The sequence below is a fragment of the Trachemys scripta genome, chromosome 8, assembly GCF_013100865.1.
Source record: "Trachemys scripta elegans isolate TJP31775 chromosome 8, CAS_Tse_1.0, whole genome shotgun sequence".
Lineage (NCBI taxonomy): Eukaryota > Metazoa > Chordata > Testudines > Emydidae > Trachemys > Trachemys scripta.
Genome location: NC_048305.1, coordinates 95494104 through 95566192, shown reverse-complemented (window position 1 = coordinate 95566192; position 72089 = coordinate 95494104). Strand labels below are relative to the sequence as shown.

At 42.6% G+C, this 72089-nt stretch overlaps 1 long non-coding RNA gene across 2 annotated transcripts; it reads right to left on the bottom strand.

The window, feature by feature from the left end:
• Window positions 1-12649: 12649 nt before the first annotated feature.
• LOC117881848 lies at window positions 12650-69981 on the bottom strand. Of its 2 annotated transcripts, none has more exons than XR_004646871.1 (3): window positions 69874-69981; window positions 27907-28153; window positions 12650-12781 (listed from the first exon to the last, which is right to left on the bottom strand). It is a non-coding gene; the product is annotated as an uncharacterized LOC117881848 (long non-coding RNA). The 2 variants fall into 2 exon arrangements; XR_004646872.1 differs by lacking the exon at window positions 69874-69981 and adding an exon at window positions 32343-32425.
• Window positions 69982-72089: the final 2108 nt, after the last annotated feature.

Here is a 72089-nt window from a genome sequence, read left to right as displayed (position 1 = left end):
CTGGCCAGATTCCAGTGTGGCTGATTACTTTCTGCCGACCTAAATTCCCATCACATTTTTTAATTGGAGAGAGTATTTCTCTTCATTTTCTGTCCTAAACTTTTGTCGGTGGTTGTTGGTGTTTTGTCAAACTGCTGCCTCCATGCCAGAGGTGGCTGCATACCAGTAGTGAGTGTCGTGAGCCCTAATTTGTTAACAACTTGGCCTTCAGATTATGCAGAATCAAAGACCAGATTCTCAGCTGGTATAAGCAAATTTGGCTTCAGGGACTTTAGTGGAACTCTGCCTATTTATACCATAAGAACATAAGAATGGCCCTACTGGGTCAGACCAAGGATCCCTCTAGCCCACTATCCTGTCTTCCAACAGTGGCCAGTGCCAGGTGCCCCAGAGGGAATGAACAGAACAAGTAATCATCAAATGATCCATCCCCCATTGCTCATTCCCAGCTTCTGGCAAACAGAGGCTAGGGACACCATTCCTGTCCATCCTGGCTAATAGCCATTGATGGACCTATCCTCCATGAATTTATCTAGTTCTTTTTTGAACCCTGTTATGGTCTTGGCCTTCACAGCATCCTATGGCAAGCAGTTCCACAGGTTGACTGTGCGTTGTGTGAAGAAATACTTCCTTTTATTTGTTTTAAATCTCCTACCTATTAATTTCATTTGGTGACCCCTAGTTCTTGTGTTACGAGAAGTAGTAAACAACACTTCCTTATCTACTTTCTCTACACCAGTCATGATTTTATAGACCTCAATCATATCTCACCTTAGCCATCTCTTTTCCAAGCTGAAAAGTCCCAGTCTTATTAATCTCTTCTCATAAGGAAGCTGTTCCATACCCGTAATCATTTTTGTTGACCTTTTCTGAACCTTTTCCAATTCCAATATATCTTTTTTGAGATGGGGCGACCATATCTGCACGCAGTATTAAAGATGTGGGTGTACCATGGATTTATAGAGCGGCAACATGATATTTTCTGTCCTATTATCTATCCCTTTCTTAATGATTCCCAGCATCCTGTTCGCTTTTTTGACTGCCGCTACACGTTGAGTGGATGTTTTCAGAGAACTATCCACAATGACTCCAAGAGCCCTACCTTAAGTGATAACAGCTAATTTAGACCCCATCATTTTATATGTATAGTTGAGATTATGCTTTCCAGCTAAGGATCTGGTTTTGACAGGTCCTATATAAATATAAGTTACAAAATTATTTATATTTAGGGAAAATTCTATTCTTGTGTGTAAAACGTTGCATATAGAATGTCCCTATAAAGTTAAAGAACTTGAACGTTTAATTGAGATGTTCTCCCTGGACACAAATAACAATATTCAAAAGCCAAGCTGTATTGATTAGCTATGATTAGACTTACACATGGCAAAATGAATATGGATGAATAAGTCTCTTAGAGTCAAGTTTCCAATGCAAACACTTTTGTTTACAAATATCTTTCCATGCATTTTTTTGCTTCCATGATCATTCCTGTCAGTAAATCTGTTTTGGTGCCTAAATGGAGGAGAAGATTTTGCATAAACAGGCACAACATTTCTCATCATTAGTTAAGCCACACAACTGAGTTATATTACCACACACAACTAAATTTCATGATGAAGAACTAAATCATTTCTTGTCAAATTATAATCAAAATAAGTTGCTGGGTAAGAGACATGTTGAGTGCTGAGCTATATTGAAAATCTATTCCTCATTTAGCTGAAAAGGGAGCCCTGAGCTAGCACTGGGCTGAAAGTGGTTTTCTTGTCTCACAAAATTTTCCAAGAGTTTGAAAGTTTTTCCCATCTAGGTTCAGGATGAAAAGTTGGAATCTCAAAAATATTCATGAACCAAAAAACCAAACATTTTTTATTTCAGGACAATCAAAACATTTCATTTAGCTAATTTTCATAGCATTAATTTGGATTTTGACCTTTAAAAAAATAATACTGTAAATAGTTTACATTTAGAAATGAAAAGTTGCTTTGAGATGGAAAACTGATTTTTTTTTTCATTCAGAAAATGTCAAAATGCTTCATTTTGGCAAATTTGAAACTTTTTCCTCAGTCTGTTGCTTCAGGAAATGCGTCTAAACCAGATCTGTTCCGCAAATCCTTTCAATTTCGACAAATTGGCATTTTTCAATGAAAAAGCTTTTAATCTAAAAATTCCTGACCAGCTCTACTCATAGACTTATAGATTCTAAGGCTAGATGGAACCATCATGATCATCTAGTCTGATCTCCTGCACTTTGCAGGCCACAGAACCTCACCCACCTCTCCTGTAGTAGGCCCATATAACCTTTGGCGGAGTTACTGAAGTTCTCAAATCTTGATTTAAAGACTTCAGGTTACAAAAAATCCACCATTTACCCTAGTTCAAACCAGCAAGTGACCTTGTGCCCCATACTTCAAAGGAATTTCCCCCCAGAGTCTCTCCCAAACTGACCTGGGGGGAAATTCCTTCCAAACAACAAATATGGCAACCAGTTAGACCCTAAGTAAGTGGCAAGACCCACTCTGAGCTCTTTTGAAAATCTAGAACAATTACTTTTTTAGCGGTATCTAGATACACATCTGTTCTTTGTGGAAAGTCTCTATATCTCCAGATTCAACTCACTCATGAAGAAAAGTGGTGAGACAACCAAATATGAGGCAGCATCATTCCCCCTGTTTGCAGTGGCAAGATGACATAGAAGGGGAATCTCAGACTTTTCATAGTGTGGACCACATTTTAGGAAAGAGTTTGCGGACACATTTTTGATCCCACAGACCCACTTTTTCACCCATTCATGATGACGTAGGATCTCTGTGGCAGCTACAGCAATTGTTCACATGGCAAAGTAATAATAAGGAATGTATTTTTAGCTTCTTTTAATGCAGTTTGGCAGCTGGAACTGAGAAGTCAACATCATGTGATCAGCCAGCTCTCTGCAGACCACCAGCAAGTGCTCCATGGACTCATTAGAGAAAACTGTTGTAATAAAAATGGATAAGGAAGGCCCCAAATCCGACCCCAAATTTCATACTCTTGGACTTCACTAGAAGTTTTGGGTGCACAAGGAATTCAGAATTAGGCCAAAGTGATATGGTTTTATTTAGTAAATTCTAATTTTAAACAGCAACTGGATTTCTTCCTCTGTAGTACAGTGACTTTATACCACAAGTGTTGTTACAGACTTATGAATGAGGCCAATTACGAGAATAAACTTGTGGATATTCAATCTCTCTCTCTCTCTCTCACACACACACACCATTTATACTTGTGAGCTGTACTGTAGAAATAGAGAATGACTTATTGGATTTTATTAGTGTTTCTTTTCTAGCTGCAGTTAAGAGCCCAGATTTTGGTCTTCATTTTAATTATGTTTTATGTTCTCAGCTTAGTCTCCAGTGAAAGATGCCAACATACCCTCTGCAGTCTTTTCCTCTGTATGCAGTTTTCCATTATTTGGAATGGATGATGCCCTCTGCCCGAGTGAAACTTGACTTTGCTCTAACATAGAAGCCTGAAGACTCACCCTTCCCCACTAGTTCACAGGTCATTGGCTGCACGGTGAAAAAAGCCTTTTCTTTGATGCACCATCCCAGCCAGATTTCAATATGGTCAATCGTTTGGGGTTTTGCTTCTAGTGAGTTAAAAGAGCTACCATACTTTTCCAGCAAGCTAGTGTCTTGAGCCTCAGACGGACAACTTCTTGTTATGTTACTCTGAAGAATAACAACATAATTGTCCAACCGGGGACACCTCTGTTTTCCTCTGTGCACCAACAACTAGCTTTGTTAAACTCTGCCAAAGTGCGCGCCGTAGTACTGAACTGGGACAGTATTAAAATAAGGGAACCATTGCCGTGCCTGATTGAAATGTTGCTACCTGCAGTGCCGGGGAGGAAGGGGCTTATTGCAGCACGGGTTGCAGTATTTGAAACCACCACAGTGGAGTCCTGTGAAAATAACATTGACTGATTGCACTGGGCTTTCTAGAGTTACATTCCTTGTTTTGCTTACACGCTTAATACATTCCCCATGAACCCCATTCTCCTGGAATATATTTGTCTTCAGTATGTTTTGGCTCTGTGTAACATATGTAGTCTGATGGCTTTCTGTCATTTAGAGAGCTGAAGAGCGAGCACCCTTCATTTTCATTACGACACCACCCTTGAAGAGTTATGCATTTGGGGAGTTACAAAGGCATGTTCTCATTATCTAACACAGGATTAAATATTATCATGACTGAAAGTGTGTCTCAGAGAATCAGATCAACAACATTTTAATTAGGATGGAGCAAAACAGACTGGTGCTATAAAAGATGTCATCTGATACAATGTTAAATATTTTTACTTAGAGCTGTTTTTATTCCAACACATTCTTGGGGGGAGGGGAACGGGAAGGGGAACTGAATCTTGCAAGAATCCCTGATCCAGCAAAGCACTCAAGATTGTGCTTAAATTAAGCAGGTGAATTGTCCCATCGGAGGGAGAGGAGGTGGCATGATAAGCCATGAGGCCAGGGATAGTTATGAAGGATCTTGAAAGCAAGGACAAGTAGTTTAAACTGCATTGAATAAATAAGGGAGATCGAGAGAAGGGATCTAAACACTCCTGAACTTTGCTGAAAATCTGGATTAGGATCTGAATTTTGCAGCTCAAATGCAGTCCTTAAATCCAAATAACTCTGGCTGATGAAAGACTAGATCTAGGCAGCAAAAGCATAACAAATGATGTTTCATCCCTAGAACAGCAGGCACAGATATCTCAGTCCTGCTAAATGCTGAGGGTCTACTACTGGGAGGTGAAATGCTGTGCAGCAAACATATGTACAACCTCCGAGGGTACGTCTACACTGAAACGGCAGGTGTGATTTGCAGCTTGTAGTACCTGCAGCTTGTGTACTGTAGCTAGCTCACTAAAAGTAGAAGTGACAATTCTGAGGCACAATCATAGGTTGCACAAGTGAGTAAGGACCCAGGAGGTTCAGGTGGGCTCATGCAGTCTGCACTGCAGCCTACGTCGCAGAGTCCTCACTTCTGTTTTTAGTGAGTTAGCTAGAGTACAGCTAGCAGGGGTACGTCTACACACGCTGCAAATCACACCCCCAGATGCAATATAGATGTGCCCTGAGAGGTAGGGAAGGAGAGCATCGTAGATTGCACTAGAGCATCCCCTTCTGGACAGTATTTCAGAGCTGTAACAACAGGCAGCAGGAGAAATCATTGTCCAGCCTTCCTCAGCCAGAGGTAGGGTGACCAGACAGCAAATGTGAAAAATCGGGATGGGGGTGGGATTAATAGGACCCTATATAAGAAAAAGACCCCAAAATCGGGACTGTCCCTATAAAATCGGGACATCTGATCACCCTAGCCAGAGGCTACATTACTGTGATATTGAGGCTGCAGATGGGGTGCAAAAGGGGCAAAGATGGGACCTTAAAAGACATTGCTCCAACAAAAGGAAGGTGAAACATTTTTAGGACCTTCAGACTAGATGACTGGGGAATAGGCTTTAGGGCCTGATCTGGCACCTTTGACGTTGATGGGCGCTTTGCCATTGATCTGAATGGAAGCAGGGTCTGGCCCACGTCTGGCAAGTTGTCGTTGTTAGCAGGACGCCTCCATCGATCTTTTTCTTAAAAATGATTTAGAGGAGGAGAAAAAAAAAACACTGGAAAGATGATTAAAAAAACATTGGAAACATGATCGAGAAATCCCCCTACATTTAGAAATGAAAACCTCTGCCTCTAGAAACTGTGCAGACTTGCGGGAAGATTACAACCAGATTTTCACATTGTGATATGCTGTGTTTACAAATGGAGACCAAAATATGCAACCGAGTCATAACCCCTTATTAGAGGGGAATTACTGAAACTATGAAATGCAGCGTACTCTGCTGATGGACTGCAATTATTGTGTTATGCCTCCACTAACTGGCACAGGCTCCACTACCACCAGTCATTTTATACATAGAAACTTGTACTTGATTGAGTAGTTCCAGTCACTCTTCTTTCTGTTGATGAAAACACATAGATGCAAGGGTGAAAGGTTGTGTAGGACTTTGCGTGTAGCTAGCTAGTCCTAGCCCCATTGGACTGCTCAAACACAATTTTAATAATAATAATAATTAACAGAGTTAACATTGGAAGAGAGTTAAAAAAAATTCAGGCCACGCTTCTCAGCTGTGCCCACAATCTGCTAGGTGCAAAAGAGGGGGACATAGAAAAACCAGTTAGGGCTCCCTGATCCAGGAGCTGGTAAGGAAGCCAAGAATAGCTTAAATGCCACTGTGCTCTACCATACACTTTCTCCCCTCCATGCCCACTAACACCATCAGCAGTAGAGGAGGGTGGCACAACAGTTGGCTAGGTCAGCTCTACATCGTCTAGGGAATTCCTGTTGGAGGAGATTGCCATTTTTACAGCCCTCCTGTGCCACCGTAGTACAGGAATCCTGATTGAAGAAGAGAATCCGTCTCTTACTGTTTATTTTCGGTTGATTTGAAAGCAGGTAGCAGCAAGCCAAGCCTTCTGGGTTCTATGCCTAGGTGTGCTCTGTGTGACTTTAGGGGAGTTGTTCAACCTGTCTGTTCCTTGCTTTAAACATCAGTAAATAAGTATAATGATCCTTTGCAGGGAGAGAATGAGGGATTAATATCTGAACTGCTCTGAGATCCCGGAATAAAACGTGTAAAAATATTGTGCTAAGGTGTAGGGAAGTTTTAAAAAAAGACAGAATTGTTTGGGTTCCACGTAGATGATTCCATCCCTTTGGCAGACATGTAGGATTCGACCTCTTCGCTGATTCGTAGACGCTTTAAATATAACAGGGACGGCCTGGGGTGTTGACATATGGTTAAGATAATAAAAAATGAAACCTTTCCACATGTTAGCTGAAGTGAGGCCAAATTTCGATGAAGATACATACTGAAGTAATGTGGAAAAAGAGCATCTACCAGTCTTTGGAGTCATAGTGTCATCAGGACCCCTAACTCAAATTCCTACGATTTTGCACACCCAGTAAACCCCACATTTACTTGGCGCCGTGATTCATATCGATTCCTGAGACTTAAATCTCATGAACTGATACATCCAAATTGACACCAATTGTGGTTAGTTTCTTAATATGTGCTCGCTTTAGATATTCATTTCTGGCTTTGTGCAACTGCTGAAAGGCAAAATGTGTTAGAAAGAATTAGCTCTGAACTCCTGCTAGGGGACTGGTGTTTCAGAGAATCCATGTTTTGACAGTAACCTGGACAGGGGTTGGTAACCTGGGGATTTTTAGATAGGCATCCAGAGAGGTCAGAATGGGCAGAAACAGACTGACCAAGTCAGGGAGAATCCAGTTTGCAACCAAAAACCTCCTACCTTCCTATTTAACAATGTTATCTCCCACATAAAAATGACATTATCCAGAATCATCTGGGTCAGCCACACATGTGCATCAGCCTCTCTCTCTCTCTGATTCATTGAGAAAGGCAGACACGCATGTACGACTGACACACAAGATTCTGGTTAGTATAACTGATCTCTGCTCTGCTTCTGCGTCTGCCCTTGGGCATGTGGGAGGGGTGGGGATCGCCGGGGCTGACAGCAAATGGATAGGAGCCGGGGAGACAGATTTGAAGTGTGGGGCACAGAGCCCCGGCAGTGCAAGGTGAGAGGGGTAGGGCTGCTCAATATGTCAGGGAAGGGATCATGTCCCATTCTCCCTGGGTGTTGGCTGCAACAGGGACGGGGCAGATGAAGGGCTCAACCAGGGAGAAGGGTCATGCCTCATTCACTCCAGGCCTTTGGGTGCAGCAGGATGGAGACTGGGGAGACGTAACGCCCCCTCCTCTCCCTGGACTTGGTGCAGCAGGAAGGGGGCGGGGCCGCAGGGTTCTGTTCTGCTGCAAACCCCCTGCTGAGAGCAAATGTCTTGTCTCCACTTCCCTGAGTGTAATTGCAGCCCTTCCCCCTCGAACACCGCCTACAGCCAACCTTGTCATAGCCCTGCCAGGGCAGGGCCCTGTGCTGCAGGGGGCAGAAGGGAAGGTCTGCAGCTGTCCTCGCCTGGCTGGACCAGAAGACTGAATACAGTTGGGGGGGAAGGGATGTCAGTGGGGATGTTGGAGGGGCATCTGGAGGGTGCTAGGGAGATGGAAGGGGGGCAGTAGGTCTAGCAGTGGGGACATTTGAGGGGCAATGGGGATATTGGGGGTGGGGTTAATAGTGGTGGTGGAGGGGGTCAGCGGGGTGTATTGTGGGGGAGGTGGCTTGGGGGGTGCAGGATGCTCCCTTGAAATTAATTTGAAAGTGTTAGTCAGTTTGGTCATGAGACTGTTCTCATTCCCTATGTTCAGTCCCCCCCCGAAGCAGATCTGAACAACCAGGCAAAAGCTCCCGCTAAATCACATCACCAATTCCCATGTTGCCACCTTTGAATTGTCACCCTACCTTTCAAATGGCACAATGGGAAACGGCACGACAAAGAACATCGGCTTGTGCTGTGCTCTTTCAGCTCACACAAGCTTAGCAGTGGAAGATGGGCCATGGCCCAATGCATACGCCAATGGTGCTGCAGGCCAGGCTGTTGGCAGTTCACTACATGCCATTATTTGACGTCAGTGGAGTTATACCAGTTTACACCAGCTGAGGATCTATCCCCGAAATTAGAGTGGCACCCAATGTATTGCCTGAATTTCCAAGCAATATTAATCCCATTCTCACGTATGTTTGTGGGGACAGATAAAGATTTCAGAGCCATGCAAACATTTCACCCCTCCATGGATTCACACCCTAAGTGTTCCTTTGAATTTGAACCTAATAAAAACTAAGTTTACGCTAACCAGGTTCATATGGTTTCAAGTTGGGCTGCTGACACCTCCTATTGTCACTCTCCAGTCACCCTGTACGTAGTAGGGGAAAGAGAAGACTAAAAATATGCTCGTGCAAAATATACATACAAAGTTTGAATAGCCGAGAACCGCATAAGCTACCAGTGACGCCCGAGAGCTCTAAGGTCACCTCAGCCCTGACATGCCCATTATAATTAATTGCTATGCAATACTGCCTAACAGCTCCAATGGCAATTGGGTGTCTCATTGTGCTAAGCTTTCTGAGACAGTCCCTGCCTGCAATCTAAATAGTGCCCCTATCTCACCCTTTGCCTGCGATCACACAGTAGCAGAACCAGGAATAGAACCCATCTCTCCTAATGCTTGATGCAATGTCCCCATCCACTAGACTACACTGCCACCTACAGCTGCAGTCTCTTTCCCTCTGCTGTTTTTTTCTATATCTGATGGATTCCCCAGGCTCAAGCCCACTTTGTTTTTTATTCAGATGTCTATGGGAAGTTTGCGTCTCAGTCTTTTTACATTCTCTCTTAAATGGGAATTAAAATACAGTGGGAGATTTTTACGCCAAGGCGTTTTGATTTCAATCGGTTGTGATTGCGAGTGAGCTCCTCTGCATGGAGTTAAACTTTGTACAGTTTGATAGGACTGGTCAGAACAAAATTAAAAATTGCTTTGAATTGTTTTTCTTGTTTTAAAAATGACGTCTTTACCTGCTAGGACTGATGTCAGGGAAATATATGAAAAAGCAGTGGAACCTTTACTGGATTTTCAATGTAAAGAATAGAATGTTACAAAAATAGTCAAAAGGACAGACACACACACACACACACAGATTCTCTTTCATTATTTCAAGTCATCCAATAGGGAAATTATGCTGAGAACATTCTCCAAGTTTCCTGTTGCCATTCCTCTGAAAACAAGGGAAAACATATTTATGAGTTCATTACATGTTTTCATTGGACACTTCTCCCGATTCAAGACTTCTATTAAAACATAGAACCTCACTCAATTTAAATTCAGACTAGGGGCAACAGTTTATGATTATTTGCAACATACTAAAAATCATTAATCTAAAACTGTCATATAAGCAAACACCATGGCCTCCTGGAGCCTTGTTTTATTGTACCACATCTCCTTAGCGAGCCCACCGCGTGTGCATGACGGGGCTCAATCTTCCACTCCTTGTGCACTTAGAGCTTCCATTGAACCTTCCGAGGAATGCAGCTTAGAGTGCATGGTAATCATTCTTTCTATCTGCTTCACGCGTCTGCCCTGATATGGGGTCTGATCCAAAACACATTAAAGTCTGTGGAAAGCATATCTTTGACTTTGGATCAGTCCCATAATGTAGGCCTGAAGGAGGCAAAAGGTGTATGCTTTCTAGTACTGGAAAGAACCATTGAATTTTTCCTCTTCTTTCCTTTACCTGCAGCTGAGGTAGCTCTGTTTTTTCACCATCCAATTGTTGTGAGGGCTTCAATCCTTGTAATATCTGACGTAACGTAACTTTTACAGCTCAGGATATCTGAAAATCTGGCTCTCACTCCCTCCCACCCCCACCCCCACCCACCCAAACAGGGAATAGATTTAAAAACTGGAGTTGTCCATTGTTAAAAATAAAGTCACAGAAAAATACTCTTAACTGGGTATGAATAATGAGGACCCTTAACCAAAGCCATATCTTTATTCTTTACTTTGACCCCTACAAGCACTACTTTGACCCCAGTTTGTTTGGAATTATTGACTCCACATTTTACATGATCCCTTATTCTTTTGTCTCTGGGGAAGATTTCATCTAAAATGAGACATATAACTGTATTCAAAATGCCTGGTTAAATGGTTTGTGACTGCTAGTAAAGTTGCTGGAGTTTCCCAAGTATACTATTAGCTTAACTAGCACTTTGTCGTAAGGGGCCTTGTGTCTCTTCTGCTTAGTCTAGCAAAGGGAGTAGAGCAAACATGAATATTTCTTCTTTTCCCCTGGGTTTAGGAGTATGGGTTTCCGGAAGTTTCCCCATGCCACCGCTTCCCCAGTTATCCCCCAACAGCTTGCTAGAAGATGTGAAAGGGAGGTTGTTGGGAGTGATATTTGAGTGAATATGTCTGTAAGGGGGAAAAGAAACCCTAAATTAGTAAAGTCTCAAGGATTGGTTTTCATGGAAGACCCCCCCCCCAGATTTCCCTGAAGTTTGGTTCTGATATAATTATACAAACTCAAAACAGCTCTTGTTTCAATGTGTCTACAGCTAGGACTGTGGTGTTCATTGTAGCTACAAGTATTTTACCGGGCAAAGAAGATGCAAAGCAAGTGTGTAAATGTCACATACATCTTCACTATATGGATGGATTACATATCTCTTTTAATTCATGAAATAAGGTTATGGTGAAACTGGACTGAAATATCCACGGATGGGATGACAGCAAATTGTTATTACAGTTCACTAACTAGATGATACTACTTCTGAGTCTTCTCAAACATGCATCCAATAACTTCCAGTTTAGTTAGTGCAACTGTTCTCTCTTCTCCACCGCCCCTCCCCCACCCCCATCAGTGTTAAGAAGAGCGCTGTCTACACCAGGAGATTTACCCATTGTTGACAACAGATGTAAGCTGAATTGGGACTAATCATGACAGGCCAGGCCCCAGAGAACAATAGGACCCTCTGTATCTTTTTTCATAGGTAGGCAATCAGAAAAGTCCAAGCATAATATATGATGTAAAGTAGACTATGGAGATCTGTGATATTGATATTTAAGGGCTCAATCCCACAAATGCTACTGAGCATAGGACTTGACTTCAATGAGACTATTCATGCTCAGTAGTAAGTGGTTGCAGGTTTGGTCCTTAAGAGAGACGTATGCTGTAAGTAGTCAGTGTGCCAAACAACTGTCATGGGCCCAACACTAGAAGTTTAAGAATATCAATTATTTGCATAATTGTTGGCTTCCTCCCAAAAGAGTCTGGAACCAGCATATTTTGTGTGTGTCTGCTTTTCACAAAACTACATGTGTGCTATTAGAATAATTGGTTCTTCAGCATATTAAATCATCTACAGACAGTGTCCCAAGGAGTCATTTCAGGTCAATATGCTAAATCTTTCCCAGTAGCTGACAATTTGGAAGGTTGGCTTTAATAAGCATTTGATAATAAACCACAAGAGAGCTACCTACAATAGATAGTTTTGCAACTAGGGGTCATCACAGATAACTGCCCCCCACATGAGCTCTCAGTGAAATGCTGTGGCGAAAGGGCTCACGTGACCCTTGGGTGTATAGAAAGTGGAATATCAAATAGAAGTGGTGAAGTGATCTGGCCTCCGTACACAGCACTGGTAAGACTGCTACTGGAATACTGCATCCAGTTCTGATGGCCACATTTCAGGAAGGCTGTGGAAATACTGAAGAGAGTTCAAAGCAGGGCTGCAGAAATGATCCGGGGGTTGGAAAACAAGCCTTGCAATGTGAGGCTAAAGAAACTCAATCTATTTGGCTTATCGAAGAGGACGCTGAGAGGTGACGTGATCGCTGGGTTTAGGGACTTACTCACAGAAAAGCCATTTCATGGTGGGAGGAGGAGGAGTTGTCAGTCTTGTTGACAAAGGTATAACAAGATCCAGTGGCTGGAGGTTGAAGTTAGACAAACTGAGCCTTGAAATAAGATGCAATTTCCTAGCAGTGCGGGTAAATAAATGTTAGAGCAGTTTACCGGGGAGATGGAGGGCTCCCAATTGGTTGGTGTCTTTAAGGGGAGCTTAGCTATCTTTCTAAAGCATATGTTCACATCCAGCCTCTGGAAGAAATTCTATGGCCTGTGTGTTCAAGGTCAGTCTGTTGGTACCTTCTGGCCTGGGAATCTGTGAACTTGTGAATCTCCGAATCCCTCTTCCTTTTGGGTCCTGGGGAGAATAAAATTGACCGCGTTGCCTTCAATATGCTCATAACACTTGCAGCCTGCGTTAAGACAATAACGATAATCAAATCCCATGTTTCAGGGTGTCAGTCAGTTGCCTGCAAGGGTCAAGAATAATTTTTTTCTCCAATACACAATTGGCCAGGTGTATTCTGTGCTTCCACCTCTCTCCCCTCCCCCCCCCACTTTTTTCTGAAGCATCAGGGATTGGCCACAACTGGAGACAGGACACTGCGTGGAGTGGACTTGTGCTCTGAGGCAGTACAGAGAATCTTTTTTCTTTCATGCTTGGCTGGTGTGTCTTGCCCTTATACTCAATGTTACTCTCATCACCAGATTTGGTGGCAAGAGCAATTTTCCTCCAGGTCAGAGTGATAGGGACCTTGTTTTTTGTTTTGTTTTTTGTTTCGCTGCCTTCTGCTGTGTGCAGTGTGGTTCACCTGCTACAATCATCCAGTCATAACCCACCTAATCAATTTCCTGCCATTGCCAGGGTTTCAGGCACTCATGGCACCAAAGCATACGTCTATACAGCAACTAGACACCTGCGGCTGGTCTGCGCCAGCCGACTCGGGCTCGCAGGACTTGGGCTGTTTCTTTGCTGTGTAGACTTCTGGGCTCAGGCTCTAGGACCCTGCAGGGTGGAAGGGTCCCATTGCTCTGGCTCCAGCCCAAGCCCAGAAGTCTATACAGCAATGAAACTGGCCCACCACCCAAGCCCTGAGAGCCCGAATTGCCTCGCACATGCAAACCACGGAATTTTCTTTGCTGTGTAGACATATCCTCTCTCTCTCTCCTGTTTTCTGTGTGTGGCACACAATTGTTTAGTATCCTGAGAACTGAAATGCTCTGGTCTAACCCAAATTATTGGGCTCATAGAGGGGTAACTGGGTGAAATGTAATGGCCGGTGCTATACAGGGGGTCAGACTGGCTGATCTAATAGTCCCTTCTGGCCTTAGACTCTGTGACACTATTCTTATTCACATAATGAGCTAGCAGTCTTGAGGAAGTGATGTGCAGGGGTGTGGGAATGAGAACTTGTGGGTTTTATGCTCAACTCGGTCACTGAGTCACTGTGAAATCTTGGGAGAATAATTTAAACTCTTTGGGACTCAATTTACTTAGCTCTGAGGTGGATATAAAAGTACTTATTGAACCCACTTAAGAGTGTGATTTTAATTATTAATGGTAGTAGAGTGCTTTGAGATTCTTTGATGGAAGATGATATGTAAGTACACAATATTATTTCTATACTCTGTGGGGTTGACTGGGATGAATATCACAGACTTATTTCCCAGAAATCCAGATGTCTTACAACAAAAGGACACTGTGGTTAAATAAGTAACAATAAGTTTGACTCGTGCTGTTCCATTCAGTGCAGGGAGAACTACACCTCCCATACCGTGTGACAAATCCTAAGGCCTTTCTAAGTCCTTGCTCAGGCAAACACCCATTGAAGTCAACGTCAGCTCTGCCTGAACCAGTATTTGGCTCTTTGTGAATAACCCTACATAATCCATTGACTTTTAACACTTAAATTGTCAAAGTCAATTATTTCCAGCTAAGCAGATGGCTGAAAACAAATAACCTGTAAGATAAGGTATTCTGGCTCCAGTGTTAAGTCGAATTGAAGTTTGCTGAACGTAAACATTACACTTACATAAATAACACACACAAAAAGTCACCACTGAGGCCAAAACCATTTTTTCCCCACAAAAACAAAGGATCGATTTCTACAGTTTAGCATTACTAAACTTGGCAGCAACTCGCACGTGAAGTATAATGATGTCATCTGGTTGGCCTTTTCCCATCGCAAACAGTAAATCTTAAAATCTGGAGAGATCTTTTATTTGGTTATTCATATTGTACAGCATCAAGGGGCTACAACACGTGTACTTGGGTTTATTAAAATCATCTGGAAAAGAAGAACTTATTATTTAAAGGCACAGTGCTTAAGTCTATTTTGTTTTTCTTGGAGTCTTCATCATCTGTTGTTTTTTTCCTGATAACAGTTGCCTGTAAAGTCACATACTTACTACTACTTCTGCCACTTTATGAAGAGGACATTTTTTCAGGTGGCTCTTTGTAGCGTTTGGTACTAGATATCCTTGCACATGTAATATTGATGTGCATGCCATCAAGCATGCTGAGACCATACTGTGCCTTTATTTTTCTCCTAGGAATATACCTCATCATAATAAACCTCCTCTTAGGATTTTGAATGGAATGTTACTACATTTTGGCACTGAAGTCCATTAGAAACCACCCATTTTGGTAAAACATGCTTTGTTATGCTATGCCACATCAAATTCTTATTTGTCAAAAAAGCTTGCTAGAATATGGAATATAGAATATAATCAGAAGGAACCTCTCGCTTGAAACTGCTTACTTAACAAGGTTTCTTTAAGGGACATGTCATTTTATTACTAATGTATAAATAAGGGGACTCGTTTGGGGACTCTTCGGGACTGGTCTCTCCCTCTGGATGCATCTTGTGTTCCCCACCGGCAGACTGGCTGCCACTGTGCCACTCGAGATCCGCACTCAGCTTTGGTAATGATCAAGGGTTAGGGGTGTTTTACTAATCTTGTTGTGGACGTGTGTAAGTGCTTGAGACTAAGTAAAGGTTTAGCTTTAAGTGAAAGCACTCTTGTGCTGTCCTGTTTGTGCCAGCCATCTATTGGTCGGACGGCCGTGTCTCCCCTGATTTATTTCCTGACACCTCTCACACAGAGTAAAAGTTACCAAGAGCTTTGGGTTGAAAGAACCCCGGGTAACAGAATTTGGAGGCCCCAGCGTGGAGTGGTGGAGAGGAAGGAGATGGATGGTACAAACAGTTTGTAGTTTGTCCATTGCAATAGGAGGTAAAAGATGGCGGGGTGGGGTCGCTCCCTACAAGTTCCCGTGTCGCAGTTTGCGAGTTAATCTACGGATACATTCCGTTACTGGGACTCAGAACTCAGGCTGATTGCCTGCTCGAGTGGAGAGATTATGTCCAGAGACAGGGAACCAACTCCAGGACACAGCCCCAAAGATCAGAGCTGCCAGACCTTAATACTCTGCCAATGACACCGTGCAGAAACTGGAGTCCCCCAGATGGACCTGATTCTGACTGGCCATCAGGAAAAGTTCATCTGTTTTATTGGGAGTGGTGAGAACTGTATGTGTAGCATGAAGACCATGGGATGCTATTCGAGGAAGGACTGCTAGGCAGAGATGGCATTCACCTTTCGAGGAGGGGAAAGACCCTATTTGGACACAGACTGGCTAACCTAGTGAGGAGGGCTTTAAACTAGGTTCGACGGAGACAGGTGAGCAAAGCCCACAGGTAAGTGGGGAACATGGAGACCTGGGAAATGGATCGGAAACGAGAGAGAGTGTGGGCTATATTGGCAGAGAGAAAGGAGGGTCAGGACAAAACTGGGAGGCAAGATCAAACCAGTATCTTAGATGCCTATATACAAATGCAAGAAGTATGGGTAATAAGTAGGAAAAACTGGAAGCGCTAATAAATAAATACAACAATGCAGGGCCGGCTCCAGGGTTTTGGCCGCCCCAAGCAGCCAAAAAAAAACCCCAACTGCGATCGCGATCTGCGGCGGCAATTCAGCGGGAGGTCCTTCACTCCCAGGCGGAGTGAGGGACCGTCCGTCGAATTGCCGCCGAATACCTGGACCTGCCGCCCCTCTCCAGAGCGGCCGCCCCAAGCACCTGCTTGAGAATCTGGTGCCTGGAGCTGGCCCTGCAACTATGACATTGTTGGCATCACTGAAACTTGGTGGGATAATACACATGATTGGAATATTGGTGTGGATGGGTACAGCTTGCTCAGGAAGGATAGACAGGGGAAAAGGGAGGAGGTGATGCCTTATATATTAAAAATGTACACACTTGGACTGAGGTGGAGATGGACATAGGAGACGGAAGTGTTGAGAGTCTCTGGGTTAAGCTAAAAGGGGTAAAAAACAAGGGTGATGTCATGCTAGGAGTCTACTACAGGCCACCTAACCAGGTGGAAGAGGTGGATGAGGCTTTTTTTAAACAACTAACAAAATCATCCAAAGCCCAAGATTTGGTGGTGATGGGGGACTTCAACTATCCAAATATATGTTGGGAAAATAACACAGCGGGGCACAGACTATTCAACAAATTCTTGGACTGCATTGCAGACAACTTTTTATTTCAGAAGGTTGAAAAAGCTACTGGGGGAAAGCTGTTCTAGACTTGATTTTAACAAATAGGGAGGAACTTGTTGAGAATTTGAAAGTAGAAGGCAGCTTGGGTGAAAGTGATCATGAAATCATAGAGTTTGCAATTCTAAAGAAGGATAGAAGGGAGAGCAGCAAAATAGAGACAATGGATTTCAAGAAGGCGGATTTTGGTAAGCTAAGAGAGCTGATAGGTAAGGTCCCATGGGAATCAAGACTGAGGAGAAAAACAATTGAGGAGAGGTGGCAGTTTTTCAAAGGGACACTATTAAGGGCCCAAAAGCAAGCTATTCCGCTGGTTAGGAAAGATAAGCCAAGGTGGTCTTTTGCCACATTTTCTAACCATGAGATCTTGCATGATCTAAACAATAAAAAGGAGTCATATAAAAATGGAAACTAAGACAGATTACAAAGGATGAATATAGGCAAACAACACAGGAATGCAGGGGCAAGATTAGAAAGGCAAAGGCACAAAATGAGCTCAAACTAGCTACGGGAATAAAGGGAAACAAGAAAACTTTTTATCAATACATTAGAAGCAAGAGGAAGACCAAAGACAGGGTAGGCCCACTGCTCAGTGAAGAGGGAGAAACAGTAACAGGAAACTTGGAAATGGCAGAGATGCTTAATGACTTCTTTGTTTTGGTCTTCACCGAGACGTCTGAAGGAATGCCTAACATAGTGAATGCTAATGGGAAGGGGGTAGGTTTAGCAGATAAAATAAAAAAAGAACAAGTTAAAAATCACTTAGAAAAGTTAGATGCCTGCAAGTCACCAGAGCCTGATGGAATGCATCCTAGAATACTCAAGGAGCTTATAGAGGAGGTATCTGAGCCTCTAGCTATTATCTTTGGAAAATCATGGGAGACGGGAGAGATTCCAGAAGACTGGAAAAGGGCAAATATAGTGCCCATCTATAAAAAGGGAAATAAAAACAACCCAGGAAACTACAGACCAGTTAGTTTAACTTCTGTGCCAGGGAAGATAATGGAGCAAGTAATTAAGGAAATCATCTGCAAACACTTGGAAGGTGGTAAGGTGATAGGGAATAGCCAGCATGGATTTGTAAAGAACAAATCGTGTCAAACCAATCTGATAGCTTTCTTTGATAGGATAACAAGTCTTGTGGATAAGGGAGACGCTGTGGATGTAGTATACCTAGACTTTAGTAAGGCATTTGATACGGTCTCACATGATATTCTTATCGATAAACTAGGCAAATACAATTTAGATGGGGCTACTATAAGGTGGGTGCATAACTGGCTGGATAACCATACTCAGAGAGTTGTTATTAATGGTTCCCAATCCTGCTGGAAAGGCATAATGAGTGGGGTTCCGCAGGGGTCTGTTTTGGGACCGGCTCTGTTCAATATCTTCATTAACGACTTAGATATTGGCATAGAAAGTATGCTTATTAAGTTTGCGGATGATACCAAACTGGGAGGGATTGCAACTGCTTTGGAGGACAGGGTCATAATTCAAAATGATCTGGACAAATTGGAGAAATGGTCTGAGTTAAACAGGATGAAGTTTAACAAAAACAAATGCAAAGTGCTCCACTTAGGAAGAAAAAATCAGTTTCACACTTACAGAATGGGAAGAGACTGTCTAGGAAGGAGTATGGCAGAAAGGGATCTAGGGGTTATAGTGGGCCACAAGCTAAATATGAGTCAACAGTGTGATGCTGTTGCAAAAAAAGCAAACATGATTCTGGGATGTATTAACAGGTGTGTTGTGAGCAAGACACGAGAAGTCATTCTTCCGCTCTACTCTGCTCTGGTTAGGCCTCAGCTGGAGTATTGTGTCCAGTTCTGGGCACCGCATTTCAAGAAAGATGTGGAGAAATTGGAGAGGGGCCAGAGAAGAGCAACAAGAATTATTAAAGGTCTTGAGAACATGACCTATGAAGGAAGGCTGAAAGAATTGGGTTTGTTTAGTTTGGAAAAGAGAAGACTGAGAGGGGACATGATAGCAGTTTTCAGGTATCTAAAAGGATGTCATAAGGAGAAGGGAGAAAACTTGTTCACCTTAGCCTCTAAGGATAGAACCAGAAACAATGGGCTTAAACTGCAGCAAGGGAGGTCTAGGTTAGACATTAGGAAAAAGTTCCTAACTGTCAGGGTGGTTAAACACTGGAATAAATTGCCTAGGGAGGTTGTGGAATCTCCATCTCTGGAGATATTTAAGAGTAGGTTAGATAAATGTCTATCAGGGATGGTCTAGACAGTATTTGGTCCTGCCATGCGGGCAGGGGACTGGACTCGATGACCTCTCGAGGTCCCTTCCAGTCCTAGAATCTATGAATCTATGTGCAGTCTGTTTTTAGTGGTGGTTAAGAAATAGAGGTTATGTAGGGTATTACTGTGTAAGGCTCTGTCACTGGTAAAAGACCCTGTAAACCTGCAAAAAATTAAGCTCTGAGTCCAAAGGGAAAGGAGTGTTTGCTCTGAGTCCACAGGGAAATGGGTAGAGCCCGGAGCCCATGGAGGAGTAGAGCCTGGAGCCCATGGAGGAGTAAAGTTAGGTGCATTTTGCCTGGAGCCCTAGGAACTGGGAAAAGGTGGGTGCCCTATTGTGTGCAGGTAACAGATCTGAACTGATAAGAGTCTAACACAGTAAACAATAGCAAAGAGCCTGTGCCTTCTGTCAGAAAGGGTCACTACCTATCTGGCAGAATGACCACCCCAGAGCAACAAGAGAGAAAGGGAACAAAGAAAAGGGACCAGGAGGGGTGGGGGCTAGTTGAGGAGCCCACCCTCCTTGCTAAATGGTTAGTGGGACAAAGCCTGTGCCCATGGGAAGGGGCAGTTCAGCAAGGAAAGCAGGATCAGGCCCAGACAAGCAGGCAGGCAACAGATAAAGAGATTGGAAAACAGGTTGGGAGCCCCGAGGGGCATAGTGGCAGGAGTAAGGAAAAGAGTAAGTAAGTACAGGCATGGGGAATTCAGATGCTGGGACAATACTGGAGACCCCCCCAAACAACAATTCAAAGTTGAATTCTTTAACTAGGTGCTAGATTGTGCAATACAGTCAGTTGGAGAACGTTTCATGCAGCTCAAGGAACACAGCAGTATATTTGGGATGTTGTATGCTATTCCAAAACTCCTCACTATACCTGAAGAAGGCCTACACCAGCAATGCAGGGCACTAGAGACAATGTTGACACATGATGACATGCGCGATATTGATACGAGTGATTTAGGTGATGAACTGAAAACCTTTTCAAGATACATTTCAGCAAGATCAACTCCAAAGGCTGTCCTGGAATATATGTGCACAAATAAGATGACCACCCACTTTCCAAATGCTTTTGTTGCTCTGCACATACTTCTAACACTTCTGTAACAGTTGCCCGTGGAGAACGCAGCTTCTCCAAGCTGAAGTTAATAAAAACACATCTACGCTCCACAATGATACAGGAGAGGCTGGTCGGCCCTGCAACCATCTCAATAGAGCCTGAGCTGGCCCAGACTGTGAACCTTCAGGAAGCAGTTCAAATCTTTGCAACCAAGAAGGCACGGAAAGCACCACTTTTATTATTCAAACAGATAAAAATGCCAGTGTTTACTATGCAGACAAGAAAAGTTACATTTGCTGTTCAGGCGTTTGCAAGTTAAGTGTTACTTAAAATTTCTGAACAAAGCATTTAAAGTTTCTCCTTTATTGGGGTAGGTAGCAGAGCAGTACCATGAGAGGAGTAGAACAGGAAGAAGGCAGAACTGAGACCTTTCAAAGTTTGGGCCCAGTGAGGGGGCATCGGGGCGTCATTTGAGCTTCCCACCTCAGGTGCCAAAATGTTGTGGGCCAGCCCTGAATGGCTGGAGTTTTTATGTTCTGTGGCCCCTTAATCTGATGTGTTTCTTACTCTGCTTTCCCAAGACTCCTTTTTGCAGTTAATTTTTATTTACGTTTCTGAGGTTTATGTTGTTTGGGGTTTTGGTTTGGGTCGCCAGCTGTTTTTCTTGGATTATGTACCCATTGACTTCGGTACGTTCCTACTATATTTGATGGAATTTTCCTTCCTTGTGCATTGTTCTGTATTTCTTCAGGGCACAAATCCAGGGCACAAACAGTGTGTAATCTGTTTTTTCAGTCAGTGGATTTCTTGTCACATTTCCACAGGACATGTTGGAAATAGTTCATTCGCATTTTCTCCATATTGCTGCATCCTTGTTTGTACAGACATATTTTGCCCACAGAATTGGCAAAGTCTTTGGTAGCTCTGCGCTGGCATGTTCATATAGCCTCTGTGTTTAGTGATTTCATCAGTTAATTAAATCCCCTCATGCTATGGGATAGAGAAACAGATGGGCAATGAGCCAGGTATGAGAATTTAGAAGTTGAAGTTCACTAGTGAAACCTTACTGGACTCTGTGTGTACAAATGTATTATTTGAAAACTTCCAGTCAATTGTAAACACTCGGCATCAACCCATACTAGAAAACAACACAGATGGTGCCAGGTGTATAAATCTGTCACAAGACTGAATTTACATGAAAACAATATAACTCATTCCTTCTCACACCATCGCTTGAAGAGGAAACATGGCTTCTACACTTGAAAAATCAAGATAATCTCATTTGGGAAAACAACTGTTGGCGTGAGTGGCATGTGTGGCAAATATGATATCATTGCAGTCACATCAAAAACAAAATTAACAGATTGCTTCTTGCATTCAAAACCAACATGAAAACAAGACTTGGGGCCAGATCTGAAACTGGTGTTAATTCTTAACATCCCATTGAAGTTGACAGTTTACACCAGTTGAGGATCTGCTCCTTCTAATCTCCTTCTACTGATGTCCTCCTTCTAATCATGCTAGTTTTATTGTCAACATAATTTTGGATGTATTTTGATTAGCTATGTCTAAATTAATACGTCTTCAGTTCTGCTCTGAAAAGCCACACTGCACAAATGGCAAAAGGGAGTCCGGTATGTGTCATCGCTGTGGGTCCAGCTTAAATTTGCTCAGCTAGTAAACCAGGAAGAAGGAAGATGTGTGCAAAATTTGTGAGTGCAAGCTTAGAGGCATCCTCTGAAACATGGCCTTAAATGTCTTCTGGACTAAATTTGCTTTCCAGACAACCAAATATGTCACTCTCCCCATCCCATGTTAACTCTAGTTTCCTCCTGTCCCTCAAGCATGTTGAAAATGGGAGCCAAAAGAGAGCTAAAGTAAAAGCGGGGAGAGAAATAAAAATTTGAACTGATTAGGTGCGCCACCATTATTACAAAAACATAAGATTCCGGCATCAGCTATACAGATTTCCATTGATTTACTGAATACTTGATGCAATAACCTCTTTCATTCACTGTGCTTGTGAAGTATATTATGCCAGCAATTTGAGTTGGCTTATTTGTCAGATGAAAATAGTGGTTATTACCAAATTGGCTTGTTAGAGTTTAATCAGTAATAGATTTGCCTCAAAAAGAGACCGATGGACTACTTGGGTTTTTTAAAGAAACGAGTGAAAATGTCTTGAGATGTTTGTTCAGAAAACATCTTCACCTTGGAGACCGTTCAATAAGGGGGTTGTGATATGTAACACTTTGACTTGCAAGAAGCCTGATACACAGCACTCCAGAGACTACATTGACTCCAGTTCAAGGTATGATATTGATCATTAGGGCCAAATCCTTACACCCCCTTTGTGCCACTCAGGAGATGTACATTGGCTGTAATTCAGCCAAATGCCCAGCATAGAATTCCTCTGTCATAGGAAGCTCCCTGCTGTCACACCTGAGCTGTTGCTTGGCCCCATAACTCTGTCCTCCCTCTTCCTCCTGGCAAAGAGGGGTCATGACAGGGGAGGGAGGGAGTATGTCTTAGGCAAGGAGGGGGTGTGGCAGGGCTCTGCTCTGCAGCTCCTATCCTCTGCTGGCACAGGGTTCATTAAGCACTCTAAGCGAGTGGCTTTGTTTAGACCTCCGTGGCAAGAGCTCTAAGAGGCATCAGAGCTGGAACTGGCCTGATGTTTCCCTCGCCTCCCCCCTGGATTGAGCAGAGCTCTGGTATAGTAGAGAATTTGCCCCTTAAATTTGTCTCTGGTTTGGAGCCTAGCTTTCTGACCTCTCATCCCACTCTCTCCCCATGTTTTCCCATGACAGTTGAAGTCAGCATAGGTGTCTGAGTTAAAAGTCCATAGATTTCAGCAGCTGGGGTGGGGCGGGGCTGCTGGCAAGGTGTTACCAGAACTGGGGGAGTCTTCAATTCTGGGATTCCCTTCCCCTGTTTGTCCAAGAAGCCCAACCCTCCTGACCTCCAGGACAAGTTGCAAAGCCTATTTGTTTAGCAATATCCTGGAGGCCGGGTGCTGGGGTTTATTTTGGGCTCACTGTGGGAGTTAGTTCTGTACTTGGGCTGACCACATTGTCGTTCTTTGATGAGTGTACAAGCAGAAGGAGGTATAATGACAGATGCATTTTGGTAAGTAATAAAATAAATGTGTCTAACAGAAATGCACAGATGGGCTCAGTGAAAAGCCCAAAGATGAGCATTCAACAAGGGGGACTGGTCCCTTTTATTAGGCCCATTGAAAAGTCCTGAAATCCTAACATGGGAGGAAGGCACCAAAGGGCATCATGTGCTTGCTGACCGAGCAGTATTTCCCCTCAGACATTGGCTCTGTCTGAGGGTCGCCATCCAGATTGGTTAGTCTATGTCTCAATTCACGGTGTGAAGATCAACAAAATGTCAGCAACCTGGATTCATCAGGGCAACCAGCTCCTGAGAGTCTTAACCTTTCTCTGAGATGACATTCGTCAAATGCCACTGCGAAATGTTTTGAGGAAAACTACAAGCCAGATCCTCAGCAGGTGTAAATCAGCATCGCTCCAATGAGCGACTTGGGTTTACACCAGCTGAGCATCTGTCCCGTTGTCTCCTTTTGCTCGTTAACTCACTTAACCCCTCCTCTCCATTTGTTTTGGTTTTCTCAGCTGGAAACAAGGGCAGCTGCACCTAGCCCTGTCGGGAGGTACGAGAGCAGGTTGGTGAATTCGGTGCACCCTTTCTGTCCATGCAGTAGTAATCCGGATGGGAACAGCAAGGTGTCCTACCTACATGAACTGACCCCACAATTTACACCGAGCGTGGTATTGACTTTATTACCCAAACTGTTGTGTAGGGCTGTTTTGTGCCATGAAAGAGCTATCATGTCTCACCCTGCCCTCGAAATGTTTGCATCTCAGTGGGAGATGAATGGATTTCATTTTGTTTTACCTGGATATGCCTCTTTATATAGCGAGAGAGATGAAGGTGAATATGTGATGCCGTGGGATGGTTAAAAATATTGCAGAGCATGAATTTGGTATGGCCACGTTACTATTCACGGGAATGTGACTTGGAAGCAATGTAACTATCTCAGACTCATGGCAATACAGCCATTATATCAGTCACACTAACGTTATCATTTTGCTTTCCATGTTTATGCACAACCCATGTGGGAAGAAGATGCAGAAACAAGATGATAAATCCCCCCCACCCCATTACATCTTTTCACAGATCTAGATTGGTCAGGGACTCTCCTTTTACTGTGTATGTACAGTTCCTAATGCAATGGGTTCTTGAGCTGAGACAGAGGCTTCTAGGCACGACTGTAATACAAAATGTTTGGGGGAGAAGGATAGCTCAGTGGTTTGAGCATTGGCCTCCTAAACCCAGGGTTGTGTGTTCAATCCTTGAGGGGGCCATTTAGGGATCTGGAGCAAAAATTTGTCTGGGGATTGGACCTGTTTTGAGCAGGGGGTTGGACTAGATGACCTTCTTGAGGTCCCTTCCAACCCTGATATTCTATGATTAAACATGTAGGGTGCATACTGTTGACCATCTCTCCTGCCCTCACTTGCATGCTGAACCAACTGTAGCTTTGTTAAGGCCTGAGTACTCTTGCTGTACCTAGGTACAGTGAGTATCACTGTGTGCTGAAGGCACTATACAGGCCCTCAGGTGACCTGAGTTCAAACTCTAGCTCTGCCACTGATTTACTGTGTCACCTTGGAAACTTTCTCTGTGCCTCAGGTCCCTATCTGTCTATTTCAACTTTCCACTCTGAAGGGTTTGCACAGTGCCTAGCACAATACCACAGCAGCCTCTAGGTGCTACCACAGTACAAATAGTAAATATTAGTCCCTAGCCCAAAGAGCTTATAATTATCTCTCCATATGTGTTTGTCCAGCACCTTACACAATGCATCCCCTAATCTTTATTGAGGCCTCTAGATGCTACTGTAATAAAAACAAATAATAAGTGCTCCTATGCTTTTACTATATGTTGACCTTTCAATGGTGGCTTCTGTAACCTTCCTCTGCCTCAGTTTCTTCATCTGTAAAATAGGGATAGTAATCTTACTCGCCCTCACACAGTTGTTGTCAGGCTCCATTACTGATGTTTGCAAACTCACTGAGATTATTAGACAAACTATTATTACTATTAGGGCTAGTTTAAATGTTTCCTTCAAAACTGTTTTTTGACAGAACACTGAATTTTCAACTAACTGAATTCTTTTTTTTTTTTTCAAAAAGTGTCTGATTTCCATGGAAAATTTTGACTTTTTATAAAAAAAGAAAATTGAAAAATGTCAGTGGAAAACTTCAGGTGTTTTGGCCAAAACCCAAAACTTTTTGACTAAAAAACTGAAAACTTTAAGTTTTCAGCTGAAATCTTGTGTGTTTAGTTGATTGATGAAAAGTTTAAATTTTCTATGAAAGAAAACCCCATTTCTTGACCAGCTTTAGTTACTATTATTAATTTCTCTCCACATAAAGAGCACTCTGGCTTTTTACTGTGGTGTGCTCCATCACTACTGTATTTGATTTGCCCATAGCGTACAAAAGGTGTAATGATTAACATCAATGCACAGACCTGGTAAGTGACAGTGAATATTTAAGAATTATTGTACCTGTTTAGTCAAACGAAACATGCTTCCAATTAATGTTGGTCTGCACTATTTCAAAATAAATGTGTAACTCATTATAAGCTGGTATCACAGGTTTTGAGTTGAAATACATCCCAGAGGAAATGTATAACATATATTTCATATCAGGCGCATAAATCAAGAGAAAATGTGCATTATTCTTTCTCTTATTACTAGATGCTGTAGTATTTAAAACACTGACAAGAATATTTGCCCACTCCCTTCTAGATGCCAAAGCTCATTTATTGCAACTCTCTTTTATCCAGACGCCTGGAAAAATCTATTCGCAGGTTACAGTTTCATGATGAATTAAGGCCAGATTGTGTCAACTGCACATGGCCCTGAGGAAGGAGGGGTGCTGAGCTGCACTGTCAGAGGGGTGGTTCCTGAGGGAGGCAAAAGCTGTCCCCTCCTGATCCTTAGTGTCCATAGGGAATGCTGGACAACATTCGTCAGAAAAACTGTTTTCACCAAAAAATGCAGATTTGGTGACACCGAAATATTTTGTGAATTCATGTGGATTTGGCCAAATTGGTCATTTAGAAAAACAAACAAACAACAAATTCAGAAAAAATCAAACCATTTTCTTTTGACATTTTGGAAACAAAACGTTTCAATTGTTCAGTTGGAAATGATGTTTTGTTTCAGAACTTCCCTTCCTTTTTTTTAAGTTTAAAAACGATTAGATATGGTAGAAAGAGAAACAACACGTTTGGACTTGGTAGAAATTAAATATTTTGTTTGATCCAAAACTAATACCAGTGAACTGAAAAATCTGTTATTTGCTCACCTGTACGGTACAGTGCCTCATCCGTTTGAATGCTGCAGCTCTCTACAGCTTTACAAGCATTTCCCCACACTCCCTGCACCTTGTGGAGAAATTTGTGTCTCTGGAGCATGCACCCTCATTCTCCCCTTCCACTACATATCAGCTCCTGCATTGGGTGTGCTCAGTGTGGGGCAGGGCATATGCACAGGATGCCAGTAACTTGGCATACAGAATTCAGGTCCTGTTCAGACCAGTGAAGGTTCTCCATGAGCAGGTCCTTCCTTCCACCTCTGAGCTGTTCATTCCATCTCCCCTTCCCCTTTTGGGTAGGTTCCTCTTACTAAGGGTCCTTAATCCTATAACATAACTGGAAATCCTGTTTCTATGCATCACATATAGAGAATTCAACACCTGGCTATGGCACCCTGCTCATCTCCTTTTCATGTGAACATCTCCCTGCTAATTCTTCTGCCCCCTGGAACGTTCTCCCGAACCCTATTAATCAAATTACCAGCCTCACCTCTGCCAAGCCCTTCCTAAAAATCCATTCCTGTTGTGAAGGGTGAACTGATTAAATAAATCAACCCAAACCTGCCCACAAAGACATTGCCATGGCCTAAAGTGAGTCGCTGCGTAGTCACCGCATGGTCTTGTTTTGGAGCCATGTCTCTCCCTCTTTCCTTGTTGGGCCCTGTCTACATTCTAGATTGTCCGATCTTCAGGCAGGGCCTGTGGCTGCCTGTCTGGTCTGTGAGGCACCTAGCGCACCTCTCTGGGCATGGTGGAAGTAGTTAGTAATAATTCATGCTGCCTTTGATTCTCTCTATGGGAGAACAAGTCTGCCCTGAGTAAGGGGGAACACACTGATCTGCTGTCCCTGGAGCAGCCTGGGAGAGAGATTGTGACTTCCCACTGCTCCACGGTGGGAGTAAATTGCACTGGGTCTGTACCTGGCAAAGCAAGCGTTCTTCAGTGCACTGGCTCAGCAACAACACCTGGCATGTGAGGGTAGAGAAGAGCCCTAGCTCTTCCCATTTCCCACCCTGTTCGGTTCCCTCCCATCCACTTGCGCGGGTATATGTGCAAGCAGTGGCACTGTGGAGCCTGCTTCACCTGCTTTGCTGCTATCTGTGATGTTGGTAGCTGGAGCAAGAGCTTATGGGGGTGCCCCCTTGCATTTCTGTCCTGTTGCACTAGAGGCTACAATTTGGCCCTTCCGTATTATATTTCCTGAATCCGGGGCAATGTTTATTGTCATCCTTCTTCCACTTACCTGCCAGAGGGCAGATGGCCATTCAGAATACAGTTCACCATAATACTGACAATTGTTTGCTAGCTGAGTTGCTGATGCAGTTTTCCTGCTCCCATCGATTCTTTGTGTTTTCCAACCAAATTCTCCTTTCCTTCCTTTCGCCCTTTGTCCTTTGGATCAAAATTACTCTCTCAGCATTTTCTTCTTCTCCACACTTTTCTCCACATCTTGTCAATGCACAGACAGTGACTTTTTCTTCCTCTTTTTCCTGGAATAGAAATGTTTTGCTTAGTTATTTTTAAATCCTGTAAGTATATAAATAAGCAACATGGCCAAATAAAAGTGATAACCAAAGGCAGCCAAAGCATTCAACATGGCTACAGTAACTCATCACTTAAAGTCGTCCTGGTTAACATTGTTTCATTATTAGCTTGCTGATCTATTAGAGAACATACTCATTTAAAGTCGCGCAATGTTTTGTTACAAGGTTGTTTGGCTCGCTCCGCCCGCCCAGCGTTCCAGCCAGGGAGCGGGTTGGGCCATGGAGGCTTGCCCCACTCCACCTGCCTGGCATTCCAGCCAGGGAGTGGGCAAACCCCTGACCTCACTCCCCGGCAGGAGTGACAGGCAGGCAGAACGGGGCAAGCCCTGACCCTGCTCCCTGGCTGGAATGCTGGGTGGGCAGAGCGGGGCAAGCCCCCGCGCCTGAGCCCCACTACGCCCCTGCCTCAACCAAGCTTCACAATCATCATTGGTGAGTACAGTATTAAATTGTTTAAAATGATTTCAAATTTATCCTGTATATGTATATAATTTCTTTTGTCTGGTGAAAAAAATTTCCCTGGAACCTAACAGCCCCCCCTCCCCCGCATTTACATTAATTCTTATGGGGAAATTGGATTCGCTTAACATCGTTTCACTTAAAGTAGTATTTTTCAGGAACATAACTATGTTAAGCGAGGAGTTACTGTATCTCGGTCATTTCCCAGAAAAGAAATGCAAACTATTAAGGGCCAACTATTAACTGGCGCAGTTCCATTGGCTCCAAAAGTCTAAATGGGGGAGAAACAGCAAGTGGCATTCTCTGAATTCTTTGAAGGCATTACGGAAAGCTTTAAAATATTTTGCAATATATATAGAGAGAATATCATAGAGTGCTAGATAGTAGGCAGAGATACAGATATCAACATAAGAAAGAAAAAAGAAGACTTTGGAAAAAATGGTTGTTTTATACATTTTATTAGACTGAAAAGGAATCAGTTGAGAAGGATACTACACAGACACTTCGGAAGCTGTTAAATGCTTGGTGGACATTCCAGTAGGCATGTTCAGTTACTCCTTGTGTCTCTCACTAACTTTTGACATCATACCAAGTCCCAAAAGATCTCTATTATTAAAATATTCTTGATTCTTAGACAGACCCAAGATATTTTGATTAAAGGAGGAGCGCTATTGTGACTTTCCTTCCTTTATTGCTCCACCCAAGATAAAGTAGACAGGATGTTGTACAGCATTGTGCCTGCTGTCAGTGTATGGTCTTGTGAAAGGTGCTGAATTTCAAATTCTGTACTCTCATTGCACTGCATATATTTAGTGCCAATGTGATTTGTTTCACATAGAAAGCTGAACAAAAGGCTAGATTTTCAGGATTTCCTGCTTGTTTCTAATATGCTCAATTAATACCTTTTGTTTCAAAGTGAATTATATGAGTGACCGAGAGTTAAGGTCCTGATGCACCAAGGCACTTCAGTATCTGCTAAAGTTTATGCTTAAGGAAATACTTATTTATCAAAGCACGTAATCATGTATTTATGTCCCATTGATTAAAACTGGCTTTTGATAGGCCCTAAAAGCTATTCATGTACTTCCTTGTAGTTTTAATGATAGAGGTTTTAATTTGTTTCATATTTTCTTCCTACATTTCTATTTTTACTTTTCTTTCTTATCCCAAACGAGCTCGTGACCTCAATTTCCATGCAATTGCTGGGATCAGCCAGCAACAGATACTAAATTAACAAGGTTGTCTGGCAACTAGTCCTTGTCCTGGAGACTGAACTTATTGTGAGCACTTGAATGATACAGTCATCACCCACAGCCCTGGGCATGTGATGAATGATAAGAATGGAATTCTCCTAGTTATTTTGCAGTGAGATGCTGCCACGCAAACAATTGGTTGTAGGCACATGAACCACAGTAGCCTCAGGTCAAACAGAGTCAAAATACAGCCTTGTAGTAAAAGCTTACGTTCCAGAAGGGCAGATATGTTATAGTATCATTACGACCCACATCTTTTAGAAGCGTATGTTTTTGGTAGCTCTCACTTCTGTCTTATCTTTGTTATGTCTCCGTGGAGAGCCATTGTCTTCATTTTACAAGACACAATCGTCAAATGTTTTCACGTTTTACTGTCCATCCCTCATTCATCGCAAAGGGATAGTCCAGCTGTGAAAGACAATATGAGCATGTCCTTCCCTCTGTGAGAGCTTCTGCAGGAAAAGCCCCAATGATGCACACATCTTTCCTGAAGAAATTTGTCAAAGCACTTCAAAATCCATCACAAGAAAAAAATTTTTAGAAAGTTATAATACTGAAAGGCTAAAACCTACTCTGAAGAAAATGTCTGATAAGAACATGGGCGGTGCGCATGGTTTCCCAATAAAGATTCTGCCATTGGCATGGATCAGTAAAAGCAATGTGAATTTTTAGCAGCAGTTATATTATGGGATGCAAAGTGACCTAAAAATATATACCATTTAAAGCAGTCAATATACATATAAAGGCCAAGACCAAGGTTTGCCAACCCCAGTTATGTAACTAGAGATCATCATTAAACACACACAGTCTACTGAGGACTGTTGCATCAGCCCAGAGTGACCACAGTTCATGGTGTCCCCCCAGGCATCATGTAGTGAAGTTCCCAGATCTAGCTCTGTCCTGCAAATTCAAAATCTCTGGGACAGTCCTGTGGTCGGCACCAGGTAGGATCAGGGTGTGCACCCTTTGGGTCTTGATGTAGAATTTGAGAGTACAGTGTGCCGGGGTATTGTTGTCCATTCTGGTGACATGGTCGTACACAGGCAATGTAAAAAGCGACTGAAGGCAGGGAAGGTCTCTGCGAAATTATGACATTTTGCATAAAAGTCAAACTGCTTTATGCTCAGGATTTGCTGCTGACAGCGCATATGGTATGCCTCTAGCCTCTCCGAGTCTGCCTGTAAGAGAGTCCAGGTTTCTGATCCATACAGTATACAGATTTGAGAGATCCTGAACTTTGTTTCAGTGCAAAGCTGGTTTTGCATCCATAAAAGTGAGACTTCATGCCGGAAGGGGTGAGACCTATTCGCCAAAGAAAGTCCAGTTTGCTGTGACCATTTGAACTCTGCTTGCTGCCTAGGTAGATGAACTCATCAGTGCTCACCACAGTACTAGATGCCACCTACACCAGGGAGTTTGGTGGCCTAGCTAGGAGGTTCAGAACCTTGGTCTTCTGCCATGAGAGGTTCAACAACCCCATAGCATAGGCAGCATCTTGAACGCCTTGGAGGGTGGAACACTGACTGTTCCACCAGCAAGGCAGTGTTGTCAGCATAGTCTTCATCGGTGAAAGACACAGAGGTTAAGCGACTTGTCCAAGGTCACATTGGAAGTCTGTGCCTGAGAAAAGTATTAAATCTAGATCTCAAGTCCCAGTCTGGAGCCTTACACACATATTAAGAAGAAGAGATTGAGGGTCAGTAGTGGAATACGCACATTTAAACTTTTCAATAGAAAAGAAACATTTTCAGCATTCCTATGGAACACTTTAGAAAATCACAAACTATTATGCTAAATTATACAAAAACTGGAGGCTTTCAGCCAATGAGAACAAAGACTCCAAATCACGTGATTTCTCAATGAAATGGCCACTCTTCTCAGTGCAGACTGATTCTATTTTCTCATTTCCTTCCCCGGGATTTCCCTTTTCTTCAGATTATCTCCTTACACCTTTAACAACATTAAAGTTTCTGCTTCCTGCTCCCATCTTGGCACCTCTGCCCCGTTCCATGCTCCCTCCCCATAACATTTCTTAGGGTTAGTTTGAGCCTTTGCTCAAAGCCCTGTGTAAGGGGTGGCACATAGCTTTGCCACTCCAAGAGCTACCCTGGGAACGAATTGTGAGGTTCTCCTTCCCTGTTCCTGAAGGAAGTAATTTGAACCACCTCCTTTCAGGTGCAGATTACTTCCTCTCCATTGCATCCTGCCAGTTTAGCAGGGTGGGTGTGGAGACCAGGCTCCCCCCAATCCCCTTTTTAAAATAGAGAGTCCCAGACATGTAGCTCCCTTGTGCTCAAGCTGAGATGTGGATAGTAGGCTATGCAGAAGGGTAGGCTTCCCCTCCACCCTTCCCTTACAGCGGTATTAGAATCAGGCACACTCTGACTCTTAATTAAGAGAAATATTTTTTTCCTTAGTCATACCCGTTTTCTGTCCCCTGTGCCCTCCGTCCCTCTTCTATTTACAGAACTCTGGAGCTGAAGGCCTGCAGAACTCTGGGGCTATTCGGAAGCCAAACACTGATCTCATCTGAACGTGGCAGACAGCCCTGACTTTCTAATGGGCTGGTCCCAAACCCTGGATCCCTACATTTCAAACTCCGGAACGTGAGCTGAATGTGCAGTGTGAGATTCCCTCGGCTTCTCATGCGGAGTGAGGAAAATATGAAATACGGTATAATCTGTGCAAGCTCATTGTACCATCTCCATTCTGCCTGTTGCCCAGCATGTCAGGTTCAGCTGCTGCTGATCCATCTCGCCCTGAAGTCAACGGCAAAGCTCCCATTGACTTCATTGGATGCCGGTCATTGGCCTCATTTGGCAGGTCCAGGGCTGAGTCACTCCCTGATCATGTACATGGCCTCTAAGGGCCCAATCCAAGTTAATGGGAGTTTTCAATGGGAAAAGGAATAGGCTTCTGGGGTTTGATCCTGGGTCTGACTCTACAAAGTAGTGAGCACCTAAGAGCATATGCCCTATGACTTGCTCTGTGCACCACTTACGAAGTTCTGAGTCTTCTAAACTTCCTTGAAAGTCAGTAGGAGCGCTTTGCAGATACAGGCATTAAATCAGAGGACCAACGTGACTAGAGAGTAATCGGGGGTTTTGACAATCGCCTTACTGACCCTGATAGCTGAACTCGGCACTGGGGAGTAGCATACAGGACAGGAGAAACAAGGCAAGGTGAAGTGTACTGTGTTTAATAGCCTTCCCCATAAGGGGGCGGAGAAGGACAACAGGACTGGTACCTTGTTTTCCTTGGCAGTTTGAATACATCCGGTTCCCCCGCAAGGATAAACTACTCAGCCAAAATGGATTATTGCCTCATAAAAAGGGGCACCTGCTCTGTTATCCCTTAAATGAAAAACAGGCCTAAAAATATATGAATAAGCCATGTTGTTTTAATGAGGCATGGAAATGAGCTATCACTGCCAAAACACTACCCTTTCTCAACCGCCTCTTCTGATTACAAGAACTGTAATTTGTTAGCTCCTGGCTTCCTGTTATTAAGCCAATTGTTCAATTTTCAGGAAGCTTTGGGATTGTAGTCTAAAGCTGAGGGGATGAAGATAGGGCAACACGGGCCTAATCCTACTTCCACAGTGTACCATGAAAGTCTGTTAAATTAGGGAAGTTTTAGTATTCAGATAGTATTTATATGTGGCAGGTGCTCTGTACAGAGAAGCAAGGAGGTGAAGGCCATGCCATGAAGAGAGACACACTATAGGCCAGCCTTTATCACCAAGCAGAATATGAAGAATGACTCACTCGCTGAGTTTCCTTTGCGGAGTTATCCCCACAGCCTTGTACTTGTTTTTTTCCTTAGAAGCCTGGAATAGCTCTGAAAAAGGCACTCTATTTGATGGAAAAAACAAACAACCCTTGTGTTTTCTTTGTATATTTCACATGCTTGTAAGGAAAGAAATTACTTACCTAGGATAAGAAGATTCCTGCCTTTTATTAAATATTAAACTGAAAGAGAGAATACCTTCAGGAACAAGCCTATATACCTGGCTTCCAACAAGGCAACCGCAAAGTTCTCTTTACCTTAGGAGCTGTGGCGTTTTTTCCCTGCTGGGTCACTTGTTCTTTGCAAAAAAGCAACCATTTCAAGAAACCATCCAGGCACAGTTGGGTCTCAGATAACTGTGGTTATTAAATATACACCAATATGCAGCTACATGGCTCTGTTTCTCTGACTGATTTCTGGAAGCTTCTAAAACACAGCACATGGTTTTGGCGGGGAGGTATAACTCAGTGGTTTGAGCTTTGGCCTGCTAAACCCAGGCTTGTGAGTTCAGTCCTTGAGGGGGGCCATTTAGGAATTGGGGCAAAAAACTGTCTGGGGATTGGTCCTCCTTTGAGCAGGGGGTTGGATTAGATGATCTCCTGAGGTCTCTTCCAACGCTGATATTCTATGGGGAGCACCACTATAGGGCTCACAAACTATTTAACAGGGATACTGTGCTATTCCTATGCACTACACTCCCCATCAGTAAGAATTACCAACCTCAAAGATACCTTGCGAGACTTCATTCACCCAAGTTTACCAAGTGTTTTGAGATATGTAGGTGAAAGAATTATGCCTTCCCCACTCCCCTGTGTCCCTGCACAAGGCCTGGGTACAAGCAGGCCATATGTCTGTCTGGTCTAGAGTTTTTTATTATTCCCATCATCATTGTATCTAGGTGCCATTACTATCACAGGGACAATTTTCAAAGGGACACATAGTAGTTATGCTCCCAGTTCCCATTAATTTTCAAAGAAATTGGGCATCCAGCTGCCCTTTGTGCCTTTGGAAATCTACCCCATATATGTCATAATAGTATAGGACTACATATGGGCCTTATTCTATAAGTTGCCAAGTGCTCTCAAATCCCACTGGAGTTGAGGGTTCTCAGCACCTTGCAGGATTAGGCCCTAAGGTAATAAACTGTAACACTAATACATGTGCACCATGAAACTTTCATTTGTGTGGTATGCTGCACTAATAGTGGCTACATAATTATTAGTGCATAATTTGTAACATTCTTAAAATGACAGTGGAACTGAAACTGGTGGTGGTGTGAATATTTTGAATGTATTTTCTTCTCTAGCAAAAAAACAACAACAATATCAACCAGTGCTGTGGTGTTTTAAATATATCATAATATATGGGTCAGATCCTACAAAACCTTACTCACATGAGCAACCCCTCTGTCTTCAAAGGGGCTACCTGCAGTGACTATATTTTAAAAGTGCATATGACAATCTATTGTCCCACGTAGGCGATAACTTTTCCTACTTGTGGAATATAGACGTCAGTGGGACGTGTAGTTCAGATGAAATATTATGAATATTTTCCCCTCGGTGATGAAATGTTCTATTGCGCCTGATATGGGGACAGTTTTTGTAGGCCGAATGGTTCCTAGGACGTACAATTCTTTCCACTATTCTAAACATTACTGTTTTGCACAAGGTGTATTGTCCCAAAGCTCATTGTATTAAACTGTAGAATCACTGCTTTTGACCCACAACAGAGTAAGGATATGACACATCGATTAGGATATATTTAAAATACCATAGAACTTGTTGCCATTACTATGTTTTGCTGAAGAGTAGGATATATTAAAAATATTCACACTGCCACCATTTGCTCTGGAAAAGAAAACCATACAAGTTTCTTTTGGGGGGCATAATTGAAGTGCTAATACTACCTAGAGGGCTGGAGACTTAGATGAGGATTCACACACTCACCACGTTGTACTTGTCTTATAAAGCATATCCTATTAGCTGACACATTTCTTCAATAATGTAACTTGAATCCCTTGATTACCTCCATGTCAAAAATAGCGAGTCAGCTATAACATATGCGTCAACAGGGTTTAAAGCTCTATTTGTTTACTTATCTAGACAGATGTTTGAATAGTTTCTGTAACTTCCAGTAAAACATTGCAGACAACTGTGAAGTTTGCTAACCCCTTGGTAAAGCAGTCTCTTTGGAGTCATTAGTTCACCACAAGATAAACTGCACTAGTATGCCATGCTTCCACTCCCAAGTACTAGGCTGACGGAAAAGCTCAGCATGCCATTCCCACCAGCAAACAGGGATTAGGTTAATAAACTTCTGCAGTGGAGATTGTGTCTCTGTTTTAGATCAACAACATTAAAACGAGGACAGGCAAAGCATTCTACTCTGTAATCTAGCTTTTCTCATCAGACACATCTTTTCTTCTACTGTCTTTCTCTCCAATTAATGATGCTGAGCCCAGTCCTCCGCTAGGGTGCAATATTGTGCCCCGTGAGAAGAGCTGAGCCAAAAATTCACCAACCGTGCAGTTGGGAGCCTCACTTGTTTGCAACCATACGTTGGCTTCCAGGCTCAATACTTAGCCAGGAGTGGCTGGTAGCAGACAGAATATACACCTCTACCCCGATATAACGCAACCCAATATAACACGAATTCGGATATAACGCGGTAAAGCAGCACTCCGGGGGGCAGGGCTGCGCCCCCCGGCGGATCAAACCAAGTTCGCTATAACGTAGTTTCACCTATAACGCAGTAAGATTTTTTGGCTCCCGAGGACAGCGTTATATCGAGGTAGAGGGGTACCATGCCCATGAAAGGACCATGGGTACATCTTCACAGGAAACAGGCAGCAGCGCATTTCTGAGCCCAGCTCAACTGACTCTGATGCTCTGTGAGGAAGGTGTCTTAGAGCCCAGGCTCAAGCCCAAATGTCTGCAGTGCTATTTTTACCCTTGCAGCCAGAGCCCTGCTAGCCCGAGTCAGTTGAGCCGGGCTCTGAGACTTGCTGCCACAGGGGTTTTTTGCATGTAGCTATATCCAGTGTGGCTTAAATTCCCAAACAAGATGGCTAGGAGAATAACATTCAAGCCCTGGGCCAGCTAAGGCCGAAGAGGGGAAAGTTGACATGTAGCTATGTCACACAGTATCTACTATGACCAATGGGTATGCAAGGGACTAGTTTTGGGCAGTTTGAACAATCCAACCACCTGCTATTGTCCTATAACTGGGACCCTGTATATCCCATTTGCCCCCGGCACATAGGACGTCATGTCACATGGGTATGGTGCAGGGTGATCAAATTTTTCATCATAGGAACCACATCTTAATCGAAACATTGTCCGGTGGATGCCTCGCCTGCCATTTGTATGGTCTACCTCCCTTCCTCCTCAGGGTATGTCTATACTACCCGCCGGATCGATCCAGCGGGGGTCGATTTATCGCATCTAGTCTAGACGCGATAGATCGACCCCCGAGCACTCTCCCATCGACTCCTGTACTCCACCACCACGAGAGGCGCAAGCGGAGTCGATGGGGGAGTGGCAGCAGTCGACTCACCGCAGTGAATAGATCTAAGTACATCGACTTCAGCTACGTTATTCACGTAGCTGAAGTTGCCTATCTTAGATCGATGCCTCCCAACCCCCCAGTGTAGACCAGGCCTCATAGTCACCCAGACCACACCCCTGCCATTTAGGATCACACAAGAGCACTGTAGAATGGCACTGTAGACAACCACAGTTTGAATATGTGTCACCTGCCCCCTTTTCCATTACTCTGCATGCTTTCTATGAAACGGTAGAACAGACCTGGCCTGGACCACATAGCTTGAGGGTGAAATTCACCCCGTGCAGAGGTACAGCACAAGATCTAGGCATCACATAAGTGCCTTGTGTTGCCTCTCTGACCCTGGGCAACATCTCGAAGCCCCAGCTTCTGTGTCTAATATGCTTCATTTGCCTGCACCCAGCAGTTGCAACCTTCACTTTTTCCACACTCATACTGACCACACAGCTGGCTCAGTGCTTTAATTAATTAATGGAGATATCCCATCTCCTAGAGCTGGAAGGGACCTTGAAAGGTCATCAAGTCCAGCCCTCTGCCTTCACTAGCAGGATCAAGTACTGATTTTGCCCCAGATCTCTAAGTGGCCCCCTCAAGGATTGAACTTACAACCCTGGGTTTAGCAGGCCACTGCTAAAACCACTGAGCTATCCCACTCCCCATAAGGGAAGGACAGTGTAGACAAAAACTTCTGACATTGCCCAGCCCGCAGGAAAACAAGAAATGTGCGTGTTTCATACCAGGCCTGAAAACTGCCTTACTTTTAGTCCTTCTCTCTTTGTTAGTATATAATTTGCTGCTGTTTGGGGAATGCTCTGAGCCTCTGGGTTTGGGGGAAATTTTCAAAGGCAGATATGGGAGGAAGGTACCCAACTCCCATTAACATTTTCATCATCATCATCACACCTAGCTCTTATATAGCATTTTTAATCAGTAGATCTCAGACCATTTTACAAAAGAAATGAGTATCATTATCTCCATTTTACAGATGGGGAACCTGAAGCACAGAGTGGTAAAGCAACTTGCCCAAACAAGCCAGTGGCAAAGCCAGAAATTAAACCCAAGTGTCCTGAGTCCCAGTCTACTTCTCTATCCACTAGGTGACATTGCCGCTCTCAATAGGCAGTAGGGTACCTAACCTGTGTCTTTGAAAATCTCCCCAGGGGCCTCAGTTTTTTAATTCTCACTCTCGGCTCCCCACCCCTTCCAGGAATTCATGTTGTACATAGTTTTAAAGCAATTCAGTTGTCTCTTTAAAGTTATGAAATGGGAGCGTTCTTTCTATTAATTGTTATTAGCGCATACTGCACCTGTAAAGGATCGTTACATACTGAATGGATTTGAGCAGCTTAATTGTCTAATACACTCAGCATTAAGGGCCTGATCCAATAAAGCACTTAAGCATATTCTATCTTTAAATACATGTGTGAGTCTTCACTGGGACTGCTCAGTATTTATGGTTATAAACATGCTTAAATGCTTTGCTTGATCAGGGCCTAATTTTCTAGCAAAACGTGTCCGAGTCACTTATCACTCTGTGCCTCTATTTTGCCATCTGTAAAAAGGGGATAATGATACTCTTTTCCTTTGTAAATTCCTTTGTAATGTCTTCTGTTCCATCCAAAACAGTATCACCCATAGAAAAGTGTCAGGGTTGGGGATTTTTCATCATTTTAGTTTTATAACACCAATGACAACTTCATCTAGCTATTGACAGAGAATGTTCTCCACTTTGGTCATTATTATTTAAACATAAAGCCAATGTAACTTCACACTGAGGGCCAAAGGTATGCGAGCTTGTAATGTCAGAATGAACTTGCCTGGTATCATAAGGGAGCCATATTGCTCTGGGGTTTTGAATGTTTAACAATCCATCTCCTGGGTCATCATCAGGATCTGAATCTGAAACTTTCAGCACTAAAAGCATGGGCCTCTACCACTTGAGCTAAAGAAATAACTCTATGAGCTGCTAGCAGTAGTAGGCTGTTATCCTCTGTGTGAACCAGTCAATTGAGTGGGACATAGCACAGATGAGTAACATGTTACATATGCAAAACAACATGGATCTGCTGGATTGTGAAGCCCATCCTCATTTTCTATTACAGTGTCTCACACTCTGGACATTGTAGATCACACTTGAAATAAGTACCCTGGGAAGGACAGAGCTTCTGTATTCCAGACAGCTGTATCCTAACATGCATTTCTCAAATAATTTAATGAGAGATCATCTGTTCTAGTTATATATGATGAGAAGGAAAGTGGCCAAAGCATGGAAGATTATATTCTAATAGGGAAAAGAATCCTTGGGGTTAGAATGAGGGAATATGTTGGCTAGAGGCCATAAAGTCTTCAATATTTCATATGCAATAGCCGATGCTGAGAATTTTGGGCAGATGGACAAAGAGATTCTTGAGGGCAGACTTCCCTCAAGCTCCAAAATACACATTTTTTATTGTTTGAAGAGACATCTTTAATGCTTGCAGTGGAAGAGGCTGTTGACTCTCAGACCTTCAGGGAGACATTGGACTTTTTCCATTTATGTTGCTGGGCTTGGGGAATATTATTCATTATCATTCTTTTAAATTAATTTCCTAGTTAACTCTAAGATGTCTGGTTCTGGATTTGAGGTTTCCATTTAACTCAGTGCTTTTGGGGCTTCTACCGCCAAGGATACCCTTGAAGTATGTTTTATGGTTCTCGTAGGGCCAAGGTTCAGACAGCCCTATACTCCCATTGAAGTCACATTGAGCCAGTTGTGTGTGTTGGGGCTTTAAAGTCAGTGGAAGTGGTATGCACTGAACACCTCACCGGATCAGCCCCTAATAACTTTCCCTGTTATACAATGACACTTATTATACACCCCCACAAAAAAACCACAACAATAAGGTGAACATGTTCTCGTTGTTTAATAACACCTAAAATGCTGCAACTGAGCTGCAGAAGAATTTGAAGCCTACATCTGCGCTGACTCACACCTCATGCAACACCACTAGGTTTGCATGGCATGAATCAATACGGAATTAGACCCTGAAGGCCAAATGCTCTCTCCATTCTACAGGTGCAACTCGCATTTCATTCAATGCAGCTGGCCCCCATTTAACCGATAGAAGGGGCTGGTTCTAGAGTTTAAAGCAGAGCTGCTGAGTACTCTAGCACCCCTAATTGTGTGAGTGCATGTAGCACGTGCAGAGGTGTAGTCCGGGGCACTGGAGGACACCATTAATACTATTTTGCAATCTGAGCACCATTCAGATATAACTTTTCTCATGCAACTTTTTATTACGTGGTATTAAAAGGCTATTTTCTTATGCAAAGTGAAAATTGCTCTCCCCCAGAATTGAATGTGGTGCAGTGTAATGCTACTTCTCGACCACAGAATTCTAGAATGAGTAACCCCAGAAATAAATCCAAGTATTTACGCACTGATTTTTAAATGTTTAAGAGCTTGATCCTCAGCTGTAGGTAAAGAGCTCACCGTGCAACTCGGGAGGCTGGGCTGGGTGGTGCAAAAGTGGCTTTGATCCTCATTTATGTTAACTTGCATCCTGGGAGGGCTGTGCGCTGGGCCTGAAGGCTGTTCTAATTTATAGCAGCTGCCAATGTCTCTCTTGTGACTGCTGGGGGTCACTGGATCATGGGGAAGCCCTAACCGCATCCCTTTTCCTTTGTAGTCATGCTTTATTCTGGCCACACAGTGTGTGTGGAGTTGTTGTGCTGGCTGTACACCACTGGAGGATTTCCCTGCACTAGAGTGATCCTCCCATGGACGGATATACCAGTTTTCGGGCTGCCTTGTGTCAGAGGAGTGGCACAACGCAGACCGTCACAACTGAGGACTGGGACCTAAATCGTTTTTAGGTGCTGTATTCGTTACACAATTTAAAACAACTGCTTAGCACTGAACCAGAAAAGAGCAGTTTAACTTCACACTTCGATCTGTGCAGCAGAATTGATTGCTACCATATATACACGAAGAACATCTTTAGTCCCGTGAGTATCCCCTATTCATTCATGCATTTAGCCCCATTGACTTCAATGGCACTTGCATGGTCAACAAGTCAGACTAGAACAGAACTGGGCATTTATTAGCAAGAGGGACAGGAAAAGAGGACAGGACTGGATTTCTCAGTTCAAATAGCAGCAAGACGCTCTTCTGCTGAGAGATAAACAAACTATTAAATCATGATAGTTCACCAGTGCCAGACTGATATGTTCCTCCTTCAAAAATAATAACTGAAAAGAAATGAAAAATAGTTTTCCATATGCAGCATTGCTAGCACTCTAAAATGAGTAATTTGGAGGCACCCTTAGTATTTTAAGATCCAATCCTTCTCTTGAGGAAGTTAATTGCAAAACTCTCCATTCACTACAATGTGAGCAGGATCAGCCTCTAAAAGTTGGAAACTCATATGAAAACTGGGCTGATCATGATTTAATAAATGATGAGTAAAGACTTTGAAACGATATGTAAGATTCCAGTGGTACGTGGGCTAACGTTTGGAGCACTGCCACACGAAGGTCAAGGAGGGAAATAAATCAATGGCTAGCAAATTGCTCTTGTTAACTTGGCTGTACTTTTTGCCTGATAGTCATTCTGGTGATACTCAAAACTCAGGGACTCAATTTGTCAGTGATGTGGCAGAAAAGCAAAGTACAGAACATTACAATGCAGACTTCTGAAAGGGCTAACTGGAGCCTCTCAGGAGAAACCCTGCTGTGCACAGGGAATCTTCAGCACATTGCAGCTGCAAATATTTTTGTCTAGTACAAGAAAACTTGAGGGAGAAAAAATAAAATCATATATCAGATATCTCATGCCAAATGAAGTCACTTCTAGAAAAACGCAGTCAAGCCCTTGATTTATGTAATCCACTGGTGAGCATATCACCAGTCCCCCTCTATGCCTGATCCACAGAGAATATGAGTCTGTACAGCCCCACCTATGGAGCCTCTGTTGTTTAATTCAAGCTGTAGTAGCTCATGCTCTGGTTCAAGCCCTGATGTGTTGGCCAAGGTGGCAGCTGTCACACTCAGACTGCTTTGTGGTGACACAGGAAATCATATTCTGATCACATTGATATGACGGGTAGTGATCAATGGCTCCATGTCTAGTTGGCAGCCGGTTTCAAGCGGAGTGCCCCAAGGGTTGGTCCTGGGGCCGGTTTTGTTTAATAGCTTTATTAATGATCTGGAGGATGGTGTGGACTGCACTCTCAGCAAGTTTGCAGATGACACTAAACTAGGAGGCGTGGTAGATACACTAGAGGGTAGGGATCGGATACAGAGGGACCTAGACAAATTAGAGGATTGGGCCGAAAAAAACCTGATGAGGTTCAACAAGGACAAGTGCAGAGTCCTGCACTTAGGACGGAAGAATCCCATGCACTGCTACAGACTAGGGACCGAATGGCTAGGTAGCAGTTCTGCAGAAAAGGACCTAGGGGTCACAGTGGACGAGAAGCGGGATCTGAGTCAACAGTGTGGTCTTGTTGCCAAGAAGGCTAACGACATTTTGGGCTGTATAAGTAGGGGCATTGCCAGCAGATCGAGGAACGTGATTGTTCCCCTTTATTCAGCATTGGTGAGGCCTCATCTGGAATACTGTGTCCAGTTTTGGGCCCCACACTACAAGAAGGATGTGGAAAAATTGGAAAGAATCCAACGGAGGGCAACAAAAATGATTAGGGGTCTGGAGCACATGACTTATGAGGAGAGGCTGAGGGAACTGGGATTGTTTAGTCTCCAGAAGAGAAGAATGAGGGGGGATTTGATAGCAGCCTTCAACTACCTGAAGGGGGGTTCCAAAGAGGATGGAGCTCGGCTGTTCTCAGTGGTGGCAGATGACAGAACAAGGAGCAATGGTCTCAAGTTGCAGTGGGGGAGGTCCAGGTTGGATATCAGGAAAAACTATTTCACTAGGAGGGTGGTGAAACACTGGAATGCGTTACCTACGGAGGTGGTGGAGTCTCCTTCCTTGGAGGTTTTTAAGGCCCGGCTTGACAAAGCCCTGGCTGGGATGATTTAGCTGGGAATTGGCCCTGCTTTGAGCAGGGGGTTGGACTAGATGACCTCTTGAGGTCCCTTCCATCCCTGATATTCTATGATTCTATGACCCTTCTATATTTTACCCCGATCCAAACCTCCCTCAACTCCCCCACCCACTTGTTCATCTCCTCCACCTTTTATGTCTTGTCTGTTAAACAGTAAACAGCACCTAGAAAAATGGGAACGCCCATATGATTGAGGCCTCTATCACAACCACAATATTAAATAATAGCAATCACTTCAGGATTGGACACTAATGCTGCTCCAGGGCTGACTGGAGTGGAATGTTGAAAAGTGGAAGGAGATATCCCTCATCCTCCACAGCGGAGGTGTTAGCGTGTTGCCTCTTTAGGCTCCACCAGCTCCAGAAGAAGGGAGATGTAAATCAGCTTCTTCTACAGCAGGGGTTCTCAAACTGGGGGTCGGGACTCCTGGGGGGGTCGTGAGGTTATTACATGGGGGGGGTCACGAGCTATTAGCCTCCACCCCATCCGTGCTTTGCCTCCAGCATTTATAATGGTGTTAAATATATTAAAAAGCGTTTTTAATTTATTAGGGGGGTCGCACTCAGAGGCTTCCTATGTGAAAGGGATCACCAGTACAGAAGTTTGCGAACCACTGGACTACAGCCTCCAGATAGGCCTTAGAGCAAAGGGACTTGAAGACTGAAATATGCTTTCTCCCCTATTCCAGTCAGGTTCAAGTGGCTGAAATTGAAATAAAAATTAATGGAGATATCCTATCTCCTAGAACTGGAAAGGACCTTGAAAGGTCATCAAGTCCAGCCCCCTGCCTTCACTAACAGGACCAAGTACTGATTTTGCCCCAGATCCCTAAGTGGCCCCCTCAAGGACTGAGCTTACAATCCTGGGTTTAGCAGGCCAATACTCAAACCACTGAGCTATCCCTCCTCCCCTAAGCAGCATGGGGCAACCGTTCCCTTGTTGCTAACTGCTTTTTTCCTGGCCTTTGGCTAAATAGAGAAATTCAGTTTCCAGGGCCATCAATCCAGCAGCTTTGCTGGGCATTATCCACACTGCAGAAGGGAAAAATATTTTAAAAGCCTGAGAATTTTCTGAACCCTCTTGTGTTTTGTGGGTGTTTTTACAGCTATCCCTTTTATTTACGTGCACTGTGAAACCAGCTGTTGTGGCCTGTTTTGTCCTCTCCTCAGTCAAACACCCCCAAAAATGTACAGATGATCATTTACGCTGGCAGCGCACCACACCCATTATCATTTCTGAACTGTTGCATTTTGTGAGTGCTCTTTGGCAAAAGGATTTGTTATGGAGCCAAATGGTTTACCAGCCTCATGCAAAACAAGTATTTTCATCGCCATCTGATTGTTCAAAGCACAATAGCATTTTTTTTTCTTATTTAATTCCTGCTGGATCTCTTAGTAAATGGCATATTACACGGGAACATGTCCATCCGTAATATGAATTCAGGGCAGCGCCCCTGTGCTTTGTGCATGTTGATCTTCACATAACTTCAGTTCTTCCAGATGTTCAAAACAGAAGCACTTATACTTCGGAAGTCCTTTTCTAATGTGTTTTCTTACAGTTATTAAAATGGGAAGGATGGCTCTGTCATTTGCTCTATGGCATCCAGAGGTCAGAGTACCAGCAGTAGCAGTTCATATAGGGCCTGTTCCACTCCTAATGCATCACATGAGGTTTTCTTTAAAGAACATGCTTTTCATGGTGACCCAGACTGGGAGGACGTGGGCTGGTTATTAAGCATCCAAATAAGAAATTTTTATCGGCAATATTTTCCAAAAAGAATGCAAAAGGGGGGAAAGCATTAATAAAACGCTATATTTTTAATGAATAGGATTTTATTGCGGGGGAATAGATAAGGAAATAACAGGGCAAAATTCCTCAATCTACATTACAGGCCACGTCCTCGGTTAATGTCAATCAGAATATTGCCATTGAAGTCCATGAAACTTCACCCATTTACACATGCTGAGAATCTGACTCCTCTTGCCCGAACAGCTGCCCATGTGAGCACAGAACTCCTAGTCATACCAGTCAATGCAGCTAGAGCCTAAGATGATCTAAATCTATGTAGTTCCATTGACTTCAACAGAGCTATGCCCATTCACACCAGCTGAGGAGTCAGCCCCTTAGCACAACTGCAGAATAATGAGAGAGATCAGAGCTGTGAGAATCAGTGCGGGCAGTTTTGCCTGGGGATTTGATGTGAAAGAAAGAGAACCATCCTCTTTTTGCTGAGATGTGGCAGGAAGATTCCAGATCAGTGGTTCTCAAGCAGAGGTTCGGGGCCCCTTGGGGGGGCTGTGAGTAGGTTTCAGGGGGTCCGGCAAGCAGGGCCAGTGTTAGTCTTCCTGGGGCCCAAGTAAGAAAGCCGAAGCCGCGCTATGCGGGGCTTCAGCCCAGGGCCCCAAGTTCTGCCACCTGGGGTTGAAGCCGAAACCTAAGCATCTTAGCTTCATGGGGACCCCTGTGGCGTGGGGCCCCAGGCAACTGCCCTGCTTGCTACCCCCTAACACTGGGGAGGGAGCCCTCAGAAAGAAAACGGTTGAGAACCCCTGTTCCAGATCATCATAAGAGATTGTTGGGGTACCACTAAAAACAACTAAATACCAAGGCCCAAAAAGCAAAGCACCTCAACATTTGTAACAGGAAAAACACTGACAAGATTTGGCAATATAAAAGTACAAAGTTTTTGGACTTTGAGTAATGTAAAAATCTGACAAATCTGTATTTGTAGAAGATAAGAAATGTTGACATTAAAGAACCCATAGCATGCTCTCCAAAACCTTTCTAATAGATTAAGGGGGAGGATAATACACATATACAGTACTGCCTTATAACGTTGAAATATAAAATTGAGGTATGGCTAATGATAACATTAAAGGATTTGCTAGCTATATTTTAATAAGTTGTAATTATGGATAGGTCATAAATATAGATAAGAATACACATGGGCATGGCATGAGTGTGTTTTTGCCAAGTGTCCTTTGACATAAATTGCTGCTTTGTTTAAAACGATGTTTTTGTAGGCAAGGTAAATAATGTGTCATGTTGGAAGCCGTAAGCTAGTTATTTGTTAGTTTTTTTTTTTTTTGAGAAGCTCAGAAACAGAGTGACCCAGGTTGTCTTGGCCCAGAAGCTGCAAACCCAGCCAGAAAAATGTAGAAGTTATGCAAAGCTTGTGCATGTGTAATGTCAGGGTTACATAAAAATCAGTGGGTATTCTGACTGGAGAAAAGTTGAGTAATGGGGCATGTGACAATGTATGAGAATCCTAGTGAATATGGGCCTGTGATGGAGTATACAAATCCCACACTGGAAAGCGAGGGGTTACCCTGAAAAACCTGCACAAGCTGGAGGTGGGGCTTAAAAAGGGGAGCAGAGTGGCTCAGAGGCAGGTAGTGGAAGGGAACAAGTGGTTGTTCTGATGGGGAAGTACTGCCAGGAGCTCATTGCCTGGGACCTGACAGCACAGAGCTGGGCGAACCTACAAAGGAGAGTCAGGTGACTGAGTGTGCAGGCCAGAGGCTCGAGTGACGATTCTTAGATTTACTCAGTGACGTTAAAGAAGACTGGGTAAGAAGTGGCCTGGGGGGTGACTGCTTGGCACCCCAAGGTGCAGAGTGTAGCTTCCCACCACTGGGCCCTGGACTGGAGCCCAGTAGAGAAAGAGAGCTCCCCTATCCACTCCAAGAAGATGTAACAACAACAGGAGCCTTCACCTTGGGTGAGAACCCAGCTGGAGAAGACCTGGAGTTCAAAGGTCCAGACCCCAAAGTCTCTGTGCTAAAAGGGAAGGACTGGAAACCCTTGGGGGGGGGGGGAAGGGGGTTGAAAGACAGGACTGTGTTTCAGTGAGGAGACGACTCACCACCCTTATGTCTGACCACTAGGTGGCACTGCTCATGACTGTTCACATTCTACAGGTCCCAAAACTGGAAAAGCACCAGACCAGAAATTAAAGAACAGGACGAAAGGACCAGACCAGGAGATCAAGGGAGGTGACAGCTATCATGGAAGGTGAAAGAACTTCCCAATGCCCTGGAATGCAGTAACTTGGGCCCATTTACCTATTCTGTCTTGTCTGTTATTATATGTCTGGCTTAAATGTGTGTCCAGGCATTATAACAATAATTCTGTCTGAAATTGTAGAAATAAAGATTAAATCTGCTTAAACCTAAATGGGGTGGGCTTGTGACTCAGTTTCCCACTTACTCCAAACCAGAACAGGCCAGAAAATTTTCCATTCAAACCCTCCCAGTTTTGATGGTATTTTTTAACAGCTCTACTCCAAACATTGTCCACAATGATGGTTCGAATTTTTGAAGAAATCTGCTTTGGCTGTGTTCAGATCACAGTTGCCAACTTTCACGCGGTAAATAAACACCCCGACTTTCACAATAAACCCAAAATCAAGCTAATCCCATTTCAAAACAAGGCCAAAACAAGCCAATCCCTAAGAACCCCAACACTCTATGTGACTAGCTCCCCCCGGCGTGCAGTCCAGGACTGTGGTGGGCCGGTGTGCACCCCTGACTCTCTCCTGTCCTTGCCCCTTGCCCCTGCTTGCCGGGAGCTGATAAAAAAAAAAAAAAAAAAAAGAAGCAACAAGCTACAACAAGCAACAAGCTACAAGGTAAAAACTAGCCAATAAGCAACTCACAAGCCAATTAAGCCAAAAACAAGCCCAGTTTCTGCATTTTTTTTTTTGAAGGTTTGGCATGTCTGGTTCAGATTCCCCCTTTTACGTTTTCTTTCTGCAAATAGTCTAGGGTGAAATTCAACACTATAGAAAGCCCTGACTGGCCTCTTCACCACTTAAGCCTTCCAAATAGGGCTTACATGGGACTGAAGTGGTTCATCAATCTTGTGGTGGGCCTCTGCCCATCAGTGAATGTCACCCACTGCAAAGGAAAAAAAGGAAGTGTAACAAAGCAGCTGAAGATTGAATTAGGAGACAGAATATGTAGAATGTGATACTGTGTTAATAATTGTCTGCTGAAATAATATAGGTTTAGCCCAATACTGCATCCCACGCCCTAATTAAACAAGATCTGGTGGAATAAAAACCTCCCCCTTCCCCCGGGGAGTTCATCTTGTGTACTCTTGTTCTAGTTTACATTTTCATAGGAGATGTACAACCTGCCCGCAGTTGTGTCCTCTGGTTCAATATCTCTACTTCCTTCCCGTAGTTTGCCTTGGGCTCCCACTAAGTAAGCACAGATATCAAGATGTTCAGAATCACAGTCAACAAAAATCAGTATGCTATTTTAGTTTATTTGCACAGCTGCTATGAATTTTCTTCCACCTAACTTTTCGCTCTGTGTGTGTCTGTTTTAGAACCAGGGGAAAGAAGAATGGATTTTTTAGCATTTGTGTTTGCTTTTATTGATCTTTAAAATGTTTTGTGGATTTTTTAAACAAAGGACTACAATAATATTAGGATCAGTAAATAAAAAAGATCTATAACTAAGCCATGTGGAAATTGATTTTTACTGACCCTTTCTTCCAAATACCACTTTAAAGCTACTCTATGTCCTTGCCTTATCCTTCTTGAAGCGGGGCAATACATTATTTTTATAATTCTTTATGAAAGGTTTTGTTGGAAACTATGAAAGCAGCCATACTAATCAATATATAAGCACATACATATAACTGGTGTGTAATATAATACACTGTATACTCTAATACAATTTATATTATGATAGCAACTAGAGACTCAAACTAAGATACCCGTTGTGCTAGGTGCTGTACATACAAGTACTAAGAGACAGTCTTTTCCCCAAAGGGCTTGCAATCTAAATAGACAAAGAGTGGCAGGGGTAACATGGGCACAGAGAGCCAAAGTGACTTGTTCAAGGTCTTATACCAGGTCACTGGCTGAACCGGGAATCGTACCCCTGTTTTCTGAGTCTCAATCCAGTACGCTATCCACTGGCTCAAGCTGCCTCTCGAGTAGCTGTGATAGTGGATGCTGTGTCTATGTCTACCCATAATATTGCTTTTTCAAGGCATGTCCAGCTCATTCTGTCACACACTAGTGATTATGGTGCACTATAGGGCTTTTCTTGCACACTGGTAGCTGGAATTCAAATAATCTAATGCACAAAATTGGATTGCACAAATATCTACAACACAGGCAGCAGGCAAAACCATAGGTCATCCAAGAAGCAAGAAGCAGAAAAGACTCTGCCACATGGACAAGCTAGTGACCAAAGGGAGAGCTCACCACAGGAAGACAAACAATGGATGTCTTATTTTTAAGGTAGTTATTTATGCACTTTACTGATTTAAGGCTGGATCATGCCTGGTGATACCAAGGCCCCCCTGAGAAGTGCCAAGACCCATCAGCTCAGCCGGAGCTGAGGAAGATCTGCATTTTGTAAGATCGAGTTTTCACAGAATACCACCTCCATAGCAATTACAGTGGGCCTCACTCGCCTCTTGTCGTATACACTGGTGAAAATCAGGAATAACTCTATCCAGGGGGACCGCTATGGCTATGTCTACACTTACGGGGTAGACTGCACGTCCAGCTAGCACAGGTATAAATAGTAGTGTAGATGGTGAGGCATGTCTTAGGTGAGTAGAGACCCCTACATGCCTGAACCCCAAGGTACCTGCCCTACATAGGTTTATACATGCCTAAGCAGTGCTTCCCACATCTACACTGCCGTAATGCCTATGGGTCTCTGCAGCCAATAATTATGGCCCAATGTACACACGAGAGGTGCAATTACAGTCAAAGGCAATCCAATGTTGCATGTCAGCTAATATTTGTGGATATTTTTGCAGTTGTTCATGCGGTTCTAATAATAATACTTTGCACTCTTATAGTGCTTCCAAAGCCCTTTAACCGTTTAGTGAGTTAAGCCTCACAACACCCCTATGAAATAGGGAAGGTTCGTTATACAAAAATATATTGTCTATATCACACAGTCAAAAAATGTTTCACTTTAAAAGGATTCCACTGTACAGAGTGGTCTGTATGCAAATTCCCAACAAGCATCCTTTCAGCTAATAAGTAACTGAAAAACGGTTCCCTGTTGCTTTAAAAGTCCTAAGGAAGAACTCCCCCTCTATGTGTATTGTTTAAACATCTCTGTGTGGCAATCAGGTTTTGTTTTTCCCCCCCCTCTCAAATAGCAGTGTAATTAGTTCTTCAAAGGGCCTACTCTTCACATTTTATTTCAGCAAGTTGTCATTTGGGAAAGTCAAATTTCTAAACAGGAGTTCAATCCCTCACATATGTTTCCCAAGTTTATCTGCAGTTCACAAGCCTGTACAGAAGCTGTTTGACTCAATCTGTTGCTGGATAGGGGGAGGGCACAGGTTCACACCAATAAACAAACCTCTTTGCAATGTCAATCTCTTCACAATGTTGGATGGGATTTCTTTGAAGCAGGGTTTGCCTGAGCTATATGAAAACTCAGGATCAGTTTCAATGTGTGCCGGGGACAAAGGCCTTTATTGTATAAAAGGAATAGAACTAAGGCCCTTTCTTCAGTGAAGTCCCCATCAATATTTTTTGTTCAGTATGAACCTGTGATCCCGGTCATGGCTAACAGAACAAAGTAGGATTGTGTTTAACTAGAACCAATCTTTGTGGGCTGCTTTGCTTTAACTGAGACTTTCCATGAAGATTAGAGCCAGATCCTCAACAGGTGCAAATTGATGTTGCTCCATTGAAGTCACATGTACCTGGTCATGAAGTCCATGGATGTCACAGATTAACACCACCTGAGGATCTGTCCCTATAGATGGAATCAATAGGACTCCAGAAAAGGCTGGCATTGCTCTAATATATTAGTAATATCCTGAGTGCATTATAAATGTACTGCTAAGAACTATTTATCATGTTATAGCTACACTGTGTGACCACGGTCACATTACAGAGTGGTGGAAGGAGATTAAATATTAGAGCCAAAATAGTTACAGACTTATTCCGTAACCTTTCATGATTTCATTGTATTTTTCCCCCTCTGATGAATGGATTTTCCTAAATTTGACAGATTTATTTTTTGTGGCAGGTATTTTTCTCTAACAACCTTTAGTGCCAGTTTTCCATTCAATCCCAAGCAGGGAGATGAGGTGAGCGGTAATCTATCGGTAACTATAATTTGATTTAGGTCGGTGTAGCACATATGCATGACCTTTTTTTCTTAACAATGCAGGGGTTCTGTTTTCTAAGCCTCTCTCTGACTACTGATTTGTTTGGGAGAGGGGAAAAATTCAAGGAGATGTAAATGACATAAAATAATTTAATATTTCAAAGGGCCTGTTTTAAGCATCAACTTTAAACTGGAGATTTTCTACAAGCTTGGGGAATCTTTACGTATTGTTAAAGGGATTTTTGTAAAGACGTGTGGCATATTTATGAGTTACCAAAAAGAATTCCACTCAATGTACTCAGGGCTGCTCATGTTGCCTTAGGTTTCCTCAGATCTCTTTGGAGATTTCCAAACTCATAAACACTGTAAATACAATCAGACGTGGCTATGTCTGAATTTTGTTAAATCGATCCCCCCTTTTTTTTTTTTTGGTAACTAATATGATCCATCATTTATTTTGCTTGACCCATATTTCATATTTAAGGAAATTAAATAAATCTCATATTTATTATTCCAAAAAGCTAGGTGGTGTCTGTTAACACATCTAAATTAATGAAAGTTTGGAGGTGAACATATAAAAAGCAGAGCAGACAGGCTATTTTGCGGAACTAGACTTCCACACTTCACCTCAATTCTTCAGGGCTGATTCATTGGGTTAATATTTGTTCCTGTTTGATTAGCTCTTCCGGGCTGATTCACTTGGTTAATATTTCTTTGTTGGGTCCTCTCTTATACAGTGTGTGGCCATATGATATACTATTGTATTGACATACAATAACTATCAGCCTACATGTGGTGATTCATGTGGCGTCATTCAGCACTTCTACTTCTAGTCCTGGCTGGAGATCCGGGCCTTATTCTGACTCATTCACAGCAATATTATGTTAGTGTAACTCCATTGATTTCAGTGAGGTTACTCCTTCTTTATACCTGCTGTAAGCAAATGAGGAATCAGGCCCTATAAGTTTACAGATGTGGACAAAAATTAAAACAAAAACAAGTTAAACTGAATTTTTCAAACCTAAAATCCCAAAGTTTGGATGGAGTTCTTTTATAATCAATTCCAGTTCATCCATCCCTAGAACTGATCCATTCCCGCCATGAACTAAAGATGACCGTATTGAGTCAGTTTCATCTACACTAATTTGACATGAGTCTGATCACGATGGGATAATTACAGTTTTACACAGCATAGCACCTTTGCCCTCAGGGCTGAGGATCTGGCCCCTTGGTTTCAGGGGAATCACTCCTGGTTTACACTGATGTAAATGAGATCAGAATCAGGCTCACAGATCTCATTTAAAAATAAAAATATTTGAGTCATGACAGATGTCGCTGAAAAACGCAACTTTAATTTCTTATTTGGCCCTGGAGCCCTCCCAAAAATCCCCATGTCGTGTTTCGCATTAGGCAAACTCACCTAAAGCAAACCAGTGGTTAAACACCTAGTTGCCATAGTCACAAACCCCAACATCACCCCCATAAATGTCACCTGATAATGTTTAAAGAGCGAGGGATCTCTGCTGGAGGCTGTGGGATGCAGGATTACAGAACCTTCCCTCTCCAGCTCTGCATTTGCTGGGAACTGCCCGTATCTGGGGAAACCCCAACATATCCCATGTTCATATCTGGGGTCTTTCAGGTTGTTTCTGCTCCCTTTGCTACCCCTCTAACTTCAAGCCTTGAGAAAATTCTGTCTCCTGCAGAAGTTGCCCTACTAGGGCTTGAAAACTCCATTGTTCAAGTGGAATATAGTTTTCCTGGGCAGCCATTGTCCTGGAGGAAGAGGCACTCTCTTAGGTAGCTAAAGCCAACGCCATGAACAGCTTTGAATATCCAGAGAGGGAGAACTTGAATTCAGTTGCAGAGATTAGAACACCTGGGTGTTCTGTATACAAGAGGTCAGAAAAATTGGGGCGGTAGGAGGGTTCCCCATAGAAAATTGAGAAAAACTGAAAAGAAAAAAAAAACATTATGAAAATATTCCACAGAAAAATTCAACTTTTCATTGAAACACCAAAGTCGGTTTTCATTGAAAACCCAATTTTCTTTCAAAACCAGTGTAGATGGAAATTTTTCAACCAGTCCCATCAAGAGCCTGATACAAACTCCACTTTCCAAAGCGTCTGTCCCAAGACTTAGGCCTGGTCTACTCTTAAAAGTTAGGTTGACATAGCTATGGTACTTGGAGTGTGAAAAATGTACATTCTTCTGTGCTGTAGCTATGCTGACCGAATCCCTGGTGTAGACACAGGTAGGTCAATAGAAGAATGCTTCTGTCAACCTAAGTACTGTAGCTCAAGGAGCTGGAGTTCCTGTAACAATGGGAAAACCCTCTTCCTCGATGTAGGAAGCGTTTATAGGATGGGTGCTACAAGCGGCATAGCTAATGGCACTGCAGCTGTGACTCTAGCAATATAGTGTAGACATGGCCTTAGATAGGCATTGGATCAGGCCCCAGGTTTCTAGTCCAAACACTGACAACACTGTATTCTAACTTTTCTTGTGAACATTCTTCAACGTTTACTCAAAATTAACTGGTTTGGGACCAAGTTCACCCTTGTGCAGGGCCAGCTCAAGGCCTAGGTACCATTGCAATCACATGTAAATCCGCAACATTAGAATTTAAGTGGGGCATAACTTCTGTGCTGCCCCCCACCCTCCCACAGCAAAGATTATGAGCCATGGAGAACAATCCCACCAGTAAATCAAGGAAAGCAAATTCTGTCATGGTGAAATGATGTAAAAATCTGAACAAATGTCTATGAATAATGGTTTGTAGCATTCACCCGGCTCTATATGCTCACTCCCATCTGACCGACCAGTAGGTCACATATCCATGATAATGTGAATATGATCCTAATTGGCTTGATTCAGGTTACACATCACCCTTGTGTGCATTTCTTCTTACAGCTCTGGAACAGCTAGTTTTGAGAACATAAAAGAGAGAGGGGCCAGGGGGTGTTAGTTACAGCTATAAATTTTACAGCTTGCTGGAAACCACATTAAATGCCAACATCAGTTTATAGATCAACTCTGCAACTGCTTAGTTGTTAAAGCAGCGGTGGCAGATTATTGTATTGTAGCCTAGTAAAATATGGGCACTGTATTTGCTTTGAGAGAACTTAAAAGAACAATAAAATCTCAAATGTCTTTGACTTCTTATTTCTCTTGCACTACAATAGCCGCAGCGATGTGTCCTCTGCACTTTCCTTCTCCGGTACAGAGGTCTGGGCCTGGTTCTAGGGTCCAAAAGTGGTACCCTCAGCTATGAGGAAACCTCCGTTGGTGTAGAATTGCTTTAGTGATTCTTAGGTCACTTCCCTCCTGGCCCAGGCATGTGGGGCATGGATAGTGCATCTCTAAACGGTTTAAACCCCAGTGGTCTGCTGCTGCCAGAATGGCTCCAGGGCCATTGGCAGCTACCTCGGTTTTGAACAGCTAAACTATGCAGGGGTTTGATCTAGTGCAGATTGCTTCTCTCCCTGAGGGATGTCCAGTGCTCCTTGGCTAGGATCCTCTAGCCACAGCTAAGAATCAAGCCCCACTGAGTTCTATCGTATATGAGGATAATTTGCAATCTTTTGGAGGCAATGCAAATGAAATCTATTCCCAGCTGGTGCCTAATCTCTGTCTTCCTTTTTGCTAATCTAGCCATTTATTTTGGAGCCTAAAGGGGAACAAAGATCTTTAGAAAATCTGGCCCCAATTGGCGTTCCCTATAACGACCCATAAGGGTCTATATTGATGTTTTCATGCTTTATAATATGGAAATGTGGAGCTGTACCTGAGATGTTTGCAGTGCTTAGATGAGAACAGGGGAGGCCTGAGGGCTGCTTATCGTTGACGCTGTTTCATTCTGAATGTGGCAAAGTCCTGAATCAAATCTCTCCACACAGAAGAGCAACAAACTAGTGTCTTGCCGCCAGATGGAGTCTTCGTGATGCTTTTCTTATTAACAAGATGTTTCCAGGTTGAGAATGTAGCATTGTCAAGTGAAATTAATAGCTTAAGGCACTATAGTCAGATGGAAACTCTCTGTGAAACAGGCTTTTGTTGGCTAGTGGGTTAATTTGTGAAATTACTAAGGAGGACTTTCCCAGTGCTACTACTTGTACTTTACAATCTTTCTGTGAATAAAAACCCTATTGCTGCGTGAAAGATAATACTGAACACAGATAGGGTGACCAGATGTCCTGATTTTATAGGGACAGTCCTGGTTTTGGGGTCTTTTCCTATATAGGCTCCTATTACCCCCCCCCTACCCCCATCCCGATTTTTCACACTTGCTGTCTGGTCACCCTAAACACAGATGAAGCACAAGGCTTTTTGAAGATGCAGCTGGCTTGAGGATAGCAAACAGTACACAATGTTTTCTTGGGTATGTCTCTGCAGTGTTGATACTGTGGTGACATGAGTGGAGACATGAACCACTTATGGAATTGATAAAGGACTTCAATTTTTTTCCTCAATAATGGCCAGACCATTAAAGTCAGTTGCAAAATTACCATTGTTGCAAGTTCAAGCCCTGGGCTACTAGTTTGAATCCAGTCCAGCTCAGCAGAGACCTTACGTAGTCACCATCTTATGGCTATTTTGGGTTCTTTGTTAAATGGGTTGATGATCTTCAGTTCAATTCACTTTCTGGTGCATGAAAAACCATCCTTACAACTGCCACCTTATTGGCAATCTTAGCAGAGAGTGAAGGCTTACATGGTCATAGAGACCCCACTACACTTATCCCTCAAGAGTTAGACGCTCCAGAGTACTGACAGGATAGTGCGAAGAACCTGGAATTGTTGTGGTCTTTGCTGTACCTCTCTGTGGGGAAAAGGGAGAGCTTTAATCTCCTGTGTTTCCAAAAGTGGCATATTTCACGAGCACTAAATCCACTTACAAAATCCTGCTTATATTATTTTTAAAGATGTATAAAATAATGGAACATCTAGTAAAGTTTATTTACTTGGTTCCCAATGGAAATGGTTATGCATGTTGTTAGAAATTATGCTCCCAAGTTTCACGGCACCCTATGTGGTTACCCATGTGGCCTGCCTAGTAAAAAAAGCTCTTGTTCATCTGATGTAAAGTGAAATGGGAGGGAGACCTTATTCGGTTGCCCTGCAACAGGAACAGCAAACAGGGAAGTTTTGCAAGGGAGTTCTCCAGGTGTAGGAGGAGAGATTACGTGACCCTTAGGGTGAGTTTCTCTGTTAGTTCATTTGTCTATTAGAGACAATCAGTCGGCTAGCCTAAGCTAGGCTAAGGGTTTACTAACAAGGCTTTAGCCTGCTATGTCTTGGTCCATACTTTAGGATCCCTAGAAAAGGGGGCGGGGTCAACTCAGGGAGAACAGGGGTTTAAAAAGCCAGCTCCTAAGAGACCACAGGAGCTAGTGAAAGGAGGAATATTGTGAAGGAGTGTGACAGGCAGATACACCTAACTGACATATTCTAAATGTAGGCCAATAATCCCTGCCCTCCCCCGCCAAACCAATCAAACAAACCGAAAAACCCTGCAAGAGTAAAAATAGTGCAGGCAGACGTCCAGCAGCAGAGTGGGGGCTATCCAGTTTATTGCACTGAATGCAGTACGTATGACTACCTGCCTTGTGGACAGATGGCGTAGGTGTGCATGCCGTGCAAGCAGCTAGCTCACGGCCCTCAGTGACACCGTACGGGCTCTTGAGGCCAGAGTGACTCAGCTGGAAGAGCTGAGACAGAGAGGGACCCAGAGGACACTTTCAGGGACACCCCCAGTCTGACAGCCTCTGTGCTGTTAAGGAGGATGAAAATCTCAGGGAAGGAGAGCATTAAGCTGGAGCAGAAGGAAAGAATCCAATAATTGGGAACCCTCCTTCCAGATGATGTCATGGTATCCTCTTGCACTCTTGTGGGGAGGTAATCTCAGTTACTAGGAAGAGCCAGGTAATAATAATGCCTTTTCACAACTGCATCACATTATTGTCTTATAATCCATTTGTGATCCATTATACCCACAGATCCTTTTCAGCAGGACTACCGCCTAGCCAGTTTTTCCCCATTTTGTAGTTGTGCATTTGATTTTCCCTTCCTAAGTGAAGTACTTTGCACTTATCTTTATTGGTTTTCATCCTGCTGAATTCAGACCACTTCTCCAATGTGTCAAGGTTGATTTGAATTCTAATCCTGTACTCCAAAGTGTTTGCAACCCCCTCTCAGATTGGTGTCATTTGCAAATTTTATAAGTATACTCACCACTCCATTATCCAAAGCATTAATGAAAATATTTGAATAGTACTGGACCCAGGACTGACCCCTGCAGGATCCCACTAAATAAGGCCTCCCAGTTAGTTAATGAACCATTGATAACTACTCTTTGAGTATAGTCTTTAAACCAGTTGTCCACCCACCTTATAGTAATTTCATCTAGACCACATTTCCCTAGTTTGCTTATGAGAATGTCATGTGGGACTGTGTCAAATGCCTCACTAAAATCAAAATATATCTTGTCTACTGTTTCCCCTCATCCATTAGGACATTAACACCGTCAGAGAAGGAAATTAGTTTGATTTGGCATGAGTTGTTTTTGGCAAAGCCATGCTGGCTATTCCTTATAATGCTATTATCCTCTAGGTGCTTACAAATTGTTTGCTTAATAATTTGTTCCAGTACCTTTCTAGGTATCAAAGATAGGTTTACTGGTCTTTAATTTCCCATTCTCTTCCCCTTTTTAAAGATAGGTGTTATGTTTCCTCTTGTTCAGCCCTCTAGGACCTCGCCCATCCTCCATGATTTCTCAAAGATAATGGCTAATGGTTCTGAGATTACTTCAGATAGTTCCTTAAGCACCTTAGCATTAATTTCATCAGGCCCCTGAAAACATCCAACTTCTCTAAATGTTCTTTAACCTGTTCTTTCCCTATTTTGGCTTGTGTTACTTCCCCCTTTTCGTGAATATTAATTGCAGGGCTGGCTTTAGAACCTGCGGGGCCCAATTCAAATACCCAGCGGAGGTCCGGGTCTTCGGCGGCAAGGGGTCCTTCACTCGGCTCTGGCTCTTCCACAGCACTTCGGTGGCGGGGGGTCCTTCACTAGGCTCCAGGTCTTCCACAGTACTGAAGACCTCCCCCCACCCCGCCGAAATGCCGCCAAAGACCCAGGTGAGTAAAAAAAATTTAAAAGGTGCCTAAGGCGTGGGGCCCGATTCTGGGGAATTCGGGGAGGTGGCCTAAAGCCGGTCCTGATTAATTGTGAGGCATATCTGGTCACCATTAGCCCTTTTAGTGGAGACTGAAGCACAATAGGCATTAAACACCTCAGTCTTCTTGATGTCATCAGTTATTAGCTCTCCTTCCCCGCTAAGGAACATAAAAGGCAATAAGAAGAGGTTATTATAATACATTAGGAGCAAGCGAAAGACTAAAGTAGGTCCACTACTTAGCATGGCATGAGAGTTTTCAGCTGTGCCTTTAATATTGTCACCTTGAGAAACTGCCAGCTCTCCTGAACTCCTTTTCCCCTCAGGGACCCTTCTTTCTACCCATGGCATCTTATCTACAAGTTCTCTGAGTTTGTTAAAGTCTCAGGTTGTCCCATCAGGAGTCAATCATGCTTCATTAAGGATTCTGTGTCAGTGATGTAACTTACAGCAGCCTAGCAGCTACTCTCTGTATTACCAGAGAGAACAGACCAGAACATCAAGCAGGGCTTTGGCACAGGATAGAATCTGGCTGTGAGTAATTTGGCTTCTGGAATGAGGAGTTTGAGATCCTCTTGGTAATGTGCCTCTTCAGAGTTCAGCCCTGTCAGTATTTAGATGTTTCCTTGTTTACAGTTCTTTTTTAAAAAATAAAGCCCTTGTCAGGAAAGGGTTGTAACATGCATCTAGAAATAATTCATTTCCAGCTCAGTGTTTTCTATTTCCCCAGCTAAAAACATTATTTTGAGATAAAATCTGACACGTTCTCACCATTTGTCTCTCTGGCAAAAGGAAGAAAAGGGTCGGTCAGTTTCTGGGTCTGACGTACAGGATGTCACTCGAGCAGTCACCCTTGATAACTTCAACTTGAACTTGTACACTTACATAAGTGAAGTTGATTTATAGGTTAGCAATAGAGGATTCAGGGGCACAGCTTCATGTGATTATTTGAAATAAGAAGAGGCTTTGTTTTACTTTATGCTTCTTTTGCCAATGAGTTTAACGCCAGGGACCATACCGTGCGCTGTCTTATGTGTTAACATGGTGTCTTCATCATGAACCCACACACCATTCAGTCACGAGTTCTGGCTTAGCATAATTTGGGAGTGACTTGGGGAAAAGGTCTGATCCCTCCTGAAGCAAAAATCCTTTCAAATCCTGAGTGAGAGCGGCAGGAGCAGGCATTGAATTTGCCTTTCATGCTAAAGGTATCACAAAGATCTCTAAAAACCTATGTCAGATGCCAGAGTAACGGTGACAGTCTAGGCAATGGGTGTCAAAAACCCAGCGTTTGAGATATCCATGTGGCTCGCATGGCAGATTCAGCTTCAGTAAAGGCAGATCAAATCCACCTGTAATGCAGTGGCCAAAAATCATTTTAAAACCAGAAGTGATCATTGTGATCATGTAATCTGACCTCCTGTATAAAACAGACCATAGGACTTCCCAGAACGAATCCATATCTCTTAGAAATCATCTAATCTTGATTTTAAAAATGTCGGTGATGGAGAATCTTGCTTCAGTGTTTTGTTTCTTTTAAACATGTGGTGCTCGCTTTCACGGAATGAGGCACTTTCACAGAGTGAGGTGCTGGGACAGTACCGCTTGCATTAGTCAAGATAGGGATGCATTTTTATAACAAACCACTTTAGTTTTGTTTTGTTTTGAAACTGTTTTTTTAATTCCATGCTGTGCATGCCAGTATTTCAACAATGCAATTTCAACATGTATTTATAAAGGATTTATTTCCCCAGATTTGGGACAGTTAGGGTAAACAAAAGGAGAATTATTGGGACAACTATAAAAGCCAAAGTTTGGGCTTAATTGTATAAATTTTAAGATGATCCTACAATCAGATATGGACAGGGATAAATGTTCACCCAGAGGGATCCTATTGCAGAAGTGGTGCCTTATGGGCATTTTTTAATATAACTCTGCCATAGGCAGTAGAGCATGTCACTCCATTTATTTATGATAGTGGATCTGCTAACACATCTTGTTCAGGGTGTGGCAAGGTTTAATTTTGGTAATGGTTGCATGAGCTTGATTGCAAGCAGGAAGCAAGGAGCAACATTGAAACTTTCATCTCTTCAGCCAATAACATTCCCAAAATGGGTGTGCTCACATGCCCATTCATTCTTTTTCTAGAGTGTAACTAAGCGCTGTAAAACATCCATTTTAAATTAAAACTACAGAACCAAACATCCTGTCTCACATTAGTTCCCCCACATACACCACCCCTGTGAATTGTACTACATCTGTTAAAGCCGTAAAATATGTGTGTGTGTGAGACTGATTGCTTTAAAAAAATCCAAACACATAATGTGACAGATTATTAATTATAGGGGACCCACTGGCAAGCCGCCAAATGAATGCCCGTTATATGTAGTGTTGATAACTTGGGCTTTCTCTGTGCAGTGAATGTGATGGCTAACAGCAGGAGTAGAGAACATTTCTCTGCACTCCATCTTTATGCCTCACTCCTTTGCCTATGATTGCCGAAATATTCTGTTATGAATATACCTGGATATTCCATCTACTTGTTTTATGGGGGAAATATGCTCCAGATTGTATGATGAAGAAAAAAACTATCCATACTTTTTTGTCTGGATTCTTCATCTTAAACTCTTATTTCCAGCAAATTGTTCTATCTCAATTTTTTTCAATTTTCTTTTGCTCTTTTCAATCAGGAGTGCATACAATGGTTATCGGGCACTGGGTGTTTTATCATTATTATGTATTGTTCTTAAAGGTTCTATTGATAATAAGACCCCTTTATACTGCTCTGACAGTGTAAAAAGGCCTTAAATTGGGCATAAATTACAGGTACGCCAACTTTTAAGTATAAATGAGACAAATGAGAATCAGGCACATAATATTGGTTTACTTAATATTACATATATAGCACTCAAATTGTAAACTGCCCTGTGCAATAGCTGAGCTATGCCAGACAATAAGGTCCTTTCCCTTAAGAGATTACAGGCTAACTGCACAGGCGAATATGATGCAGACCAAACACACTCACATGTGGTGATCATAGCCAGAATGCTTCCTGGCTTTTTAGAAGTATTCTGAGGAGGAGATAGAGGGATACTTGCATACTTCCATTGAGAGGTTATGTCTGGCATGCAGGACACCATGGGAGAAGTAGAGTGGGCCAAGAGACAAACGGTCGGATTCAAAGCCCATCAAGTCAATGAGAATCTTTCATTGACTTCAGTTGGCTTTGGATCAGGCCCAATGCGAGCTATCTGAAAAGTGGCATATGTGGAACACAGGGAGTTAATGTTCTCAGCACAGGTTAGCAGGAGCATTCCTGTCCATTCATTACAAGCAGATCTTCTCACTTGGCATTACTCCCTCTTTTTTTGGTCTGTCTTCCTTCCAGGTTCTGCTATGTATTCATACCACTGCTCACACCTAGAAACATTTCCTTCTGGACAGGAAGACATACAATAGTGGCTGCATACAAATTTTAAGACGATAGATCAGTTTGGATTAAGTTATTCAGAGTACTTCGTGAACTACCCTCGAGGACCCAATTTTCAAACCTGGGCACCTTGACTCAGATCCTGCAGTCACATGGGTGCTTTTAAAAAAAATTCCTATGTCACTTGCCCAAGGTCACACAGGAAGTCATATGCTACTCAGTTATACATTTGTATCAATTAACATTTTGTATTAACTTGTGCTAAAAAAAAAAAACTTGCAAAAATTGAAACCATCTAAAACTTGCCTGGCTATACTTTCCATTAAAAGGCTGAAGTTCATCCCAAGTTTGTTGAAAGACTTGCAAATCTCTGAAAACAACCTGGGCCCAGTATCAAGCAAGTCTGGTCTGATCTGGTCTATGCTCTTCCATAAAACGTATCATGTATCCAAAATGAAAGCTTAACTCTAAGGCCCTGATCAGACAAAATGGAAAGATTGTCATTGACTTCAATAAGCACTGGGTCAGGTCCTAAGAAAAGAAACTAATGTTATATATTTTTTATCAGAGTCATTTGCTCTATGCAATTTGGCAGGAAAATAAACATAATTTTAAAATGTTTGAATTTGTGTGTACCACAGTATATACATCATAAATATTCTGAGAGTAAGATCCTCAAGTTGGTATAGTCTTTATACTACTGTAGTGCCTAGGAGCCCTCGTTATAGACGAGAATCACGTTGTACTTGGTGCTGAACAAAAATAGATGGTCCCTGCCCTAGACAGCGTACAGTCTAAATACAAGCTAAGAGACAACAGATGGATACAGATAGATGGGAGAGTAATACAAGGAAATAAGTCGTAGCTCTACTGAGGTCAAGGGGATTCTTTAGTAGTCAATGGGAGTTGATTTACACCAGCTAAGGATCTGTCCCTGTAGCCAGTTGCCTCCACACAATTGATTCCTACTGAGTTGGTGAACCATCAGCCAGAGCTTAGTTTGTAAATATATTGTTCTCTGTGTGGAGTTTTCCATTCAGCTTCTTCCGTGAGAAAGGTGCACCCGGGCCCCTTTCCCAATCAGTCTGTAGTTCAGAAAACCTCTTTTCCTAGGGGAGTAGGTGGCGTCCTCTTCATTACTCAGCCATAGGGAGCTGAAGCCAAGAATGGGGACAGAGCCAGCCAAAAAAAAAAAAAAAAGCTGTCCTCCACCCAAATGAGTAAATATAATTTCATTAAAAACAGAGTGGAAAATTTTCTGAAAATACTCATGTTCTTCACATGTTTTCCAGAATCAGCTTTCTCTTATGCAAGTAAATCCCCACAGCTGTGCAGCATAATGAGACCATAGACAGGTCTTCCTTCTGGCTCTACCTTTTCCCTGTCCCTCTACTACCTCCGCCCAAAGGTGTGGAGTACCAAATGCAGGGGAGGGGCTCCAAAAGTCAGAAAGAAGAGTAAGCACAGACTCACCCCTTTGAAAAATGTGGGGCTTTTTTAGCAGGATTTTTGCTACTTTTCAAGCCCTGTGTGGGAAATTTCTGAGGGCATAACATGGCTTTTAATGCTATGCTAATCAGAAAGTCCATCTCTTGGAGGGAAGATTTCTACAACTACACTTCTAGTCAGTGTACCCTATTGTTCTGATTATTTAATAAATTAGATAGAAATAGAAATCTAAACAATTTTAGCTTCTTTTTTTTTAGGGCCAGATTGTGCACATGGAACAGTACAAGAAGGTCCGTGGAGACCAATAGAAGTGCCATTAAATGAACAGGACTTCTTGTGGGGTAAGATACTACTCAGTGTAAGGATGGTACAATCTGTCCCTTGGATTGTAAGGTCTTCAGAGCAAGTTGAGCACCTACATACCAGAGGCCTTATTCTCAGTTTGAGCCTCAAGGCGCTAGCGTAATACTATTTCTAATAAGGCAAGGTGATTATGTCCTATGGCGATGAGCACAGTGTAGATACACAGATAGATAGTTACAATTAATACACCCACTCTTTTAATTTCCATCCTAAACTTTTTACCATTCAGTTTAAGCCCACTCCTTTCCCAAGTCTTTAATTTACCACGGCCATTATAACTGAAATGTGGATTTAGATGTTAGCCTGACTGGACACCAAACACACACAGCACAGGCAACCTCCTAAGGTATTATGTCACCAGTATTTCCACCAGTATTGATAGATTAAATGGACCCAATCTTTAGTCCCTCAGTAAATCTCTGAAGCAGAAATTAAAAGTACATAAATATCAGTCATTTATAAATTATCCGTTCAAGATACAAATGTGCTATATGCCCCTTTCCAAACCACCTTAGGACACAGCTTGCTGATTTTATAGGTACACATAGATTTTTTTTTATGACCAGAATCAATGTTGTTCTTTACATACATATGTGTAATGTTTGACATATGATGTAAATTTACTTTTACAACATCTTACATAAAAGCTACTGCGCGTGTTGAGCTTAGAATTTATAGATTGTAGAAAACTACCTACTGGATTTGTTTCATCATATATTTTTCTGTACAATGAAAATGCTCAAGATCTGAAATATCTGAGGACAAATTCTGCTGTAAGCTACACACCCATTCAACCTTCTTAAACTTCACAGTTGTAACTGAAGGGAATAGTTGGCCCATCTTAGGTTTAAGTAAAGGGCTGACTTTTTTTTTTAAAGAGCCCCTTCTCATAACTTCATTTCTACTGACTCAGATCATCTAATAGGTATCAGAAGGGTTGCCATGTTAGTCTGGATCTGTAAAAAAGCAACAGAGGGTCCTGTGGCACCTTTAAGACTAACAGATGTATTAGAGCATAAGCTTTCGGGGGTGAATGCCCACTTCGTCAGATGCACATTGACCCACGAAAGCTTATGCTCCAATACATCTGTTAGTCTTAAAGGTGCCACAGAACCCTCGGTTGCTTTTTATCATCGAATAGGATTGATTAAATAGACTCTTTCATGTGCAAGCTGTAAGTTATGAATGTCTCATAAACAAAAGACATTTAACAATTACATTTTGAGGTTTGACACAGTCTAGCCTGAGAGCCCCATGAATTTTTCTCAATTGCTTGTATGACCGTGTAAGGCCAACTCTGAAAGTCAATGGGAGTCTTACCTGAGTAAGAACTACAGTATGGTGTTTATAGCTATGAAACTGATGGATTTTGTTCCTGCATATTGTAGATATAAATTTCTATGCATTTTCCCTATGTGTAGAGTGCAGTGGCCATTTTGTTCTCAACGTTCAGTGCAGATTGTTAGAGAAGACACACACGCACTCTGTGCTCTCTTTGTTCTTGTTTGTTATTGTTGCTGCTGTTCTCTTGATCTAAGATGAAAGCTGTTTATACTAAATGTTTTTAATTCTTCTTTGTGCAGTGGGAAACAGAGCATACAAGATTTAAACCTGAATTGTTATAAGATCCATGTCAGGCTTACATAAGATTATCTATCTGACTTTATAATTCAAGCCATTTTCATGCTTGCAAACACATAAATAAAAAAATTGAAGCTAAGAACAAGCCATGCATACATCTGAGTGAACGTGCTTTGTTTAAAAGTATCATTAAGGCAACTTCCCATTATGTCTGGCAGGGAGTAAGTTTCTTTTAATGATTTTATTAAAAAGTGAATTAAAGGCCAAAGGTTGCTTTCCTACAGCCTTTAATTTCCTGTTGCATTGCCAAATGCCATGTGCATAAATTGTTTGGAGCACCAGACAAAGGAGCTGTCCTGGAAGATCAGCTTCCATACAGCCAGACTGCCAGTGTTTCAACACGGGGGCTGACTTCAGATGTGAGTCTGTTCTTTCAATTCAATTTAAAATCAGAAAAACACAGTGACAAAGCACATGCTTATTAGTCAATTACAAATACAAGCCTTTGGAAGCAGGAAAGTAGTGGCATATTCTCAAATGAGACGTAAGCATTCTTCTATGCAGTGTTGTTGCAGCCATGTTGGTCTCAGAATATTAGAGAAACAAGGCTGGTGAGGTAATATCTTTTATTGGACCATTTTCTGCTGGTGAGAGAGACAAGCTTTCGAGTTACACAGAGCTGTGTAGCTCAAAAGCTTATCCCGCTCACCAAAATAAGTTGCTCCAATAAAAGATATTACCTCACCCACCTTGTCTACCTAAAACGAGGAGTTCTTGTGGCACCTTAGAGACTAACAAATTTATTTGGGCATAAGCTTTCATGGGCTATAATCCACTTCATCAGATGCATGGAGTGAAAAATTGTCTACCTAAGCATTCTAGTTAAAGTCTAGGACCTGATTCTCCTCTGACTCACACTAGTTTTACATCAGTGTAATTCCACTGAGTTTTACAGAGTGAGAGGAAAATCAAGCCCATTGTCTTGAAAGAGACCCATTCCTGGTGTTTCACTTCTATACTCGGATTATTAATGTGAATTTGTATTTCCATTGCATCTTTATACAGTGTCGTGGATAATTTTCAATAACTCAAACAATTCATGCTGTAGTTTTAATCAACTATTAATTTATTTACTTATTTGTGGTTCATGATGTATGTCTAATGCGTCAAGCTGAGGAGCTGCTGGGCAACTACAAATGTTGAGCACCGGCCTTATTTGCACAGAAGTGGACAATTTAATTAAATAATAGTTAATAATTAATACATGTATATAATGCCTGTTATCCAAGAATCTGACACCCCCACAAAACCCCTGGAAGGTATTGTATTATACCCCTTGTGCAGCTAACAAGATGGTAAGCGGTCACAGTGATGTTGGGGCAAAGCTGGGAACATAGCCCAGGAATCCTGGCTTATACAACCACATCTTGCAACTGGGGAACCACCATTCAATACATGAGTCACACTGACCAGGACGGTGATGTAGCAAGGCTGTCCAATGTAGGTGTTTATTCATCACTTTTTTTCAACAGCCCTTGGCTTCAGAGTTTGTATGGAGCACAGGTGGGATGCATAGCTGCTCCCTCAGCAGAAACCCCCAGGGATTGTTGCATAGCAACAGTGCCTGTGCTTCCTTGGGGCAAGTTTCCCCCTATAATGCATGAGGCCTCAATAGCTCAGGGAGGTGTAATTTGCATCTCTGTTCTGCAGCTTTAGTGGACCTGTCCCACTATAGGCAAACTGTAAAGCGTAGGCAAAAAACGTCAACCTTTAAAACGCTGTAATAAAGCAGCATTAATTTACCCCACTGCTAAAGCCATAAAACTGCCATTTAATCATGGGTTTATAGGAAGGTTTTTTAAAAAAAATGTTTGTATTGTTTCGGAAGAAATATAGTATGTATGAATATCTGATTGCTGAGGCAACAACATGGCTGTCCTGTTCCAGATGGTTAGCGAAGACCGATCATTGCAAGAAATGGAGCTGCAAACTAATTTTGTCTGGGAAATTCTTGCTGTATGAATTTTTCACTCTGCTTCATATAAACTCTGATTGGGTTGTTATTGTGCCTGTAGCCCATGCCAGGAGTGTGAGCTTTTGTCCCCTTCTGATGGCTGTTCCCTACATGAGTGTGTTACTGCCTCCAGTTAATGGATTTAGCCCCAGATCCAGAGCCATTCAAATCAGAGGGAGGCTTTCCATTGACTTAAACAAGCATTGGAAAGGCCATTGATCCTTATGCTCAAGTGGTGCTCAGCAGTGTCTTTGAACTCCGGTTGGCCCCAGACACTCAGGACAAGCATTTCCAAGCAAGGGGTGTAGGTAACTCATCCATGGAGAGACAAGAGCTACATCTACACTACCGGTACTATAGTAGCAGAGATACAGCGTTGCAGCTATGTCACTGTAGTGCCACAGCGTAGACACTTCTTACAGCGATGGAAAGGGTTTTTCCATTGCTGTAGGTAATCCATCTCTAGGTAGAGAAAGGAATTCTATTGACCTAGCCGCACCTACACCGGGGGCTAGGTTGGCTTAAATGCAGTGCACGGGGTATTAATTTTTCACACCCCGAAACACTGTAGCTATGTCAACCAAACTTTAAGTGTAGGCTAGATCTGGGTCTGTGTCACCCTCCAGTGGCTGTTACACAAAAGAGGTTTAGGAGTCTGTTACTGCTGATAACTAAGAGGTTTAGGAGAGGATTTTCAAAAGCATCTGTGTGACTGTCAGGAAGATTTTTGCTCCTAAGTCTCATAGTTATTTTTTGAAACTTCCATCTTTAGTCCTATCTTCAAATGGTAGATGCTCATGATTTTAGCCTAGAAAGTTTTAGGTTTATACCACACTGCTGGTTGTACAGCTGCTGCAGGTCTTTTCTCTTGCATAATCAATAATGCTTTAAAATTTAACTTCCAAATTTTCAAGGCGTTTTTAGGTGTTCAAAATTAGACACCTAGAAGGAGTCCAAAAATCCTGACTCCTCTAGGTACCATACACCTCCTGAAATGTGCTAAATGCCCTCAACTTTGTTGCATGATTGGACCTTTAAACTTTTGGGACCAAATTCAAAAGATAATGTTAGCTTTAAATCTCAGAGTTTCATGCACTGTCACCAAACAGATTGCCACATGCCTGAACTTGTGAACATAAGATAGTGAAGCATGTGAACAGAGACTCCTGGTAATGGTGCAATGTGTCCCTAGGATATGAAATGGTACATGGGTGTAGGCATTGTGATCTATTTTTCCTCCAAAGAGATTTTTCCATGACAAATAAGGTCAATTTTCATGCAACTTAGACAAAAACATGACAGAATCTGGCTTTCCCATATAACACACAGTGTGTGGAATGGATATTGAAATCACGGTATGGTTCACATGCAACTAGCCATTTTTGTGGCATGTAAAAGAAGAGGCAGCAAAATGGAGGAGTGTATCCAGCCTAAATGACCATTTTCAATGTTTCCAAAAGCACAAAGGGTGGGATTTTCAAAAGCACCTAAATGAGTTAGGTGCCCAATTCCTATTTAAAGTTGGGTGCCTGGAACTTTTGAATTTCCCATTCAAAACCCTTCAGGAAGACACATATGCAGATAAAACTACAAAAGCACCTAAATGAGTTAGGTGTCCAATTCCTATTTAAAGTTGGGTGCCTGGAACTTTTGAATTTCCCATTCAAAACCCTTCAGGAAGACACATATGCAGATAAAACTACTCCTGAGTTTCAGTTTGTTTACCTAACTGCCTTTTGTCAAGTGATGCTTATTTGGTGCCTAAAGAAATACATCAAACTACTATCTGCAAACATGCTTTTGGCAAATCCAGACATTATTGTCTTCTCGCTTTACTTATATTTTCTCCATTTATATTGATGGAGTATATAAAGCACAGAATCCCTCTCTCCATTACCCCTGACCCTTCTTACAGAATCACCATCTATTTGAATCCAGAATGTGTGTCCAATCACTCCCATTGCTACTTCTGCGTGTTTTAATTCAAGACATATCACCACTGAGAGCCAGTGACTCAGACTCTTGTGGGAGTCAGGAGACTTGGTTTCTAGTCCCAGCTCTGGCAGTGTCCCACTGTGTGACCTCGGACAAGTCACATCATCTCTCTGTGTCTATATCTCCTTCCGCCCTTTGTCTCACCTATTTAGATTACAAGCATTTGGGGATTGGAGACTATCTCATCCTCTATAAATGTTACAGCATCTAGGGCCCAAACCTTTATTGGGCCATGTAGGTGTACCATAATAAATATACTAATAATAATTTTCATCATCCTCATTTTTGATTATCACTATGAACAGTTAGCTATTTTTTTTAAATTGTGGGTGAAATTCAGAGGGTCCTATGCACTATTTAAGAGCTACAGGAAGGGATAGACACTAGTGTAACAGATCAGAATCTGATCCTTAAGCTTGGAACCACAAAGCTAAATTTTACCTTCATATTCCGTCTCTTGGATCCTCTTTGGTTGCCTACATGGCTGTTCTGTATTATGATCCTTCTAAATAAGCAGCCTGTCATTAGCTTTTATCCCAGTGCTTGCTCAGCCAGACTAAAGTCTAGGTCTCTTTGTTTTTAAGACTTACATGGTGTGTAAGTGCCAGATGTTTCCCATCTCTGGGCTCTTGGTGAAATAAACAAGAACTGCCAATAACCTTCACCTTTCAACTCTTACATTACCTATTCCTAAAGTACAAGAAATGGATGTGTGACATAGGGAGGTTTTGGACAACCTCCCAGGTTTATCTCAAAAGTCCTGTTCTCTGGACAAAGATAAGCACAGGAGAACAAATTGCAGTGTCACTGTAAAATTCACCTTCCACACTAAGAAAGAGGTTGGCTCCTTCAGAGGAAAAAGAGGCATGGGAGATTACCATCCAGGTTTTACCAAATATTTTAGCCTGGGTTTGAGGTTACATAGAAACTAGCTCAGCAGAGAGGAAAAAAAGAGGCCTTGATTCTATTTTTCTTCACACTAGTGTAAACCTGTAGTAACGCCACCGAAGTCAATGCAGTTACGTCAATGTAAAACTGGTATAAATAAGCACAGAATCAGCCATTGACTGTTTATGTAATGTATCACTGCTTGCCACATATGGCAGACAGTCATTCCATGTTTTATTCCCTTTCAGTCCAGGCATCCAAGCACGGGGTTTTATTTGCCCCACTAACCCAAGAAATGAAGTCACGATCTTAACTTGTTATAGAAAATGCTTTTTATTAATATTAATACTAATACATAAATGCATGTCAATAATCTACATTCATTCTGAGCTGTCGCTTCCTTTCTACGATTCTCTATCATAGCCTCCAGCTTGAAAATATTTTCAGCACTCGTTTTGCAGCTGAGAGCAAAGATCCCCTCCAAGACAATTGCTCCTTGCTTTCCAAGGAAGCCTGGGAGGGTGTTGCTTCAAGAGGCTGGGATCAACTGTCCAATCACACACATTCAGTTCTTCCAATGAATGATAGCCCAGATCTCACTCCCCAACCCCATGTGACAGCATTTGGCAAAGCCATTGTGTTGACCCCAGCAGCCGTTCCTTTTTCGTCTTGATTCAATAGACGAGGAACAAATGCTATTACAGTATTAAGATTGCAAATCAGTTTCAATTATTATAATAACCCCCGTTTGCCTTCACCTGCAACTTTCCAAAAAAATCCCCCTTTGGGGATGAAATTTTCCATGTTTGGTCTTGGCTGAAAGGTGAACATTTAAGAAAAAGAGAGTAAAATCTTTTTTGCCATTTTTCTGACATGTGTAGCTAAATAAACCCCACATTTTTCCCCACTGGAAAAAAGACTGTTGCTTCAAATTTTGACACAGAACTCAAAAACAACTTCCTGGCTAAACTTGTCACCTGGCATGTACAACAATAAAGGTTCCTTTGGTTTTGAAAGCTTCTGCTAGTTTGGGAGATATTCCCTGCATTTAAAATGGTAGTCTGAGCCCTCAAACGGAGCTTTTCAAGTGCTCCCAATCTAAATAGTGTCCATTTTGGAGGGTGTCCAAGTTTGAAAAATATTAGATATTAATGAACTATAATTAGGTAATTGAGGATATTATACGAGCAGAGGTTGAGCAATAGCTTTCGAGCACGTTTACTAGGCACTGAAGTTCTCAGTAGAGCTGTGGAACACCTCTAGACGCTTTTGTGACATCACAATGCATATTCTCTCTGCTTAGCCAGAGAGGACTCGGGCACAGACGATGCCTGCTGATGGGATAATTTACCTGCAAGACCTTTTCTCACTGAGACGTATAGCACTGTCTTCCCAATATTAATAATAATGCATGACCTTCATACCAGGAATAGTTATGATGCTTTGTTAATAATAACTATAGAAGAAGAAGAATGGTAGTGTCACAGGCAGGCAGGCCCTTTAAGACAAGCTGAGCTCAGCCTTAGCTGTGACCTAGCAGCTACCCGTCAGCCTTGCCTATGATATAGCAATTTAGTGGTAATTAATGATCCTAGCTGGGTGTGATGGAACTTAATTAGAATGTGGAGGTGTACATAAACAAAGCTGAACCCAACGGAGTAGGAGGAGACAAAGGAGAGAGGAACAAGGAGGGGTCCCTTTCTTGGAAAGCTGGCCTAGAAAAAACCCACAGGGAGAAGGTTAGGTACCTGTGGGCGATGCCTTGAGAT